Source organism: Rhinolophus ferrumequinum, chromosome 7 (assembly GCF_004115265.2).
Source record: "Rhinolophus ferrumequinum isolate MPI-CBG mRhiFer1 chromosome 7, mRhiFer1_v1.p, whole genome shotgun sequence".
Classification (NCBI taxonomy): domain Eukaryota; kingdom Metazoa; phylum Chordata; class Mammalia; order Chiroptera; family Rhinolophidae; genus Rhinolophus; species Rhinolophus ferrumequinum.
The window spans coordinates 2,190,817-2,262,905 of record NC_046290.1 but is presented as its reverse complement, the minus strand read 5'-3'; positions in this window follow the sequence as shown (position 1 = coordinate 2,262,905).

Below are 72,089 nucleotides of genomic sequence, written 5' to 3'. Positions count from 1 at the left end.
GATGTTCCCTTTGCATAAGAAGCAGTCCCATAATCCTGCAGATCAAAGAGCTGGGGTTTATTGACTGACTTCCTGGTGTCAAAGGTTAGGACGCACTGTCAGACACAGGGGATATTAGGGAATAAAAAGGGTTACAAATATGAAAGCGGGGAATGAAATGCCAGCACCAGAGACATCTTTAATGCTCCAATAATCAGCTGCAGTTGATTTTATATGCAGCTCCCACAGTCCAGCAATCTGAATAAGAAAACAAATCATGGTCATCCCCAGCTCTGAGGATCAGGGAGCCAGCCCCTCTGTACCCACAGCCCCAGAGGCCCCAAAGGGGTGGCTGGAGCTGTGGGGCCCCCCTGGGGCCACTTTACAAATGAAGATCTGAACACAGAGGGACTGACACCCCAAGTCCATGCCAGGAGCTGCTTGTAGGCTGAAGTAAGTGCTTCTGTAAGACGGTGAAAACGACGGCTGGTCTCCACAGTAGAGGAGCCCTGGGGAGCTCATTCCACAGTTTGCACAGAATGAACCTGAACGACCACCTGTGCCTATCACTATGACATTTTAATTAGTCTCGTTAGACTCAGTTAGTTTGCTTTGTGGAAATTGCTCCCTGTCGTTACTCAGAGACCATAACTGCACAGCCAATGTGGTGGCCACAGCACCGCCGGCCCATTTCCAAACCCCTGAGGACACCTGACGCAGCAGTTTTCTACATGTCATGTCACCATCAAGGTGCCATCCCAAGCTCTCAGTGCCTCTGTACGGAGGACAAGTGACATCTACAATGTGCGTGGGGTGTACATGAGTGTGTGTGCATGAATCTGTGTGTGAGTGGGCATGCTTGTGTGTACACATGTGTGTGCTTAGGCACGTGTGTATGTGTGAATGCATGTGCACATGTGTGTGAATGTGTATGCATGGGTGTGGGGGGTGTCTGATGTCCAGTAAGTCTTCTGTGCTGAGCCACGTGCGTCCTAAAGGCAGGGACCATCTGTCTTGCTCACCCCTGCTTCCCGGGGCTGCGTACACACTCAACAGAGGTCTGTGCATACGCCACCTGCAACTTGTTCCTTGAGTCCAGGAAGTACCAGAGAGCCAGACTTGTCTGTTCTCCATTGTCCCACCAAGGCCAGCAGCGTTGGGCACATCAGAGATGCTGCTGGAGAATGAGGCCATGAAAGAACCCTCCTGCCTCCTTCTCTCCCTGCCTCCCTCCCCCCAGCTCTCCTCCTTCCACCTCAAATCTGAAGAATCGGTCAAGTAACCACTGACCCAGGGTTCGTTGCAGCTCATTCATTGACAGGTTTGACTTGACTGACAGTGGTTTCTTTCAAACACGTTTAAATGAATGGCCAAGGTTGTTCAGGTCAGATGTTCTACATATTACAATCCAGATGCCTACCTTCTTTTAACAAGCCCCCAGGCGGTCTGGTCGCGTTGGGTCTGCCTTCCACAAACTGGAGTCCACCGGATGGAAGGTGCTGGCCTATTAGGTGTGGTCAGTGCACCACGTGGTCACAGCCCACCCACCGGCCCCCATTGTCCGTCCGATGGCTCCCAGCCACTGCAGCACCTGAGTTTGTCACCTTAAGCTGATGAATGACAATGACTGTTGTTGATGGGACCTTGTAACCACAAGACCTAGTCCGGGGCCTGACGTAGAGCAGAGGGTTACGTAATACTTTTTGGGTGATAAACAAATGTAAGAGCTGCTGTGAAAATGCAGTGCCTTCTAAATTGCTCTAGAACATTAATATACAACGCGGGCTGACTGAGAAATGCTGGTTATTACGCTTCAGTCATGTTCTGCTGAAAACAGTGATTTTGGTTAACATTTGCATAACATATGGTGTAGCCTGCTGAATTATTTAAAAGGCATTCGATAGAAAGGTAATTAAAAACTGTCTGTAGTAAATAAAGATTCGAAATCAGCAACTTGCTCCTCTGCTCACCTTTCTCTAACATCCTGTGGTTGACGCTAACCTGTGAGATCCGTGCATGTGATGCCTTCCTGGGTCACGGCAAGTGCAGGTGGGTCACGTGGAATTCACAGGGCAACTGCACAGACTCTAAGCGGGAACGTCACAGAGGCAGGGCTCTGCTGCCGGTCCCCAAATCGCGGTCTCTCAGACTGAGTATGTCACTGACAGCCTGCACATCCTCTTACTGACCTGCTTGCCCATGGCTGGGGCTGCTAAACGTTCCCCAAACGGGCCCCTTCCTTCACTGTCATTTCCCTGCTCCAAGACCCAGGCATTTGCAGTCTGTCCATCAGGGGTCCTTTCCCAGAGAAGGCAGAAGCGGAACGAGTTTAAACGTCTCAGTTATTGGAAAACCAAGCCGCTGCCTTCACTGCACATTTTGTGGGTGCCTGCTGCTGGGTGCAGACACAAAGGGGCCCGGGCTCCGAGAGGACAGTCACCTTAGTCCCTACTGTCACCTCAAAATAACAGCGGTGCTCTTTCTAAGAAAGCCAATTTGGCAAAGTAGGCACTAGGGAGCTTGTGTTTGGGGCCAAGGAATCAGGGACAATCAGGCCACAGCATCCAATCTGTAAGGAGCTGAGGAAGCATCTCGGCTGTGGAGAGAGCTGAATTGTTCCAGGAAAAATGAAGCCAACAGCCCAGTATCAATGAGTTCTAACACCATTCTCCAATAAAAAGAGCCAGGGTGCCTCGGAGAAATGGCTCATTGTGGGAGTGGGGCTGGAAATACTCACCGTGAGCCTGGAGTATAACTCATCTAGAAGCCCTGGAAGCCGTGTCCACCACCTCCCTTCTGCCCTTGGTGTGGGCTTCAACTAGTGACTTGCTTCCAAAAAGTCCAACATAGAAATCAGGTAAAAAGAGGCATGTAGTAGAGAAACGTGACAAACATGACCTGCCACCGACAAGGTGAGCATCACAAATGACAAGTCATGTTAATGCCACTTACCCTGGATATGACCTGAAGACAATATCACTAGGCAGCTAGGGTCTTCCTCCCCCAAATCCATATCCCTGTCTAACCATGAGGAAAACAGTGTAAAAACTCAAGTTGAGGGAAATTCAACGAAACACCTGACAGTCCTCCTCAAGTTTCTCAATGTCACCAAAAACAAGGGAAGGCGAAGCAGCAGTCACAGACGCGAGAAGGGTAAGGAGACATGCTGACTAAATGCCACGTGGTCTCCTGGAGGGGATCCTGGGCAGAAGAGAGACAGCAGACAAAAACCAGTGATATTAGAATAAAGGCTGGCATTTCGTTCAGATCGCCAAGGCGCCAGGGAAGGCGCTTCGATGGCGGAAGCGGAGAGGGGCGACCAGGAAAGCACTATTTACAGCTTTTCTGCAAATATATAATGTAGTCTAAAAAGCTAATTACAAGTTCATAAAAAGCCAAGTCTTCATTGCAATTTTTTCAGCACATTCTCCCTCCCAGTCTCCCTGCTCCTGGAGACGGCCTGAGCCCCAGGTGCATGGCTGGAGGTGAAAGCAAGGTTGTGTGATTAGAAGGACCGACTCCTCAGACACAGTGTGGTGACATTCGATCTCCGAGAGGACAAAGGCTCCCGTCCAGTCTGAGGAAGAAGGCTGGCAGTTCACTTCACAGGACATGCAGCAGGCATCCCATGTGTGTATGGGGCCCAGGAGGCTCGACAGCCCGCCTGTTTACGATGCTATTGTCACAGCTGGTGGAAGCCAGGAGAGTAAGAGTCGCGCAGAATTGTGACCTGGGAGAACAACTTTGACCGGCAGGTGGCAGAAAACTTACCACAAGTATAAAAATTTGTTTTCAATTGGAGTCGTTCATTAAAATCTAGGGGTGGGTGTTATAGACTGAAGCTAAATTTTAAGCTGTTTGTACTATTTGTATAAAGCTCTCCTCAGACATGTAACCCAGACCTGGGCATTTGCCAGAGTGAAGTCAAGGGAGCTTTTGATGAATAGAGTAGAGTTTTACACCAAAGAACATTCTTTCCAGGTGAGCTATATGAAAAATCCTTTCTCTAAACACATAAGGATTAATGAATAATTAAATGCTCCCAAGCTCCAGTCTTGTCTGGTCTCCCTGTTGTAATTTAAGTTTAAATACCCTGCCCCCCTACACACGCGTCCAGGGCTGGACTGTGGCCCCACCATGACGGCGCCCTGTCCCGTGACTGCTGACCTCTCAGGACAAGATGGGGGTGCCATGGGCAGATTCAGAAAGAGGCACAAGGGGTGACCTCGCCCGTTCTCTGGGAAACCAGGGCAGGTGAGGAAGCCACTGACCTGCCGAGATCCAGTTGGAATACAGAACTTGCCAGTTTTTCTAAGGGAGAACGTGCTGGGCACCTGGGAGGCCAAAGGCAGCAGTGTGACCTTCTGTGGTAAGCGAGGGGCAGCCACCACTGCTGGGGCTGGAGACACACAGAAGAAGCTGAATCATTAGCATCAGAAACTCAGGGGAGGCCGGGCCTCCAATGCGGAAACAAACCTCAGGAGAGGGGGCACTGCCCAGCCAGTGCGGCTGGCTTTGGAGCACCTTGATGCTGATTGGAGAAGCTGGGATTTGCAGCAGTTGCTGGAACAGTAGGCGCCCTCCTGGGTGACCAAGGAAGGCTGGGCGACATTGACGGGAACGGGAGGCCAACAGGAAGCCATGGAAGAATGAACCCACCCCTGCCTCCTCCGGGTGCTCTCTACCTGGGCCCCGCTCTGGGTGGTAGATAGAGCCTCCCGGGGCAGCTGGTCCAGGAGACACAGGACACAGAGGCCCAGGCCCAGCACAGAGAAACAGAGCATGCGGTCAACCTCCCACCAGATTCGGCCTCTCGGTCCAGACACTCGGTGAGCCTCACCTGAGCCTCCAGAGAGCTGATGGCAGGTGCACAGGTGTCATGCCTGCTCAGCAAACCAGAAATCCTAGGGCTGTTTCAGAACTGGACCTGAGCACTCTGTATCCCACAAACATCCCACGGTGTTGGTGGCATCTCAGCCTAAACTCAGAGTGTCAGGCTCCTCCAGAGAAATAGAACAATGGAATACATAAGTGTAGAGACTTATCACAAGGAACTGGCGCATGTGACTGGAGGCCGGCAGTCCCAGGCCTGCAGGGCGAGACGGCGAGCTGGAGGCCCAGGAGAGCTGGGGCTCCAGTGAGTCGGAAGGCAGGCAGGGGAGGAGTTCCTTCCTACTCAGCCTTTTGCTCCAGTCGGGCCTTCAACTGGTTGGACGAGGCCCACCTACATCAGAAAGGGCCGTCGCTTGACTCTGTCTACTGATGAAAATGCTAATCTCATCCAGAAACAGCCTCACAGACACACCCAGGTCCAGGTCTTGACCACATCCTGCCAAGGCCGCCCATCCCACGCTCAGAGCCCTGCCACCTTCCCTCTACTGGCCACCATGGGCCCATGTGTCTGTCAGCGTCATGGCATGAGCTGGAAATGGGTGAGGCGAAAGGTGCAAGCACAGAAAGCCCAAGTGTCCCCAGGATGAAAAAAACGCTATTATACGTTAGGGTGATATTCATGAAGACCATCTGAGTGACCCAAGGACCAGCTTCAACTCCTCCATTGCTGAAAATTACAGGTGGGAAGGGCAACTCCAAAATGTGAGAAGCTGTCAGGCCCGTGCTCACCCATCAGAGCACAGAGTAGGTGCCCTCCGCGTCCTGAGTGGGGCTGCCCTGAGAACAGACTCACAGATCAGTGGTGATGGTCCAATTGCCATTTGCACCCATTGTTGGCTGAAGCAGGGGAGTCTCTGGAGTGAGCAAGGCCGGGGATGTGGGCGGCCCCATCAGGTCGCAATCGCCCTCCACCTGGTATGCTTCATGGGCGGTCTGCCGCGAGCCTGCACCAGCAGGGACAGGACTGGGCGGCTGAGTAGTCCTTCTCCCAGGCCCAGAAGTCAGCCAGAGTAACCGTGGCATTTTCCCTTACAATTGAAGAGGTGTTGGAGCAGAATTCAGGGGTGTTTTTCTTTTAGCAAGCCGCGTCCAGCTCCAGCTGCTGTGTGCAGTATCTTAGCCATTATATCTGGGGCCTCATGTGCCAGGGCTCTGACTTAGCACGTCCCGTGCCGTGACGTCCTGAATACAAGGTCAGAAGGCTCCATAATCCTGGAGCGGAAAGACCACTGGCTGCCGGCCGCCAAGATGCTGACCAGGAACCTCTGCAGCATTGGGCCAGCATCTGAGCGGCCCCCACAGATCCCCTCAGCCTTCGTAAGTACATGATGGCAGACCTTTAGTCTCCGAATGTTTGTGTTCGGGAGTTTTCTTCTAGGGGATCCTGTAATGGGCCCCAGATGCGTTCTCAGGGTTCTGTCACACACAGCTGAGGGGTGCTGCTTTCAGTGACATGTAATTAGTGTAACCAGAAAACCCTCGGAAATGACGCTCCGAGCTTCCGAGTGGATGCAGAGTTACGGGTAGAAGAAAGCCAGTGCTTTAACAGATGACTCCGGGCCAACAGGCTGCTGTGAGGGCAGACTTTCCTGTAGCCCTGGTGTCATCTCACGACACGTGTCACGGTGTTGACGGATCATCTGACACCGGTCCTCCACCAGCCAACACACGCCCCCAAACACAAGAGCAAGGCCCTCGCACGCCTGAGCCCAGAGGCAGGCAATGTGACATCCACCCGCCGCAAGCAGCGCCCTCCGTGTGCCCCGTACGCACCCCTACACCCCACATAAGAAAACACCAGGCATGGATCCAAGTCTCAAACACCCACTTCTGCCCAGGCTGGCTGCTGGAAAAGCCTGGTCACTGAACAACACCCGCCCCACCCCTACATGCAGCCGAGACAGCATGTGACATTCTCCCTGGGCCCCAGGGGTGGCCTTGCTGGGGGTGAGCCTGCACAGCACAGCTGAGGTCTGGCTGTGAGACCGCCCAAGGGCTCGGGCTGGCAATTTCAAGCCGTAGAGTTGACTTCATGACGTAACTGGCCAGCCAAGCTGGGCTGCACCTGGGGCAGGGGTGTGCAGACGGGGGAGACTTTCCCAGAGCCCTCAGCGGAGAGAACACCTCAGCGGTACCTGTGTGGTGCCGGGAAGGGCCCCCAGAGCTGTGGCGTGGAGCCTGCCGCCTGTGTTAGCTCACTGCACAACTGCGTTCCCTTTTTAGCTGTTTCTTTGTCTTCTCTGTTTATTTTTAAGGTTGGTTTAAGGCAAAGGTGAGACTTGTCTGAGACCATGTGGTTTTGAACAAGCAAAGCATTTTTAAGATGCTAGGATTCAAGGCAAGCTCTGAGAGAGACTTCTGAGAGCTCTGAGCTCGGACTAAGTTCTAATTTATTCTTGTCTTCTGCACACATACGTCTTGAATGAATTTTGTTTGCTTGCTTTGTTTTTCAAACAGCATAGATGCCACGTTTGTGCTTCCCTTTCACTTCCCCTCCAACAGAGGCACATCCTTTCCTAATGCTTTGCCATCCTCTGCTCCCCAGCCCCAGGAAGGCGGAAACGAGGAAACGGCCAGCACCTCAGCGAGAGACTCAGACAACCTACCTGGCGTGGAGCTCCTCAAAGGACACTGAGGGGCGTGCTGGGTGCAGGGCCACGCTGCGGGGCCTGGGGCCGTCCCCTACTGGGGGCCCCTGGGCCTGCTGCTGCCAGCACCCCAGTTCCCCTTGACAGCCCTCTTCCCTCTCTGATCTGCAAAGCAGAGGGCTGCCACTCGTGACCAAACCTCACATTTCGTCACCTCTTGAGTGTGAGCCGTCACACGCCTGGGTTTGTGTGTGCACCGCACAGATGCAGTCCTGCTCAGCCTCAGCTCCTTGCACCGCTGCGTCATTCGTTAGCTCCACACGAACTTTTCTGAGGTCGCTGGAGTGTCGGAAGCCAGCGGCCCCGACGTTCCAGAGGCTCCCATCCCGGGACACAGGGCATCTGCACGTTTGCAGGTACCTACGTGTGAACATAATCTCGCTTTTCTTATTCGTGGAACGTAGATTTAGTCACTGGTGGTTATGTAGTATCCTAGCTTAAGAATGTGCTGGATACTCAATAAATTCTTGTTTTTTGCAAGGTATGTCTGTCTCTCTCTCTCTCTCTCTCTCTCTCTCTCTCTCTCTCTCGATATTTTTTAAGTATGTATTGTATAATCATAGTTGTTCATTCTGAGAACCTAGAATTCTGTAAGAGTTAAGTAACACGGGGACATGTCAGCCACAGCAGAATCAGAACAGCTGTTATCTTAGTCAGGGTTCCGCAGAGAAGCAGAACCAACAGGAGAAGGCTGAGAAGTCCCAAGCTGAGCTGGTGACGCCGCAGAGCCAGCAGTGTGAGCGCCCGTCTGTGCCTGGCCGACGGCAGCAGAGTGATGTCAGTGCTGCAGCCCCGGGACAGTGGGCCTGGGGGTTGGGGGCATTCTCCGTTCCTCAGCCTTTTCCTTCTATTCGGGCCTCCCACGGACGGATGGGTGGGGCCTACGCTGTCCACCGGTGAGGGCAGTCTGCCCTACTCACTCATGAATTCAGATGCCGATGTCACTTGGAAACACCTCAGAGACACATGTCTATTAAGCCCTTAGCTTGCTCTGCACTGAATCCTAGCAATACAACAAGCGCTTAGCCTTCACCTCTGCCCTCGAAAGAGAAAAAACACTTGAACTTGACCCCGGCACCGTGGGGCCTGCGGGGGAGGCAGTTGTGTGAGCCTGGAGGAGACATCCTCAGGAAGGACTTCTCGGACACGGGGGCTTGGTGTGGAAACTCACGGGGCAGCAGTGGGCACGCGGGCAGCAGACACAGCAAGGGCGACATATAGGACTGTCCTTTGTGACTGAAATAGAAAGTCACCTGTCAGAGATGAGTGAGGTGTGACTGCAGTGCCTGCATCTGAGAGGGGCCGGAGGTTTTCAGCAGGGAAGTGGTGTGGAGCAGACAGTTTCTGGTCTTCTTTGCACTCGGTGATAAGAGTCACAGGTGACACGTGGGACACTGGTGAGGAGATCTGCAGAGGGTGAGAAGTCTTGAAAAGGCATCATAATAGTCATAATAACACATCTCATATTATGCAGCTCTATATTTGCCCAAACAGTTCGTTACTCTGCGACACTAGAGTAGGGTTTCCAGGCGGGAATTCCCGCCTGTTCTCAGAAATTTTTTTCGCTTTCCCGTTCCCGAATCCTGAGATATAAACTGTTTTCTGTTCTCCACGATGAATCGTTTCCACAAAGTGACGGCAGATAGTACCAACCACCTGGGTTCAAGGAGCCGAGTTTCACGATTTCCCTACCAACTTTTCTCGGAATTTAGAAACGGGAAAGCAAAACAAATTCCTGGGAATGGGTGGCAATTCCTGCCTGGAAACCCTACACTAGAGGACATAATCTCTCTATTGAAGGGGAGAGAAAACTGAGCCACAAGGAAGGTCCCTGTCTTATCAACCACAGCCCGAATACACCGTGAATTCAGTCACAAATCCAAGGTGCCTGAGTTCTGCTACTGTGGTCAAATATTTCAAGCAAGAGTAACTGAATGGCTCTAAACTATATTATTCCCAAAGGGAAAATTATTGAAGTAAGAGGGAAGCAACTGTTGGTTTGAAGTGAGAAAAGATTTTGAAACAATTAGAATATTTTTGAATTGCATGAGCTGCTCTCAAATGGCTCATAGAAGAGTCCAAGTTACCCTGGACGCCCTGGAGGACACATCCTCACCTTGGGGAGGAGGGTGGGTGGGTGGGAAATGAGGTGGGCACAGCAAAGGCATATCTGAACTCCAGTGAGAATCAGGGATCCTTGAATCAAGTATTGAGGGGATTTCAAAAGCATCACATTTCAGGTGGATCTGTGGCTAGAGTAAGAGACCAGAGCCTGCAAGCCCAGCCCATACCTGAACCTCTCCACAGAACAATGGCCTTGCTGACAGGTCACTCTGAAATGGGAGAGGGAGCCAAGGATCACCAAGCTGCAGAAGGAAGCCTCTGATGTGATACACACACACACACACACAAACACACACACACATATTTGTTTCCTGAGATAGGAGCGTATGTGTGTGTGTGAAGTAAAACTGGGAAGAAAGATAAATTATAGTGAGACCACTTCAAAAATAGGTAAGTGACAGCTTCAGAGAGAGAGAAAGAGAGGAACATTGCATACTTGAAATGGTAACAGGATGCTAAAAAGGAATACATTTAGAATAGAGAAAAATGCTTCCTGCAAATTAAAAATATGAAAGTAGAAATTAAAAATGAAACAATTTGGAAGATAAAGTTGAGTGAAAGGTAGAGCAAAAAGAAAAAAGTGGAGGGGGAATAACAGTAACAATCCAAAGTCCAATATCTGAATAACAGAAAGAAGAGAGAGAAAAGGAAATGACAAGATTGAAGTAATCACCAATATAGTTCAAGAAAATTTCCTAAAATTGAAGGCCATGAAGTCTGAGTTTCAAAGGAGTATCATGGATAAAATTAACCCCATGTACCATCTGAAATTCAGGACACTCTGATTAGAGAAAAACTCCAAAAACAATTTCCAGAGGAGAATATATAAAAACAGGTTTATACAAACAAACAAGAATAAAAATTGCATCGGGTGTTTCAACAGTAGAAATGAAAAGCAAGTGATCAAATTCTGATGGAACATGATTTTCAATCTGGAACTCTATTGCAAGAAAAACTGTAGACAGAAAGGGTAGAAAAAAGACATCTTAAAGCATTCAAGATCTCGAATACCATACCTTGCTAAACTATGTATCCGCAAGATACTGGAAAATTTGCACCAATAAAATGAGGAAGTAAACTAAGAAGTCAACATTTTCCAGAATGGAAAGCCACAGACAATACCTAAAAGTGAAAGACCCAGAAAAATCCACAACACTTAAGAAATCGATTTTTATGTGGTACAAGGTAGAGATTCAATATCGTATGTTGTAAGTCAAGAGGCTACATTCAAATACCAAGTTTTCATATATTTATGGGGCCATTACCAGGCTTCCTCTCATGTTCTGTTGGTAAATTATCTATCTTTGCAGTGATACCACACTCTTAATTATTAGCGGCTGATAACGAGCTTTGATATCTACAAGGGCACCTCTCCACCATATCCTTCTTCTTCCAGAGTGTGCTTCTCTTTTTGGTCATTTGTTCTTGCCTAAAATGTTTAAACTATTTATTAAAAATTGTTACTCTTCTTTATTAGAATTTTAATAAATCGAGAATGAAAAAAAGATTACTATGAACACGTATCATTTCTTTCTTCACCTTTCTTGAATGTCTTGACATAACTTTTTTCTCTTCTCTATCTTCTCTCAATTCTTTGGCAATTTCTTCCATACTGTGGCTTTAAATATCTTCTACACCCTGATCAGCCCATCTTTGGAACCCCAGCCTGACCTGCCCTCAACCACAGACTCCTTGTTTCACACTCCACCTCTCAGCTCGAAGGTCTCACAGGCATCTCACACTTAGCACGTCCAAAATTGAATGCCTGAACATTACACTCAAACCCACTAGACCCACTGTCCTCCCATCATAACTGGGTCAACACCAGCCTCTCAGTTGCTCAAGCCAAAATGTAGGCCTCGATCTTGACTTTTCTCTCTCACACGTCAGAGTTGATTGACTGGGAAATGTCACTGGCTCAACTTCCCAAGTCATCTAGATTGCAGTCCGTCCCTTCTCACCATTCGCTCTGCGGCCCCTCAGCCCAAGTGGCCCTCACCTCCATCTGGAGGTAGCTCATCTCACGAATCTCCCTGCTTCTCTCCCACCCTCTGCAGTCGATTGTCATCCCGGCAGCCAATGGGATGCATTTTAGTTAGAATTTCAGTCAGATCTGTCTCTCTCGACTCAAACCCCAGAAGTGCCCCCCTTTCCCTCAGAGTAAATGTCAAGTCTTCACAGCGGCCCGAGCCCCAGTCGACACTGGTGTTGTCCCCTGTCTCTTCCTAGCCTTGTCCTTCTGCTTCACCCACACTGCCCAGCTCGCTGTCCCACACACCGACTGCCCTCCCTCCTCTGGCCTCTGTGTCACTGTGCCCTTGACCTGGGGTTCACAGATATTTCTGGGACTTCCTTCCTCATTTCACTCAAGCCTGTGCCAACTATCTCTTCTCGGTGATGCCCATCTGACCACCTCTTTCCTTGCAGAACCCTCTCTCCATCTCATGTCCTCCACTCCTTTTATCTTGCTATTTTTCCATAGCACTTTCGCACAAACTATATAATTTACTATTTATCATGTTTATTGGACAAAGATTTCTTTCTTTGTGACATATCCCCAGTGTCTATAACATTGCCTGTCACACAAGTGCTCACAAGTATTTATCACACAAATAATACATTATTCTGGAAGCACCCTGTCCACAGGTATCTTGAAATCTGGCATGCAATTTATTGAATGTGTCCATGGGTCACATTTTTTTAAATACATAAGTAGCTTAAAATTTAAATTGAACTCAAATGTCTGCTATGCCTCTACAGCTGTACATGGTCAGATGCCAATGGCCCGCGGGCCACAGGCTGGCCTCCGGCCTGGGCCTACGTCTGTCAGTACTGTAGACACTTCCACGACCAGGGATATGGGGAATCTGAGCTCTCACTCTAACTCACTGCTAACTTGCCTTTTTCAAATACTCTTCAACTGAAAGAATCACGACCAGCCATGCTGAGGAGGAAATGATATTAATAATAAAAGAAACCATGCTGTATGTCATACCCCTTAATGAAGACATAAAGATGAAGACCTCAACGTTCTCTTCTACTTTTCACATCTTAAATATACGAATTCCAGCTTGGTACCTGCCAGTGTCACCAAACCCCACAGTGACCACAGATGTCTGAGACATCCTAGGATACAGGCAATAACGTCAGACACATCGGGTAACAGACGTGGTCTCGAGCATGGCTCAAATTCCACAAATTACATGTTGTTATCAACAGAAGTGGGGGACTGTTACCCAGTGCCAAAGACTCTAGAGACCCAGTCATTCTTGAGATGTAAAATATACAGCTCTTGCCCAAGGTTTAGCAAGCAAAATATGGATTGTGGTGGCGGGTCGGTTGAAGGTTAATTGGTTAGGAGGGCAAAATGGCAGCCTTAAACAAGGATTTTTTTTTTAATAACCTTTCATTTCAAGATGTAGGAGAAATCTTATTTTTAAAATTTAGTGCTAGAAGAATCAAGAAAGGACTGATAGCTAGCAGAGATATCAAAGATTGACTGGGACATTTTTCTGCCAAATATTCTTGCTCATCACTCTAGGGATCACTTTTTCTAGGGAGAAACAAGATTTTGCTTTCTATGGCAGCCAGTAGTTCTGCTGTTTTATGAAGAAAAAAAGGGATTTCAATATCCACTGCTGCTCTTGTGGATTTCTTCCAAAACCCCAAAAAATCACTTCCAAAAGGAAGAAATTGATACAGGCTACATTTCAGACAATGGAAAATTAGAATTATCACTCTTCATGACTTTCTATTGATACAGTTTATTCTGGGAGCTTCCTTCAGACCAGCTGACAGCCTCGATCTGCATTCACTCTGGATCTGAACTGCAGAAAACTGTCCACAGTGTATTTAAGGTTAGAAATATATCAGCACTACAATTGTCTGGGGGTCATGGCACATTTTGTGTCATACACAAAGACACACACACACACACACACACACACACTGTCATAATGGCAGTTCTGGTCTGGGGGTTCAAGGCCCTCTCTTTACAGGTTGGGAAACTGAGTCCCAGAGATCTGAGGATGGGTCAACAGTGACACGGCTCTGTAGTAGCAGCACAGGCACCGACCCACGTCTCTTAATTCATCGTCACATTCTATGAATGTTTCCAGAAGCCAAAAGAGTTCATGCATTTTGATTCTTTGTAGTCCTTCCGTATGCTAAACATTCTGCTAGTCTCCTCACAAGCATCAGGCTCTCAGTCTTGTCCGTGGCTCTCAGGCAGTGTCCTGCCCAATTTCAGGTGATGTTTAGAAGGGGAGCTACTCGCCCAATAGCCCTTAGCTCCTAACTCACAGCTTCTTAACAGCGGCTCAGGTCTGCCTCACTGCGTAGCGCACTGGTTCTTCCCTTTCAATCTGCTTCCTGATATCTTTGCTAACCTGCACTACTTTTGCCTGGAAAGTAATGTGTTGTTTTCCTTATTAAAATGAATTTAATGTCATTTTAATTCTTATTTAACTTTAAGCTTTATTAGTTAGAGTCGTTCACTAAAATGTTTAGGATAAATTGAGAAGATGAAATTTTAAGCATTGATTTTATTAAAATGCAGTCACCATTAAATACAAAAGTAACCTAGTCCAGGGTGGCATAACATTTCCTAAACCGGTATTAAGCGAGGCATAAACTGTTAGAAGGTGCCGATGCTGCAGGAACGTGTGTGTTTACATTTGAAGTGAACAACATGTAACTTTTACCAAATTGGTACCAAATTCTGAAAAATTTCTGCTATGAAACAAAGTTTATCTGGCATCCAGATTGTGCTACTAAGAGGAACCAGAGTTCCTTGGAGAAATGGCTGATTCTAGGTCTGGGGTAAGATATGGAAAGATGAGCCTGCGATGTCTTATCACGCAAGAGAGAAAGGATGCTAGGCTAAGATCATGTCCAGAAAATGTAAGAGCCAACTTGAAGATGCTTGCACGGGCCAAAGATGGACAATTTTGTCATCAAGTCAGTCTGGTGTTTGGCCTTTCTCACCCCCATTAACCCTGCCTCAGCTTCTCCTCCAAGAAATCCCCCCCCACCCTTCAGTTCCTCTGTGCTCATAGCACACCTGAGCCTTCCACTGCCTGATGCACACCTTCCTCACCTGTGATGATTGCATACGTCCTTTCTTCCCACCATGAAACCCCAGCTGATTAAGGGTAGAAGTTGTGTTTCATTCCACAGTTCGTAGGATAGAATACTGCCTGTGTGATGCGCTCGGTGAATATTTAAGGATCAATGTGCTCTTTGAATGTGGGTCTCCACGACTTGGATGCAAAACTTTCAGGGGCATAAAACTACAGGATAGATTTGAGACTAACAGCTCCTTCCTACCAAGAATCAATCTTTCACGCATTCAGTGATTGCATTCACATGCCTCGCAGTCACCAGTTGCTATAAGACTGTTAACTTTTATGTGTCACTTATTGTCAAATATAACAACAGCAAGATGCCCCAGTTACCGTGCAGAAAATGTATCCCTCTGGTGTCCTCTGTGGGGCTTCGAGAGGCCATAGAGCATTCCTGGGTGGGAACTGGGTACTCAAGTACACAGCCAAGCCATCAGTACAAGATCAGTACAAGAATGTTGCATCCATGGTCAGATTGTTGGTGACATTGTTGACATTCACAAACATAAGCCATGACAAAGTGATCTACAGAGCATTTTCCACCCACCGTTGTCAACAAGCTACAGCCGGGTATAAAAAATAATAATAAAAAAGAAAAAGTGAGCATGGATATCTTTAGCTGAAAAGGGAAAAAAAAAAAAAAAAAAAAAAAAAAAAAAAAAAACTTTCAATAGCCTTAACAGTACAAAATCCTCTCACTGGTAAGAACTTGGACTTGGGAAATGGCAGGGAAGGTGCCAGGCTCGGACGAGGTGGAGACTGTGGTTTGGTTGAAGCCTAAACCAAATATTGAGTGGTTTAAAACATCACTAAATAGGCAATTCCATCTTTGTTTCCCCCAAACCTCAGCCATCTGAAGTCTGTTATGCAGACCCAGCCACAGTTATTAAGTCCACCCTCAGATACATTTTTTTTTCAAAGCAAAATGCATTTAAGCTTCTCTCAAGGGGATTTATGTTCAAATCTTGTATCACTTTGGGCTCTCTTCTGGAACTTCCCTAAGCTTTCCATGTTGTGCTCATTTTTTCCTCATTCCATTATATCTGTCAAACTCAACTCTGCAGTAAATGGTTGTGACAGTCAAAAAACGAAAGAAAACCCTTCAAGATTCAGAGCATCAAAGCCAGCGTCTCTCAGGTTATATCTTCAAGAGCCTGGCGGCGGGGCAATCTTTGTGTTAAACAACCAAAAATGTGACATTTAAGTAGGGACAGATGCCTAACTTTATGATATAATAAATGCTTGGCAACACTGTGCTAAATCTGCGGTGCACACAAGTAGCCTTAGAGGTCAATTTTCCAAATGATCTCTAATTCTTTCGTGACAATATATCACTTTACCAATGACCTTAACAAAAGCAGTTAGCTGCCCTCATATCACACAAACCCCAGAGGCGAACAGAATGATTTCATGCATAATATAAACAGCCATTTAGAAAATAAAATCAAATCACGTAAAATCACGGCGGAGAAACAGCCACAATTGGGGCTAACCACTTCCATCCACGGAAATATTTTTCGAATCTAGGGTAACTCGCGAGGGGTAAAGCCACAAACCGACGTGTGAGCCGTAACAACCAACAATAAAATGATTCACGTTCAAACTCATGGTTTTCTGCCCCATAGCCCTGTGTTTATAAAGAGATGGTGTGTGAGAAAATGACGCCAAGCACAACCCGAACTGGCAGGGGCAAAGCCAAGCCTGAAGGTGAGACTTGCTTAGCTCACATACTCACAGGGACACCCTCCTGTCCCACTGCTGCTGGCCCACATGGCAAGTCTGCCATGGGAGATGACAAATTAAACTCACTCCCTTACCGACAAACAACAAGTATTGGCGAGGATGTGGAGAAAAGGGAACCCTCATGCACTGCTGGTGGGTTACAAACTGGCACTGCCACCATAGAAAACAATATAGAGATTCCTCAAAACATTAAAAATAGAGCTGCCATACAACTCAGTAATTCCACGTTGGGATATTTATCCAAAGAAAGCAAAAACGCTATATGCATCCGTATGTTCATTGCAGGACTATTTATAATAGCCAAGATATGTCCATCTACAGAATAATTGATAAAGCGGTGGTACATATACACAATGGAATGTTACTTGGCCATAAAAAAGAATGAAGTCCTGTCATTTGTGACAACAATGATAGGTCCAGAAGATATTATGTGAAGTAAAATAAGTCAGACAGAGAAAGACAAATACCATATGATCTCACTAATATGTAGAATCTAAAACAAATTAAATAAACCAACAAACAAAACAGAAACAGACTCATAGATATACAGTACAAGCTGATGATTGCCAGAGGGGAGGAGGCGGGCCGTGGGTGAAGAAAAAAAAAAGAATTATGGCTTTATCTTTGCTCTTTGACATAGGTAAAGAATCAATGACGACTTAACAAAAGCATGTGCCAAATAAGTGAAGATAGGAAAGCAAACCAATAATGAGAGAGCAAAAAAATCTGAATTGAAAAGCAAAAGGTTGACTGCACATAAAATTGCATAGTTTTTCTTTACACCATGCTGTGATTTCAATTCCTTGGAATTGGCATAATCTAAGGAAACCACTTTTCCAGAACTATTCTATATGAGCTAGAGAAAAATGGAGACAGTAAGCATGATAATTCTGATAGTAGAAATTTTCTATGTAACAATTTCTTTAGTTTTGAGTTTTATTAAATTTATTGGAGTGACATTCATTAATAAGATTATAGAGGTCTCAAGCGTACATTTCTATAATACATCATATGCATATTGCATTGTGTATTCAGCACCCAAAGTCAGTTCTTCTTCTGTTACCATGTACTTGACCCCCTACTCACTCTTCTACATCCCCACAATCCCTTTTTCCCCTGGTAACCACCATAGTATTTTCTGTGTCCCTGAGTTTTTGTTCATTGGTTTGTTCATTTGTTGCTTTCTGTTCTACATCACACATATGAGTGAAATCATATGGTTCTTGACTTTTTCTTTCTGATTTGTTTCACTTAGCATAACATTCTCAAGATCCATTCATGTTATTGCAAATGACAGTATTTCATCTTTTTTTACAGCCGAGTAATATTCCATTGTACATATGTACCACATCTTCTTTATCCCATTATCTATCAGAGGACACTTTGGTTGTTTCCATGTCTTGGCCATCGTGAATTATGCTACAATGAACATAGGAGTACATATATCTTTACAAGTAAATGTTTTCAAAATTTTCAAGTAGATACCTAAATATAAGACCTAAACAATATAATACATAGAAGAAAACATAGATGCTAAATTCAAGGACCTTGGTCTTAAAAAGGATTTTATGAATTGACTCCACAAGGCAAGGGAAGTAAAAACAAAAATAAATGAATGGGACTATATCAAGCTAAAAAACTTCTGTGTAGCAGAAGGAACCATTAACAAAATGAAGAGACAACCAACCAAATGGAAAAGATATTTGCAAACAACGCCTCTGATAAAGTGCTAATATCCAAAATATATAAAGAACTCTTACAACTCAACAACAAAAAAACAAACAATCCAATTAAAAAATGGGCAGAGAACATGAACAGACATTTCTCCCAAGAATACAAACAAATGGCCAACAGATGTGTGAAAAGCTACTCAACTTCACTAGCTAGTAGGGAAATGCAAATCAAAACCACAATGACAATGTAGGCTCAATTTAATTTTTACAAGTTAGTCCAACAATGAAAAAACAACATCACTGCACGTTTAAGTCTATAGTTACTGATTAGTCAAAAAGTTATGATTCACCATTCATACAAGCAAAATAAATGAGCAAATATAATGTTTGTTAAAATGATGTCCAATATTTAATCATGTTCATGTGAAAATGTAAAGAAAAATTTAATTAGTTTCAGGTGTACAAAACATTATAATAGATATTTTCAGAACTTAAAAATCAAAGATTAAAGTCAAAAAAAAAAAAACCCATAATAAGATACCACCTCACGCCCATTAGAATGGCTAGTATCAACAACACAAATAATAACAAGTGGTGGAGAGGCTGTGGAGAAAAAGAAACTCTCGTGCACTGCTGGTGGGAATGCAGACTGGTACAACCGCTATGGAAGGCAGTGTGGAGGTTCAACAGCTTTGTTAAAAACATAATCATTTCAAGTCTTTGTATTCATTGAACTTTTGGAAAACAAGCAGCAAGACTACCTGATGATTTATGCCAGGTAAACGGTGCTCAGTCTTCCTGATCCCCATAGTGACAAATGTTCTTTTGTTTATGGTTCTATCAAATTACAATTCATTGTTCTTTGTAGGATTCAGCAAGGAAATTATCCCTCGTTCCTAGACCTGAATACTAGCTGGGGGATGGGAAAGGAGCCAGGAAAACGTGCAAATGAACTCCGTGGTTACTGGGGTGGGAACCGTCTGCCCTCTCCAGAGGGCACATCCTAAACGGGCCCTCCTTCTCTAGGATGCAGAAACTCTGGCTGACACCTTTTAGCAATAAGGCTTCTGATAACAAGATGTTGTGGTTAGATAAATCCTAGAACACCCTCACGTTACTCCTTAAAAACAACTTGTGATACAACCGATGAAATCTCAATAGCATCCCAGCAAACTCTCCAAAATAGTTATAAAATTGAAAACGTAGGTTTCTCCATATTTCCCGTGAACAAGATTGCTAGCTGTTTGGAAAGCGACCTCCGTTCACACACCCTGATACAAAAGACTCAAGGATGATTACAAGGAGACGCTCTGAGGCTTAGATGGGTTCAGAAACCCACGCTAAACTGTTAGGTAAAAGGATTTGCCTCGCTTTGTTTGGACACTGTGTTATTTCCCAGTAGCAAGTGTATAAAATTTGAGTTGGTTTGTTGTTGTTGTTGTTGTTGTTTTTGTTTTTGTTTTTTACTGTCCCTGACAATCCAAAGTCATGGCAAGGAAGAAACATGAGGCCTTAAGAACATCTCATGTTCTTAAGGAAATTACCCTTTTGTGGAAAGTATTCGTGTGGAGTAGAAATGAGAATGGGGGTTTAAGGAAGCGACACAAGCACATTTGGGAAGAAAGCAGCCCAGCCAGATGCCAAAGAATGGTGAAGATAGAAGGACATGGTGCCTGGAATGCAGGAGACCAGCTCAGGTGAGTGACGGGTGATATAAGGTGAGCAGTATCATTATCTAGAACCTTCCAGCAGAGAATCTCATAGTCATTATGCTGTCCCGACCCCAGCCCCCACTCTCCCAGTGGACAGCAGGCACATCATAAGTGGCAGGGTGACCCCACAGTGTCCTGTACTTAGCACTGTGCCTGGCACCAGCAAGGAAATGAGTGAATGGATGAACGAATGAACAAGTAAATGAAAAGCGATTGTACAGAGAAGACCGGCACAGTCACCAAATTTCCGCTGTTTAGGCCTGAGGGTACGTTGAAGCAGCTATTCAAACAACAGGGGAGATGGACACACCAGGCCCAAAAGGATCCATGTGTGTGCACGTGTGGCGTGGATGTTTCCTGCTGGACCAGCCATGCTCCTCCATGAGAAGGGAGTACCGTGGGCCCCTATTATTTGAGGGGGATACATTCCAAGACCCCCAGTAGATGCCTGAAACCATGGAGAATACCAAGCCCTACATATACTGTGTTTTTCCCCCATACATCCATACGTAAAGCTAAACTTCACGGCTTCTCTGTGCCATATCCAATCTGCCAGCATCACTATTCCTGTGCTTTGGGGCCATTACGAAGTGAAATAAAGGTAACTTTGAACGCAAACCCTATGATACCATGACAGTCAATCTGATAACCAGGCGGCAAGTAAGCGACTATCCTGGCAGGGAGCGTGTGCGGCGTGGAGACTCTGGACCAAGGGATGAGGCATGGCTTGGGCGGGATGGAGTGCGATGGGAAGAGATTTCATCAGGCTGCCCAGAAAGACAGCAATTTAACACTTACAAATTGTTTATTTCTGGAATTTTCCATTTAATATGTTTGAACTGACCGTGTTTGTGGATAACTGAGACTGTGGAAAGCGAAACGTGGATAAGGGGAGGCTACTGAGCAGTTCCTGCGTGATGGTGACATGACATCTTATTAGCTCCCTCAGTGACATGATGGCAAAGGTGTCCCCAGCACAACAAGCCCTCCCCTCACTCCAGCCCTGGTGTGGTGAGAAAGAAACCATCTCTAGTTTTAGCTGTCAGCAGAATCGTGTGATTAATACATGGTAAATGTTATTATAGAAGTGGGGGTCTAAGGTGGGGGTCACTGAGAACTGAAAAGGGGTGAAATTAAGAGAGAACTTATTTTTGCTTGGGATTTGCAAGAGATCAGAGCCCCTTTGAGACCATGGGAGGGTCCCCATGGAGAGGGACGGTGAAGGTGGAGGAGACAGGGGTGATGGCTGCGAAGATGCTTGCGCGCCTGGAGGCACTGCAGGGCATTCGGTCCCAGGAGAGAGATGGCCCCGGAACTGGAAGAGAAGCCTTGTCTCTCTGAGGAAAAGACCCAGCACCTGGCCACGCTCTGCACCCCGGGAAGGTTTCTGTGAGCTAAGCACCCCCATGTGGAGGGGTCTAAGGACCCCTCCACACATGCCCTTCTGCAGCCCTGCAGGGGCACAACCCCAGTCTGCTTTCCTCAAAGAGGCCCCCTTCATGTAAGGATTGACCCACAAAGCCTGGATCCGTCCCTGCCCGCCCTGGTCCTTCACATCCACCTCAAGACTCTTTTCTGCTCAAATTAAGGGAACTCAAAAGAAACATTGAGATGTAGTCCAGGACCTTCCTCAGGGAACATAATCCCTCGTATTTTTTCTGACTTTAAATGTTTTCACTTATACCTTGATTTAAACATTATTTTAGAACACACCCTGCATGCATAAATATTGTATCCAGATGGTTTTGGAAACGAATGTCTGTCTCCCAGGGCTCTGCGACTTCCACAGGTTGCTGTCTGTGTTCCTTTGCTGGGGCCGCATCACAAAGTCCCACAGTCTGTGTGACTTCAGTGACACAAGCTTATTGTCTCACAGTCCAGAGGCTGGAAGGCCAAGGTCAAGGTGTGGACAGGGTCCGTTTCTCCCGAGGCCTCCCTCCGTGGTCTGCAGGAGGCCGTCTCCCCTGCCCTCCGTGACCCACATGGTCATCCTTCTGTGTGTGTCTGTGTCCTGATCTCCTCTCGTGAGGACCCAGAATCTTGGGTCCACCCTGAAGCACTTCATGTCACCTTCAGGAGCTCTTTGAAGACCCCCCTCCCACTACAGTCACATCTGTGCTGTTAGAGGTAGGACTGCCTCATACCGAATTGAGGGGACTTCATGCCCCCCAACACCATCTTCTGTTTTCTTAGCTTCTCCCCCAGCAGTAAATTGTCCCCAGTCCAGGTTTGGAAGGTGAGGAGCAAAAAGTCCTCCTGTGACCCCCTCAAACACAGCTACAAACAAAGCCCTACTCAGAAAAATAAAATCTTTCCTCCAAGAAATTCTCCATTCGTTCCTTTAGAAATGGCTCTAATGCAGGTACAAATTTCTTTCTTTTACAGTACTTCTGGTTACAAATATATGGTTATTCTAAAACAGAAGTTTAAAAATTAATAACATATTTAAGTAGAAGACTTTACAGGTTTTAAAACATAAATTTAAAGTGTTTCCATGACACAGGGTAATAACACTCTGAAGTGAGAATAGAACCACTAAGTCTAAACACTCCCTAATGTAATTCACCAAGACGTGTTAGCACAAAATTTATAACATATTTCAGGAGCAATGTTAATATTTCATCAAATCTGAAGCAATAGCTTTAATCCATATATTAAAATCCTAATAGTTGCTATTACACTAGAGGCAACAATAAACCATATGGAAATATGACCATCTCCACCCAGAGCGTTCATATTTTCAGAAATTTTGTTGAGCAATTGGCTCCCTGACAGCCCTTGTTCTTATTATTGCGTATGTTTATTGCACGTCTTTATGGAAAAGTTAAAAATATTTTAAGAGTACAATATCAACAGAACATGAGCTGGGAAAGCTCGGAGAAGGCGACGAGAACCTCTGAGAACCATGTTCCAGTGAGCGGAACCCTGGACAGCGTGAGGCTCAATGGGCTCCCTGCGTGAGCAGCGGGTGGGGTGTCATCAGGGACGGGGGCGAGAGGGCCTTCAGGCAAGCGAAGCTCCTCCGTATGAGAACCTTATGGGAATGTGTGATCAATAAAGTTTACCCAGGGGCCCACAGAGAGAGGTGTTAGGTCGTTAAGAAAACAATTCCGAAATTGTTTTTGTACATTTGGAAAATAAAAGATACATATGGCATTTTTGCATTTATTGAAATGCCATAATACTGTACGTTGAGTTTTTTAATCTCATACAGGGTATTACAAGAAAATGTGTGCCTTTGTTTTGTTAGGAAATTTTAGCTTTATGTGAAATATGTCTCAACTCAATCTTAAAAATGTATGTGTTTTTTTTTTATTCACTACAAATTCATGAGCGTGTAAGTAGGTGTTTTCCTGTGTCTCTTCATCTCACAACCAAAACATTAGCTAACATTCACTATTATAGTATGGAGATGAATAATGTTTGAGGTAAATTAAAGCCGAAACAGATAGGATTTTTTTTCTTTTTTTTTTTTTTTAATTTGAGTAGTTTGCATCAACTATGTAGCTTTACCATAGCATCTTTTTTAATGTGGTTCATTTAATTAAATAAACTAATTTAATATGGCTAATTATATAATGTACAGAAATTGTACTTTGACTGGTACATGTATGTGCGTAAAAGATGAGAAAAACGAAAAATATGGCTGGATCCCAACATATGTGGACAACTGGGGCTGGGATTGGGGGTGGGGGCACCTCTCCTATAACTATTTATCCAAAGATCACACAAGGCATCCTCTTTCCATCAACATCGCTGTTGTTCAAAACATTTTTGAATTTGTAACTTGGAATTGTCTCCAGAGTCTGCAGCATTTCAAAGACGGTAAACATTTATGGAGTGCCTCCTGCGGCAGGTAGCTAAAAAGTGCAGTCATCTCATTTATTTACCCAATACGAGAGACTAGTCATTTGTTTCCTGCTTGCTTGTTTGTTTTCGACTTGGTGGTTAGGTTCTTGTCGTCATTCTGTTTTACAGATGAAAAGGCTGCGAGTCCCTGAGGTGCGTATCCTCAGAGGGTGGCAAACCATTCTACAGGAAGATGCCCTTTGATTTGGGGAAGGGGCAAAGCCATTCAGAGCTGTCGACCGATGTGGGAACGAAACGGTGGAATTCTGTAAACTCGATTGTTTTTCAAGCTGCTGTGAAATAATAACAGGGTCACGGGGCAGTCTTGAGGCCAGTTCCGCGAGCAGCTCCCACACATTTGACGTCGTGCCTCCCGCGTGGCTGTCGCCCTGCGCCGTGCACTCCAGCAGCTGCAGACGCCTCCAGGTCTCAGACAACGTCGCCAGGTCTCGTCCGGAAGCGGAAGGAGCGGCCACGTTCTGGTCGGCTGTCTCCACCCCTCCCAGCCCACGTCCACCTCCCACCTCCTCCTCGGACCTGATGGTGTCTTTTCCTTTTTCTGTCTTCTTGATTTAAATTCTTTCTAAGTGGCACTGCCTTGGTTTCCCCCTAGGTTTTCAGGGGCTCTTTGAGACCATACCCTGTGCTGTTTTCTGAGAGATGTAATACCCTCAAAATTCTCCCCAAAGTGTTACATTGAAAGACAGTACCGCTTTGAACGTGTAAGTTCTGATGTTAAAAAAAAAAAAAAAAAAGGCTCAAAAGAGTGCATGAACACTAAGTATCACATAAACACTCCTATATTGTGTTGGGTTTGGATTTTGAAAGTTCAAATTAAGGTTTGTACAAGTGAAATGGTCAACAGACAAGTCAATGAGCGAAGGACAAATAGATGCTGCAGAGGTGTCTTTGGGCATGGATTTTCCTCTCCTCCTAGTCCTATGTAAAGAGAACAACATCCTAAAACAGGAGAGAACCGAGCTTAGTCTGTCCGTGGACCACTGCTCTGAAGCAAGTTCATCTCAGCAGATGAAAGCCCGCTTCTGTTCCTGTCTCGTTTCTTCTATCAAATATTGACATCACATCCTCCATGTTCCGGGTACTTCCTGAAGGGCTTCCCAATATCTGAGGCCCAGAATCCTCACCATAAGCCTTGAGGTAGATATTACCATTTTATAGATGAGGAAACTGAGGCACAAAGCGGCCACAGCTCGTGAGTGGAGGAGCTGGAATTCAGAGCAGATAGTCTGTCTCTGGCACCTGCGCTCTTAACCTGCCTCTGTGGAGCCATCACACAAACGCCCAGGAAGCCGGGAATGAAGGGAGGAGAAGGGACTGCCTGCCATCAGAGCCAGTACCCGCTCATTGGTGCAGTCAGGGGCTGTGGCCCCCAGGTCTGCTCTGCCAACATCCCCTGTGAAGGATGGCAGGGCAGCCCGAGTCCAAAGATCACCAGGCAGACCAGGGCGTAAGAGCGGACGTTTACAGCACCTGGTCCTCTCTGCTGGGCGTAGAGTATCATCATCGAGATTTCTTAAAAGAACAAAAACATAAATTTGAGTGAGACGTATACCCATTGGATTGGAAGATGGTTTCATTTTTTCACCACTTATGGTCTAAGTGGTGAAAATAATACCAACTAATACTTTAATTCAGCGATAAGAATATATTCACCATAAAGGGTAGCCTGATAAGCATGCAGAACAGCCATAATTAATTCTGTTGGTAATTTTAAAATAAATGTGGCATCAAGTGACTTAGAAAAGTATTTTTAAATCATGAAATACCTAATACACTAAGTAAGGAATCCTTACAACAAGCCGTAGGTAGATATGCAGAGACAGACTGTCTGGTCTGAATCCCGGCTCCTCCACCCACGAGCTCTGACCTCCCTGCGCCTCATCTTTCATCCAGATAATAGAGGTTTTGCTCTTAAAACATAAGGCCAGTGGCCAGTGCTCACAACGCAGTCATCACGTCACACAGGGACGTGTTGTTCCCATAGCAGAACCATCAGATGATGATTCTCTGTCTGACCCATGTGATTCAGTTCCCAGCTGAGTAAACATCCTGGTCAATGATTCTAGTGACACCATCTCTGATTCTATGGAAAGAGTGTGAATGAAATGTGAAGAGCAGCAGCTGTCCCAGTGTTGTGAGGAACGGTGATGTGTCTGGCCAGGCCTTCAGGCTAATGTGCAGTCACACAACCAGCATCTCCTGACACCCTTGTCACTAGGCCCCATGGAGAAGGGCAGGCAGGGAAGGATACAGGCCTTTGGGCTGCGTGGAAGCTCCCAGGCTGTGCTCTCTGCAGGGTGGCATCTAAATGTGTCAGGAGAGGCCAGGCACTGGGACATTCTAAGTGTGGACAAAGCCTCCCATCTTAACGGTACCTTTCACTAAAATTGTCTTTAGAGGAAAAGAGCTATTTCAGTGCTTGACAGATTATAGCCCCCTTTCTGTCCCCTTCAGACAGGCATAGAGCTTGCTAATTACCTTGCAAGGTCGCAGTTTTATCAGCAATAAAGTTCCCTCAGTGTTGGCTACTTGACGTTAGAAATCTCTTTAAACTGACAGGGAGAGCCAGGAGGGGGACTGAAATAAAAGCATCCAGAGCACCCCACCTTTTTCTAAGGACACGAGGTTAGTTCCGCCTGACCCACTGCCTCAGCACCATTCACTCCATTTGTGTGTCGTTTCCACTCTCCTCCCACCAGCTCCGAAAGCAGAGCAGGGGTTCAGTGCACACCACAAATGTGTGCCATGAAAGCTGGGCTGACTGGCAGAGAATATTCCAGGCCTCATGACAGTTCTCAAGATGTGAGCTTTGCATACCGGAGACATCACAGGTGCCTCAGCCACTGCACTACAGGCATGCTTCTGCGGAATTTATTTGAATATTTCAGCATTTTAAGCTATTTGCGTGTGTCCAAGGCTAACCGAAGCCTGAAATCTCTGAGTAAGTGCTGCTTACAACCTTGTTTTGGAATCACAAAAGGAAAACATCAAATGAGGACCCAATGAAGAGATGCTTGCAGACAGTCCACTCACTCCAAGTGCAAAAACACACCGTCAAAAACTAAACTTGTCCTACTTTCCCAAGTCAGGCACAAAATAAAAAAGTGTGCTGAGTTAAAACACGGTGCAGCAAAACAGAGGCGCAAAACAGCACTTGAGGAATAGTCGAATGGCGGAATGTGTGTATGCTGACGGCTCATAGAGGAATTTCTAACTGAACCACAGGCTACAGCTATGAACAACTAATTATCGAGGCCCCAGCTTAGGAGGTTCTGCTAGCATAGAGACGGGCGACTTTTCTGCCTATAAAATTCCAGTGTGTGCTAAACTGTTTTATGAAATTATGTTTATGGGCATTATTACATCTGTTCCCATTTTATTCATGATTTGTTATTTAATATATAGAAGTGTGGTTACTTCTGTGATTCATAAATACACTTTCTTCAGCACACGTGTTTCCAGGTTAATATAATTTAATGTATTTGCTCATAGGTGTTACTAAAAAAGAAAAAGAAATAAATTCTGTATTTTAATAAGATTTTTTAAAACTGTATTTATCAGACCTCCATTTCAACTTTTCAGAAATTTAATTGATTCTGGACTTCTTCCAAACTAGTGGTCATTTTATTTTTGAGACACTTAAAAAAAAACCAACTCATCTAACACTGTAGATTCTTATCTTGCATAAGTTTTGTTTACTTGCATGATTCATTTGTAAGATGATTTGAAAGTCTGAACTGATTTCCATAGGGCTTTTGGAAATTCAGGGTGAAAGCAGCAAGCAGGGCAGAGGGTGTGAGGTTTCCAGGCAAGCATACGGCAGGGGTGGGCGAGACCAGTGCCCAGAGAAGCACCCTATGGCGAGGGCGGAAGACCCGCTCGTTTCAGGAACTCATCCTACTCTGTCTCTATAAGAAAAATGGGGTTCAGCCCATGCACTGCTGGCAGGAATTTTAAATTGGTGCAGCCTCTATGGGAAACAGGGTGATGGTTCCTCATAAAATTAAGGCTAGAGCTTCCGCATGACCCAGCAAGCCCTCTTCTGGGCAGCCACCTGAAAAATTTAACATTTATTCATGAAGATATATGTTCTCCTATGTTTATTGCAGCAGTATTTATGGTGGCCAAGACATAGAAACAACCTAAATGTCCTTTGACTAATGATGGGATAAAGAAGATGTGGTATATATATACAATGGATTACTACTCCGCCACAAAAAAATGATGAAACAGTGCCATTTGTGATAGCATGAATGGATCTTAAGAGTATTACCCTAAGTGAAATAAGTCAGATGAAGAAAGTCAAGAACCATATGATTTTACTCATATGTGGGATATAAAACAGAAAGCAACAAACAAACAAGGCAAACAAATAACAAGACTCATAGACACAGACAACAGAATGGTGGTTCCAGAGGGCAAGGGGAAGGGGAAAAGAGGAGGGAAAGGGAAGGTGGGAGGGGAAGGAGGTAAAGGGGTCAAATACATGGTAACAGAAGGAGACTAGCCTTTGGGTGGTGAATACACAACACACAGATGTTGTAGGAGAGAATTGTGCACTTGAAACTTAAGTAACGCCAGTAACCAAAGTTACCCCCAATAAATTTCATTTAAAATTGAAAAATGGGGTTCAGCTGACATTTACTGACAGGTTTTCAAATGTACTAGAACACTTTTCAATGAAGAATACTTACATCCTACAATGTAAAGTTTCAAGAACCTTAGACAAAATCAGAGCAGAGTTGGTCTGAAAGACTCTGCTGAAACCTCAGCCTCATGTGGCAACGATGGCTGAACCCACTGTGCCTGGCCAGTTCCCACTGTGACTCAGGGTGTGGACGTTTACCCCAACATGTCTTAATTTAATGAGGTTACCTTCACCCCTATTTTTCCAAAATTGATGTTTTTTTGCTCTGAGCTCTTCAGAGATAGTTATCTCTGAAATATCATGAAAATTGGCAAGCCTCTTCTAACAAGTGTGAGAGAGTGTCTGGGACAGACGTGATTCCATTCGAATTATAACATGTCAATACAACAAAACAATATATTGTGACTGCGCAGTCCAGGGAAAGGCCAGAAACTATCAGAATTTGAAAAATGTTTATGAACACAACTTCAGTGAAGTGTTTCCCTATCACACACAAAAAAAAAAGAAGAAAAAAAAAAAAAAGATTAGCTGGATTGTAAGTAATGAATTCAGAAGTCGGCACGCCATCCTTGGGGTTTTATCTGACCCATCACGTGGGTGGGAGGACCGGATGTACACCCTTTATCTTAATGTGGGATGATTCTGATTACATCTTCTAAATGCACCTCAGTAGAATTGTTTTCTTCTCTTGATTTAATAGTATCATAGTGTTTGGTCACTTTCTTTGCTCTTTAAAACTCCCATTTATTTTACAAAATTATAAACGGGAGAAAAGTAAAATGTAAATAATGGTAATAAAAACAGTGCAACAAGGCTGCACGTTCCGTGATGGTTGGGGTGGGCTCTCATGCTTTGTCACAATGCAGTCATTAAGAATGTCCACAGGGTAAAAACCCACTCCTGAAGTCCTACAAAGAATGAGAAAATGAATGAGTTATCCTCTACTACTGGAGACATGGAATTAGAAACAGAAAACCAGGGGAAAGAAGCAAAAAGGAAAGAGAACTATGGAGGGAGGGAGGAACGAAGGAAGGAAGGAAGGAAGGAAGGAAGGAAGGAAGGAAGGAAGGAAGGAAGGAAGGAAGGAAGGAAAAAAAGGAAGGAAAGAAGAAAAGAAGGGAAGGAGAGAGGGAGGAATGGAGGGAGGGAGGAAAGAAAGAAAGAAAGGAGGAAGGAAAAGAGGGAGGAAGGAAAGAAGGGAGGGAGGAAGGAAGGAAGGAAGGAGGAAGGGAGAAAGGGAAGGAGGGAGGGAGGAAAGATGGGAGGGAAGAAGAAAGGAGGAAGGAAAGAAAGGAGGGAGGGAGGGAAGAAGGGAGGAAGGAAGGGAGGAAGGAAAGGAGGAAGGAAGGAGAGAGGAAGGAGGGAGGAAAGGAGGAAAGGGAAAAACCTTTGAACCTATCATTATCCATTCAATCGATAAATCACAAACTCAGAAAACACAGTTAGCACATACGTATGATAAATTTACATTAAAATTTTGAAAGGTCAACTATAAAACAACAATTTTTTTAAAACTGAGCAAAAGATTTAAATAGGCATGTAAAAAAGAAGATATATGAATGGAAAGTAAATACAGGAAAAGATGCTCAATATCATTAGTAATCAAATAAATAAAAATGAAAATTGCAATAAAATACCATTTCACACCTACTGATGGGATTAAAAGGCTGACAACACATGTGTTGGCAAGGAAATGGAGAAACTGGGGACCTCCTGTGGGGCCAGAGGAGGTAAAATGACAGGTAGGAAATTAACAGCAACACAAACAAACAAAAACACCTGTTCCTTCATCACAAAACCAGAAGCACTATTTCTGCCTGTACAAGAAAGAGGTACAGATATTGGCCTTATACTAGACCACAAAGGAACACCCAGTACATTTGAAGAACTAGTGTCATCAAAGTTTGTTCTCCTACTACACCGAATAAAACTAGCAATTAATAAAAACGTATAAATCAGAAACTTCCCCTATTCCTACAACGTCAATAATACACATTTTGCTTAAAAGGAAATTATGAAATACTTAGGACTGCATAACATGAAAGCATTAGATTTAAAAATGTGTGGACATATCTAGAATGGTATGTAAAGTAAGATTTATATGTTAAAATACATTTTTCATGAGGCAAGAAAGATTGAAAACAAATGATCTAATCAAAGGAAAAATATGTTGAATTTATTACACTAAATAGGGATTGATTTTAATGAAAAACACGTGGGTAGAGTTAGCAACAGATAGCAGATTGAGAGAATATATTTGCAATATCTAAAACCAACAAGGGACCATATTATCTAGAATATGCAACAAATGCCTATAAATCAAAAAGAAAAAACACATTAGCTGTGGAAGCGAAGAACATGAAGAAGCAATTCACGGGACAAGGAAACCCAAAACGCTAAATAGATGTGAAAAGATATTCAGGTTCATTAATAACTGGAGAATTGAAAATTAAAACAGCAAGACCTCAGTTTGCATCCACCGCACTGGCGAGTGTCTGAACACCGGATTGACAAGTGCTGGCATACATAGAGGGAAACAAAGCCTGGTTGTGAGGTGCCCTGCTAGCCACACAGCCTTTTGGAGAACCAACTGGCACTACTGAATTATAGTTTGTGCACATTGATTGTCTGTCCCAGCAATTCTCCCAGAAACAGAGAGTGGAGAAAACATAAGAACACATGCACAAGAATGTCCCCTGCTATGTCCTGTCTGGTGACAGGGAGCTGGAGGGATTCTAAATGTTAATGTTTGGGCAAAAGATCGGTAAAATATCATCATTCACACCATGGAACAGTGAGTAGGCAGCAGTCAGAAGCCAGGGACTGCATGACGTTTCTGTAATGTGGCAAGATCTTTAATAAAGGGTACTGGGGGACAGGAAGGGGAGCAAAACTAGAAGGAGAATCATGGCATTTTACCATTAGTATCTTTTAAAATAAATGATTTTTTTGTAGTAAATTCATGTATGCAACCAGACTACCATTTTAACCAGTCTTAACCATGCATAGTTCTGTAGCATAAAGTATGTTCAAATTGTTGTGTGATCTTCACCTCCAGACATTTCCAGAACTTTCCCTCTCCCCAAACTGGTACTCCGTCCCCATTACACACTAACTCCTGATTCCTCCCTCCCCCCTGCCCCTGGCACCCACCATTCCACTTTCTATCTCTATGAATTTGACGGCTGCAGGATCCTCATTCAAGTGCAGTCATACAGTAAATTCCATCTTGTGACTGGCTTATTTCACGTAGCATGATGTCTTCAAGGTTAATCCATATTTTGGCATGTGTCAGAATTTCCCTCCTTTTTAGGGCTAACCATCCATTGTATTCATGTTTCACATTTTTTTTAAATTCATTCATCCATCCAAGACACTACTGTTGTTTTTCACCTTTTGGCTATTGCAAGTAATGCCAATATAAATTTACAATATCCGACAATAGAAGGATATTTAGAGACAATGGAGGGCTTTCCCCAGACAGCCAAGGCTTGGAGTCAGGAACCAGGGACTTTGAGTAATCCCACCCTCTGGGCCTCAGAGCACGGAAACCAGAATGGGCCCTTGTCTTATCAGTAACTTTAAACTTCTCTCTCTCTCTCTCTCTCTCTCTCTCTCTCTCTCTCTCGCTCTCGCTCTCGCTCTCGCTCTCGCTCTCGCTCTCGCTCTCTCTCTCCCCCCCCCCACTCCTTCACCCCCACCCCAAGCAATGCTTAGTTAACAAATTATTCTGCTTGGATAAATTTCCATTTTCTCATTAGCATTTCTTGATTTTCTGAGCTTGGCAGGAGCCAAGCTAAGCAGATCTGGAATATTCTTAGCAGGAAGATGCCCCCTGCCCAGCAGCTGCCAGGGCACGCAGGAAGGAAGGAAGCACCCACCACGGGTGTGCCAGGCACTGTAGTCTGTGCAAAGGACCCTCAGAGGGCCCAGTCTGGAGAGCTGCGATGTGAAGTGCTGCATGAGAATAAAAGAGGCCTCCAGGAAAGTATCTAAAACGATTATTATCTACATTACTTGGAAGTTTCCAAACTGTCTCCATACACAGGACTAGACGACAAAGCAAGGTGGCAACGAGGCAGGGAAAGGTAGAACCTACGTAGCAAGCACCGTTACAATTTCCAATGAAATGACATATTTGGCAGCATTACTTTCTTTCCAAACCCTAAACTCTTCCCTGCTTCCTATGGATAATGGTTTTGGAGGGTGGGGAGACAGGGAAGGCATTTACAAGGAGGGCTGGTAAAGCCAATGATTTTTGTGGAAATTTTTTCCCAATAGCGCACTGGGAGCATGTCTCCAAAATGAAGTAGAATTAAGGTAAAATCAGCCCGTCTCTTTTTTTTGTTCCCCAGATACAAGTCAATAACTAACGCTGCCATTTAACAAGGCAGTGCTGGGGGGCAGCAAATGGCAGGCCCCCACCATCCCAGAGGGAGCACCATCCCCACTGCAAAGGGACCTCGGGGCGCTCTGATGGGAAGGGCGGCTGGGCAGAGCATCCTGCAGAGCTCTCCGGGGCTCCAGCCTCTGGCAGAGGGAGAGGGCAGCTCCTCTCCCACATCTGGGCGGGGACAACGGGAAGCCCTGGGAAGATGCCACATTTCCCCTTCCTGCTCCCTTTGCTCTCGGGGCATCTGAATTACAGGAAGCCTAGAGTCCTGCACACAGGCCTCCCGGGAAACACGGGAAAGAAGAGTTTCTGCAGTTGCTGGTGCAAAGGTGAGATGGGCCCTGGGAGCAGACTCCATAGCTGAGACCTCCGGCTCCTCCGGGCCAACGCGTCCCCCATGAGACTGCCCCAGCCTCACCAGCGAGGCCGAGTAGCTTCCAGTGGGACTCACTGGCCAGGGCGACACAAACAGTGGGAAGGGCTTCCTAACCCAGCCGAGCGAAGCGTGATGACAGTACACAGCTCTGCTAGAGGCTATGAAATGACGAGGTGAGGAAGCAGGAGTGTGCGGACGAATCGGTTGTCGGGTCTTTTTCCTAACTCCCTTCTCCCCGTCAACGAACGACAATTACCTGGTGAGGCATTGTCAGTTATGGAATGCACTGTTTTACATGGAGGAAATGTCCATTAATAAAACGTTGAGGATTCCCACTAACAGATTAACTGGTCAACTGTGGATTAAGCAGAAACGATTTTTACATCAATCTTATTACTGGAAACCTTTCTAAATCCTACTAGCTATTACCTCACCTCTCTAAGCAGTAGACTCTCCAACAGAAATGTTTGAGCTGTTTCCATTCATTCGCTTATCCAGTAAGACAATCTGAGTGTCCACTCTGTGGGGGCGGGGGTGGGGGAGAGGGAGGCTCTAAGGCCCGAGGACATAAAAATAAGCAATTTCTTTAATAGCACAGAGCTAGAGTTGGATTTTTAACCTCATCGGATAGTCTCTGATTTTTAATGGAAAAATTCTATTCCTTCACAACTGGTGTTGGGGTCCATAGTGTTGCTTTCCCCCACCCCTCTATTTTTCTTTTTTTTTATTAGTGTCAGGTGTACAAAGCAATGCAATAGTGAGACATTTCACTCCTGACAATGTGATAATCCCTCTCCCCCAATCTATTGCCCTTCTGTATATATCTGTTACAATTCCATGACTCTATTCCCTACGCTGTACTCTATATCCCGTGACTATATATATATATAATTATAGTTGACATTCATTATTATTCAGCTTCAGCTTCAGGTGTACAGTGCAGTGGCCAGGCATCTACACCGTCCATGACGTGGTCTCCCTAATAAGACATGTGCCCACCTGACATCCTACAAAATCTTTACAACATTATGGATTGTATTCCCCAAACTGTCTTTCATATCCCCGTGGCAATACTGTATTTACCAATTTACGCTGTCTAATCCTTTCCCCTTCTTCCTCATCCTGACCCCTCTCCCTTCCAGCAACCATCAGTTTTTCCTCTATATCTGAGACTATTTCTGTTTACTCTGCATATTTATTCAGATCTTTAGATTCCACATAAGAGCGAGATCACATGGTATTTGTCTTTCTCCCACTGACTTAGTCCACTTAGCATAATGTTCTCTAGGTCCATCCATATCGTTGCAATCGATTTTTCTTTATGATTATTATTTACTTTACTCAATTGCTCCCATTTTTCCCTTCTCTAGATTTCTTTGCTGGTTTAATACATTTCCCTTTCCCATTCATCAGTGCATTTCTCATTCCTCTCATGCTTACTTGTTCTTTCCTCACACTTATAATGGAACAGCTATGCCTTTAAAATATGAAAATGAGATAATGATTTATCACAAGTTATTATTCTCCCCACCCCACCCTTCACACACACACACACCGTGCCCCACTCAAATCAAACTTCACATGGACGAGTTTAGAAAACGTTTACTTCAGCGCTGCCTGCCCCCCACCCTGAGACGAGCTCTTGGGGACATAATTACTCTTAGATTTTGCTGAGAAGATGTAGTAGATTTTATTTTAGATCACTATAAGAATTTTTGTGGAAGTATGTCTCTTCTGTTTCAGGAAACATAACTTAGCATACAATTCACAGATAGTATCTAATGAGAGCGGGGGAGAGCCACCTGGGCTCCGCTTGGAGCGCCCTGCTATTTCTGGCACTCCCAAATCTGACCCACGTGCTCCATTCGGAGGCTTCTTGAGCACTTTGCTCAGACTCTCAGCTTGTGTATTCTCTGAAATGTGTACACCTGTAAACATCGTCACCTTGTCAGGTCAGTCATAGCTCGGCTGGGTATAGAAATCCTGGGGTGCATCCTTTCCTTGAGCCATCAGTTATTCAGATGACTGTTGTACAGCATCTCACTGTGTTTTACTCGTCCTAATTGTACTTTGAGAAAACTGATGGCAGCCTGATATCTCTGTTTTGTTAATAAATGGTATTTGAGCCCAGAAACGTATTACATTTTGTTTTGTGATTTTTTTTTGTTTTTGTTTGTTTTTGTTTAGAACTGTCTAGGTGTATGTATTGGTTAGCATTTCAGTCCATAAATGTGGGCATCTCTTTAGCTCAGAAGCTCTCCCATCTAGTGTTTGCTTATTTCCCACACCACCCCTCTCTGCCTCGGGAACACCAGTCACTTTATATTAGCCTTCTTGGATCTTCACCCATGAATTCTGGTGTTTTTAGCTCTTCATTTTACTAGCCATTAATTTATGATGAAACAGTGTCTATCTTTTCCTTTAATCTACATCCTGATTTTGTGGGCTTTGTGTTTGGTTTTGTTCTTTGGTTCCCAGGTCACACTGACCTCAGAAGAGAGGAAGTCAGAACACAAGTGTTCCTTGCTCTGTTGGCCTGCCCACTCCGATTCCCCTTGGCACAAGCGTGTTCACCTGAAAGCTGTCAGGGAAAAGTCGACTGAGAGGCCTTTTCTCACTTGCTACAAAAATCAGGATGAAAAGTGTAAAAGTATAGAGGCTTAAAACATCTAAGAACCACAGAGGTCCTGTCGAGTCCTATACAACACACAGACGTGCACCCACACACTCACGTTCATGCCCATGCAAACATTTTATTTGTGTCACGGTTCAATCAGAGAAACAGACCCATGGAAATGGTATAGAGTAGGGATATTTTATAGAGGTTTGATGGTGTGTCATGTGGGGGCTGCTGAAACAGTTTCAGCCTCTGGTACTGAAGCTGAGGTCCCCAGCAGCTGGTTGGGACTCAGAGAGGGGCAGGAAGTGGAGGAAGGGGACAGGACAAGCTGAACCTCCTAGAACACAGGAGACAAGAGCTTGGACATGCATCTACTCCCCCTGGAACCTGCAGGGGCCTGTCCCCGTTCCTAGCGCTCCAACCGGGGTGACCTGCCGTCACACAGACTTGTCTTTCTTACAGAATCTGTGCCCTCAGCTCCCCACACACCACAGCCACCACTGTCCCCACATTCGCTCCTTCACAGTCGGGCAAGCCAGATGCTGGTGGACCCACGTCCCCCCACTGCACACAGCACAGAGCATGGCCTGTCCTTTACAGGACATGGGACAAGGGCCAGAGCCCAGGGGCTGTGCGGGTGTGGACTCAGATTCCACTGGCATCTGCAGCATGGTGACATGTGCGGCAACCTATTCTTAGTGGCAATCCCTGACCCCATCTCAGCGAGCAAGACTGTTCTTCACATTGCACCAAAACTTGTCCTTTTCTTGGGAAGAAAGACCACATTTCCAGAGCGACCTGGGTACCAAATCATACAAAAGCCACACAAAAAGTATGTAGGAGCTACTGAGAGCGGCTAAACCCCAGGATTAAACTGCAAGTGTTATGTTGAGAGTCAAAGATCCTTTCAGTTGAAGAGCCACCGGCTGCAGTAAACACAGCGTTCTTCAATGGTACTTAGTGCTGGAAGTGGGACGGATGGCGAGCCGTGCTCAGTGCTGGTATTAACAGGGCTAAGTCTTGTCTCCACCACCGCTCAGGCTAACCCAGATCCCGCCACACTCACTTGATGGGTTTAAAGGGCTTTACATGAAGTGCAGTTTATATTGAATTTCTTTGTTGCTTGTTTCGAAGGTCCCTGAAGACATGGCAACTACAAAGAAGCCCTGAAAACAGGAATGTTGGAACAGATGTTATTTAGGCATTTTCACATAATAAAGACTTCTAATAATCCCCAATGCCCAATTATCCTAACAGTTATGCCAAAGTTTTCACTCAATGCCCAGTAAAAGCAGACAATATTGATTTGACTAAAACCACAATTATTTAGGACATAGGTGATGCCAATCAAAGGAGACATTTAAACAATTGACTGCCACATTTTTTAGGGCCCAGATTAGCCAATAACCCAACTTTGTACTGACATTGAACCAATTAGTCAAGCAATAATTGCATGAAAAAGGCTATGTTCTTGGAGGGACAGAATCTACTATTTTTGGCATTTCTAGATCAAAACTATATCATGATGTTTACCAGTGGGCATTACTTGGTTGTATATTGTGTTTCTATCTTTTGCCCTAATCAGAAGGTGGTGATGTGCTGTCTGGGAAAAGATGCCATCTTTCCACAGGTACTGTTTTGTTTTAAGGAGAGGTCAAGGATAATTGCAGGGGTGGTCAGAAATTGCAGGTCCAACACTTTTTCTTTCTTTTCTTTTTTCATTTTACAGTGAAAATGCGACAATCCACAAATGTAGCTTCTGATAAATTCCAGCACAAAAAATAATTTTACATTAGAGGAAACAAAGAAAGCAGATTATTTTCTCTAATGCTCTTCCTAATCTAACACTTAACTCTGTGCCTGCTGATAATATGAGGTTTAGATCAATCTTAGAAGACCAGGCCAAGCACAGTTTAAGAATTCGATATTTTCATATCAAAAGCAAGCAAACAAATATCTTCTACTGTGTGCAAATAATACATAAAAAGGAGACAACCTTTGGTGTCAAAAAGCAGGTCTGGTGGTTGACAGCCATCTACGCGGGAGCCGTGATCCTTCTGAAAGACACATAAAATAATTAGAGTGGGAAGACAGGTGTTAGTAGCCCTTCTCTCCACTGCTCAGGTAAAGGAAAGGAAAGTGAAGGAAAGCATAGCAGATGAGTCACCGGGTACCTCTCGGATCCAAGTACTGGGAGGTAAAGAGCACCCAAAAGGAGCTGGACATGGCTTTGGACAAAAAGGCTGGACAGGCACTTCCCCTCCTCCAGCAGTGGCTCTACTTGTGGGGGGCGTCAGCAGATTGAGTTTATGTCCCCACCCACTGGACGGTCACAGTGGGTGACATGGGCCAGATGGGAACTACTAACGTTTCCACCAACACCCAGTGTTGACAATGACCAGGTAGCGATGGAGAAGGTCATCTGAGGCTGATTTGGGTACAAACACCTTCAGTGGACCTGATGGGTATCCAAGCCATCTGTCATGTCCACTCCAGGAGGATATACTCTAGAGAAAGTCTCACAGTGGCTTCAGGACATGAACAAGAAGGCTTCGAGAAGAATGTGTGTTGTAACAAAAATTAGAATAAGCCAAAGGTGAATGGACAAGAGAATGGATAAATTGCAGGGTTTTCATATGAAGAAATGACATACAGAGTAAAAAGGATTGAACTACCGCACACGTCAACATAGATCAGCATCTAAAGCACAATACTGAATGAAAAAATGCTAGTCGTAAAGACTAAATAAAATGCGACTTCATTTGCATAAAGTTAAAAATATGCAACAATAAACAGTATGTGCTTAAGGTTACATCCTATGTGATGGGACCATAAGGAACCCCAGGGAATTAATTGGGACGGAGAAACGGAAGACGGGAGCTGAAGGTGGGCGGAATCGGAGGATGGATATGGGAGCGGCCAAAGGTCCGCGTCATTCTACTTCTGAAACCGTGGTACTATGGGTTCAGAGGGGTTTGTTTTATGACCACTCCTTTGCATTGTGTGTACTCTTTTGACTATATACTACATTTCAGTCAGTAAACTAACAAAAGGCCGTCACCAGTTCCGGAGTGGTACTCAAGAGAAGCAGGAAAAAAGAAGTAAAATAATTACAACATATGATTCCTCTCCTTTCAATGTTTGAAGTGACTCAGAAAAGCAAAACTCATTCAGCTTAAAGAATCTGAAAGTGAATTTTGCAGCAGTAGCTCAGGAGAAAGGACAGTCCATGTGGAAAGGAGTGGCTGAGCACAGAGGGCGTAGGAGGAGGGCTGGTCCTTCCACATCCCACCCCCACCCCAGGGCTGTTAACGGAGAAGAGGCCCCGAAGTCCCCAGGGGTTTCTCCCCAGCACAGGTGATGGTGGCTCATGGGGACAGGGCCCTCTGCTCTGTCCTGAACCAGCCAGACATGGCACACACACAGCCAGCTCTGGGGCGAGTCCCAGCTGGAAGGGAGGAGAAGGCATTTGATGGCCATTGTCCTGAGAAGGGAAGCACACATTTTTCCAGGACATCTTGGGTTTGTAAACCTCATGACATTTTGTTAGCAAAGGCTTCCCTGAGCACCGTGAGCGGAGTTTCTGGTTGGTTTTCAAAAGTCTCAAGGTTGCACGGGGCCAACTATTTATAGGGTGGATGTAAACGGTTTCAGCAAAGCCAAATGAGAGTGTTGGTCTAATCTTTTTGCCCTGCATTTCTTCCTGTGACCTAAGGTCGACTGGTGAAAATCTATTAAAAGCCTTCCTGATAAAAAAGAAAAAGAAAAGTTGACATTTCACTTGGTCAAAATTGAAACCCAGAGGAATAGCCTCCGTTTCTGATGAGCAGGGCCTGATGCAGTGGCGCCTTCTCGGCCAAGCTGCCCGACCTCAGCCTTGAGGGCCAACGAGCTGGGCAGCACACAAGGGCACCCTAGGGGACAACAGCAACACCCAGACATGCGTGCAGTGACGAGGGCTCCGGATAAGCCACAGAGAGGCCCCAGGGTAGCTGCTGCCCCCATCTGCAGATGGGCTCTGGTACTCACTGTGTGTTCACGTCAGAGGCAGAACTCATACCTGGGCTGGAGTGAGGGGGATGCCAGACAGCACCCATCTTCTCAAGCCCAAGTAGAGTCGAAGTGTGTTCTTGTTTGGGGAAATGTTACATGCACGGACCTCCACGTGCATTTCCTGCAGCTGAGCCAGTTACGCGAAGAGACCTTTGCCACAGAAACTCTGCGCTGTGAAATCTGAAAGTCAACTTCTGTGAACAACAGATCTTGGAAAAAGCAGCAACTTGCATGGAGCTGTGTTTTTCCATGTTCAGTCCCGCTCACACGTATTCTTGTCTCATTCTCCCCCAGCTAAGTGAGGCCTCTGTCTCCATTTCACAGGTGAGGGGGTCCTGCAGGGACCCACCCTCCTCGTGCCCTTCCTCTCAGGGGATGTGATGTTAATTCAGTTGGGGCACCTGTAGGAACAGCCCCTGGAGCTGAGGGGCTGAGCTCCCAGTCAGGCGGCGTCTCCTGGCCTGCTCTCTGGGCTTGGGGAGAGCGGCCCAACACGGCACACTCGGCGTGTGTGCGAGGGGTATGTGTGTGTCTTTACAGGCAGATCGCTGAGTTTATACTGGATTTTGTAAAAAGAATCTTTCCAATGCAGTCATAAATATTTTGAAAGAGAGTCTTCAGATTGAGCAGCTGAAGCTGCCGGCTTCAGCACCCTCAGACTGACCTCTGGCTGCAAAGTCCTAAGAAAACCTGGCTCGAGTACTGGCCCTCCCACAGCATCTCATGTTTGTGCTATTTCCTTTCTCTCTGCAGACCCCCCACCAGCCTCCCACCAGCCAAGGAAACCAATACAGTTGAGAGACAGACAGAGAAAGAGAAGCACGGGAGGAAAAAGGAGCCGTCGTTGCCACCTTTGTTCCATGGGCCAGGCTCTTGGATGAGCCTTTCATACACATCATGCCACCTGCTCTCACAGCAGCTGAGGGCGGGCACGATGACCCCACTTTGCAGACAAGAAAACTGACACCCAGACAGTTGGGGTTCTGTGCCCCACGTCACCCCGCTCGGAAGTGATGAGCTGGCTGTGAACCCTGGCTGTTAAGACCCAAGAGCTCATGCTGGTCTCCATGATTATACACAGATCCCCTGTCACATAATCTAAATTAAAAGGCCTCACTATCTCACACGAGAATTACTTTGGACTAGTCAAAACAAAAATCATATTAGGCATCTTTCTTCCAAACATTACAAGTCATCTTGAATCAATTCTCCACATCATAAAATTAAAACAAGTGTCGTTTATCAACCAAAGTGAGACTAAAACAACTTGTGTCCTGCCAAAATTAACTTGGGGAAAAAAAATCACTGTTCTAAAGATCCTAAGTCCATTTCTAAGCTTCTCAATGTTGCCCAAACAGGAAAGGAAAATAAAATTAAAAGAGAAAACTAACATGAGTTTCCTGGAAGCATTAAAATGCAAAATAATTCCCTTGCCCTCCGTCCCCTCCAAACTGGATGCTGTTGACTCTTTCTTTATGTCAACAGACTCGGTGTCCAATTAAAAAGCCATCAGCCAACCTCCCAGGGAGCAAGCCGAGCTCTCCCTGCATCAGGCAAGACCATCTGTCCCCGTCGGCCTCAGAGAACCCAGGGCCTGGGGAGACAAGAGGTGCCACCAGAGAAGTGACAATGTGGCTCTTCCAAACAAGCCTTGACGTGGTTCCATTTGCTGATTATGTCCAATGGTCACTGACGCTCAGGCACGCAGTATAGGCTTGTGTCCCCATCCAGGGGCACAAGTGGGGATGGGAACACCCTCTGAGCGGGAATGCAGGGACCATGGTGTGCTGAGGACAGCTGTCTGCCAAACCTGGCAGGTGCAACCTTCCAGAAGCCTCTCCAAGCTCCCTCAACAGACACCCTGCGGCATTGACGCCACAGTGACGGCGCTGCCCTCCACGTGGATGAAACCGCTCTGCTTCACCAGACACGTTCCCAGCAGCGTCCACACCCCAATACGTCAGAGCACATTTTCCAGACACTCACTCTGAGTCAGGCCGTTTGTGACAATTGTTCAGGTGTGTTCTTAGCGGTCCTCACAGCCCCCGCGGCAGACACTTATTCACTGTGGCATCTCACAGGTGAGGAGACGGGGGCTGAGTGGAGAGGCCGGGATGGGGAGCCCAAGCCCAGCTGCGCCCTCCGCCTGATCCATCGCCTTGGTCCCATGGATGTTCAGACTCTGGTAAAGGACAAGCCATAGCAGTGGGTTTAAACACATTTTTTAGGTTTTCTAACTACAACCGCTTGACTGGCCTGTCCTAACCTCAGCTGGTTCTGATTCCACATTCCTCCTGGTGAAGAGAAGAGATTCACAAAGTGAATCCCAAAGTGATGGGATTGTTCGCATATCTGGAAACACTTGAAAGTACGAGATGTTTTCTATCACTGGGCCTCCCCGCTGATGGATTAAGTGATCAGGAGAGAGAGCAGCGACTGCTCTGGAAGGAGTCCAGGAGCCACCCCACGCCGGTCCCACCTGAAAGGTGGGGAGTGGATGCCCAGAGTCCAGGAAGGCCCCCATGTGTCCCAGATAGATAGGACTGGTCACCCCGCAGCTGAGGTTCGGGCAAGTTGTGTCTAGGCCTGTCACCAAGAAAACGAAGGAGAAAACACTTCACAACACCATGCTCGTGGGGTCAGATCAGAGCCTGAACTGTGGATTAGTTAGTTCTCCTCACACAGGTTTCAAGAACCCCACTCCACCTGTGTTGGTGACCTGGGAATTCCATTTTCCAGAAAAACCAAAATAAAGAACTTCAAACATAAAGCCATGAAAAAGTATACATTTTTTTCTCCTGTAATTTAGAAAGGTAATTAATTCCAGCAGTGTAGAAGGGTAATTTCCATTCGTGTCCCAAATATTACGTTGGTGCAAAAGTAATTGTGGTTTTTGCAACTATTTTTAACCTTTTAAACTACAATTACCTTTGCACCCATCTAATAACTTGGAGGGATAGATCACAGAGGCAGAAGAAAATTCGTTCAATAGATCAAAACGGGTAGGCAGGGAAGGATAGAGCAGAAAACATACGACAAAGAATTCTCCATCCTATCCCAGGAGAAAACAGGAATTTGGTGGACATCAGTCCCAATGAAAATATTTGTAACATCAGTAAAATTGGTCTGTCCTAATTCCTGGAGTCATTTTGGGGAATGGGCTAAAAATGACTGAGACCCTTGTGGTAAATGGATGTGTGAATTGATGGATTGACTGATTGAATGAAAAGAAGATTGTGAATGAAAAAAGCAACAAAGAAAAAAGAGTGGGCACAGAGAGGGAGGATGGGAGAGAAAGTAACCAGCAGATAATCATATGCATCGATATAGAAAATAATTGACAATAAGATGAAATCGAACACCTAATGTGTCTTTGTTTGCTTATTTGACTGACTCTGCTCCCTCAAAATGTACACAATTATTACCAATCTCACAACCCAAAGGTCTCATATGTCAAATTCACTTTGTTTATAAAGCATTTGTTGGACATGAATCACTTATGACAAACATGTGAAAAGAGATATGGTTCTGATTTTGTTTATTATAATATGTGATGAAACAAAGCAAGGGTCTGTTGTACGATGCATTTACCCACTCCTTCCACAGACACGAGAGTGCCCAGAGTGAGCGAGGTGCTAGTGCAGCACCGGGTGGCAGAGGGACGGGACGGACAGCGGCAAAGCGGCACCTTCCGTGAGCTTGTCCTCGGGTTGAAGCTGCAGGCAGGCTGCAGGCAGACTGCAGCGCCCACCAGGTTGTAAAGAGCTCACTCCTCACCCAAACTTCTGCTCGCACCTGCGTCTCTGTGCGCCTGGTAAATTCCCTCCTTAAGTTAAATTCCTAGCAGGGCGCCCTTGTGGGAAGCTGGGAAACAGCCTGGTGTGGTCCACAGGGTCAGGCATTTAGCCCCCGATTTTGTCTGACCTAGGAAAGCGTGTAGAAGCCTGAGCCTGGTCTTTCCAGCCCATTCGGCTCCCGTGAGCAGGGATAGGGTAAAGCGTGTCCCTCAGGAACTGGAGGAGGGACCCCCCCGGGGACATTTGCACATGAGCCCACGATCAGTGTGTGTGATGCACTCACTGCTCCGCGTCTCCTCCACACACACTTATAATAACTCCATCTCTGCGAGGACAGCTCCCACACAGAGTCCAGCTCAGCCTTCCCCAGCCCGTATGTCCTGCCCCCACACTCCTGGGCTTTCTTAGGGACTGACTTGTGTCCCTCTGAGAAGTCGGAGGTTGAGGCCCTAAGACTGTATACCCAACTGGGTATCTACCAATAACACCCAATGTGACTCTATTCGGGGGGGGCCTCAAAGGGTGGAATTCAGGTTAAATGAGGTCATAAGGGTGGGGCCCTGATTCGATACGATTGGTGCCCTTATAAGAAGCGACTTCAGGGACTCCCTCTACCTCTCCAGGGGCACCGATGGAGAACAGGCCATGTAAGGGCACAGCCAGAAGGCAGGCAGGAAGAGAGCTCTCACCAGAACCCCAATCGTCTGGGATGACCAGCATCCAGACCTGTGAAAAACACAAGTCTGTTGTTGGAGCCACACCGGTTGTGTATTTTGTTATGGCAGCTCGAGCTGACTACTACAGGCCTGTAGTTCAAAGAGCTACGTGGTGCAAGAATGGAAAATGGCCAAGCTGAGGACTGCCCCACCGTGGGCAGGGCACACACAGGGGAAGCCTGGGATCTTGCCCCCAGCTTGTCCTGTGACCAAAGAGCCAGACGCTTTGACAGGTTCAAGGCAGATTCTGGGAGATGGATGGTCACTGACATGGTGCGTGATGACTGAGGGGACAGTTAACTATTGGGGGGATGATTCTGTGGGAGACGCTTGGTGTTCTGGACGGGGCGGTGATGATTCTGGGGACAGACTGAACATTGAGGAGCTGAGTGCTGAAGGGTGGCCAAGACCGCAGCAGAGTCACACACAGGACATGTGACGAGCACAGGAACTTGAGGTCACATTTCCAGGCGAGGCCTTTTCCACTCAGGACAGAACACCTGGCCGGCCACGTCCTGTGAAGACCAGCACATCTCACAGGAGTGCCAAGGTTGCCTGTGCCTGGGATGTGCAGGCCTCCTTCAGCCACCAAAGAAGAGAAGAGGCCCCGTCAAGGACCCGTCCTCTGAGAATGCCTCTGCCAAGGCCCAAAGGCCCTGTGTGGGGGTCCCTTATCTCCTCTCGGAGTGTGCACCTGCCTACAGGTGTTCAAGCCTGGAGAGTCCCACCTGAGACTAATCCCGGGGTCTCCTTCAAACACTCCCGCTACTTACCATTCTCCACTGGCCACATCAGCAGTCCGATGGGCTGATGCTTCTCAGGTGCTGCAGGAGCCACCTGTCCCACCAGGTTAATGCAGCCTCCCTTCCCACCGTGACATGACATACACTCACTCATTGTTCTGAAAGCCGCCACAACTCCGTGTGGCAGACGCTTCGTAGCCAGGTAACCAGATCCAGGCAGAAGTGCTGGGATGAGTCAGTCGGGGAGCAAATCGCTGATTTGTAATGTTTGCCAATTTTCGTGGTGTGAAGACTGCCATCAGCATGGCTACCGAGGTGAGTCTCCTGAGCGGGGAAGAGATGCAGGCGTCCTCCACCCTCAGTACTAGCCCGGGGCCAGGAGGTGGTAGGGTGGGTAGTGTGGGCACAGCAGGTAAGCAGTGCCAGTTCCCAGGGCCAGCCCTATGTGACCTGACAGGGAGTGGCTCCTTACATGTCCATGGCCTCCCCTCTGCTCCAGCGGACTCATCCTTACAGGGTTGATGCTTGAGATCCAGCCCATGGCGGATCAGCAGCAACTGAGGGGCCACCAAAACCACAGGGACGAGGACCCTGCGTCTTTCACAGCTCCTCCTCCTGGACAGCAGAGAAGGGGCCTGGAAGGGGTGTTTCCAGGGCTGTGGAGGGTGGGTGTGAGGGAGAGGAAGAAGGAGGGCACTTCGTGGCCAGATAAGCATCATTTCTGAAGGCAGGAATCGGAGGGAGAAAGACAGGTTGAAGTTCTGTGTCTGCAGGACCATGCGTGAACGACGGAGCTGTTTTCATGTGGAAAGTGTGGTCCTTGCCCTCCCACTTGAGTGGTGCCCGCTTGTCGCTGCACACACAAAAAAGGCACCCCTAGGCTCAAAGAAGCACACAGGTCCCCACGTGATGGCTGCCTGGCTGTGACAAGCCTGACAGTTAGGATCTTTTGCTCTCGAAATATAAATATATTTGTTTACTTTTCCATTCAGAGGAAAGAGTGTGGCACGAGAAGGCATCAGACCCCCCCGTGAGCCAGGGTCAGGCCAGCTGCCAGGCACATGGGCTCCATGCCTCGCTGCTGGAGGGCCCAGGGCGGCCAATACACAGCGGGCAGACGGAGGCCGCTCTGAAACCCAGGGGCAGCGGCTGGCTCCTCCACGTGGAAACGAGATGACCAGGTATGTCTGCAGGTTCTCCCCAGCTGGCCGCACAACGGCCTCCGACAGAACGGCTCAGTGCTGGGCCAGCTCAGAGATGGGCTTCTAACTTACAAAGACAAGTCTTGTCTGGGCACTTGACAGCCCCAAATCAAAAGACAGGAAAATGCCCCAGTGGGGCATGTTTATAAGCCCTCTAATTCCTATTCTTGTTTCCCCAATACACCCGAGGAGACTGAGCCCGTTTTGTAGTTTAAAGACAAAACACAAATGGTGACCCTTATGTTTAAGAATCAACGGGGTGTCAGTGGTGGGTCAGCAGCGTGATGGAGTGAGCAAGGGGTGATGGGAAGTGCACAGCAGGTCTGGATTCAAATCCTGCTGGGCCACTCACCGGCTACCTTCCTTCCTCCCTGAACTTCCACTTTCTCATCCGAAAATGCAGGTATGATCACTCCCTGTAAGTTTACTTAGAGGCTTATATATGGTTACATGTAGAAACGCCTATCGCAGCGTCTACCAAACAGCAGGCAGTTAAAGACTAAGCCTCCACCCTCTTTACTCCCCTTCCCTCTGCTTCTTGAACCGGAAAGCACAATGGTTAAGGATGAAGCCTTTCATCATCAGACCGTGGGCTCCGGACATGCATTGACCTGTTTGAGCCCTTGCTGTGTTGGTCATAACATCCGGTCCCAGTATTGCTGTGAGAATTAAATGACATACTACGTGTGAAAAGCTGAGCAAAGGACTGGGCCACAGCTGCCACTCTACAGGCCCAGCTACTGCTTTCCTTCCCCAGAGGGAGATTTCATCAAAGAGGGGTATTGAGAACTTGCAATTTCCCTATTTAACACGAATCAAGAACGTGGACTAAACCACCAAATTCTAACACTGCAAGGTGTCATGAACACAGAGAGAAATGCTGGTTGAGAATGCTTTCTATGGATTGGATAGTCCACCACAAATAGCACTGTGAAGACCCTAAAGGCCGATGAGGTTCTCGGTTTCTGCTCTTTGAAGCCTGTCAATATGTCCAGTTGGTTTTATTTCTTCTTGTCCGAAGTAACAGGCTTATGAGACAAGTTCTAAGCTAAGACAAGATCTACACATACATGCTTTGCCAAGATCACTACAAGTTGTTTATAATTTCCTAATGATTTTTCTAAGAATTCCAACATCAAAATAATTATGTACGTGGTCATTGACTTAATAGGAAGCATTTTTCACTGTCAAATTAGCATAATAAAAGTAAGAAAACAGTAGAGAAAGAAGACATTCACAACTCTTAATGTGATTTCATGAAGAATTTTCCTTCACAGTGACCACCGAGACGTATACGTCTTGCAATCACCCTGAGTGAGCCGCACTCAGCAGGATTAATCTGCACCACACGCTACACTTTTTTCCTATTGAAACTGTGCTTCCTGAAGATATTTTGTTACTGAAAAATGCATAGCAGACCAGCAGGACCAAGAAATGAATATCCAAATTTAATCCTGCCCTGACTGGCAGCCCTGAAAGCCCTAAATAATTTAACAAAAGACAAAACTTCTGACAGCACAGGAGTGACATGTACAGAAGCCACCTTCAAACACATGAGGGAGAATATGGTGGAATGGAGCCTGCAGCCCTCACCCTGTCTGAGGCGCTGCCCTCACTTTCCCTCACTCAAATCCCTTTTCTGTTGGAAAACTATCCTTCCGGTTTTATGGTTCTCCCACCAGTAGTTTGTTTTACAGTTTAGAAGATTAAGGTTGAAAGGAAGCTTGAGAGAAGGGAAGTCAACAGTCCCAGGTTATCCCACAACCTGTCACCTGAGGAAGCAGGCAGGTGTGGGCGGCCAGGCACCAGCTCTCGGGGAGTTCGGGGTGTGCTGGTGGCCACTGGACATGCCGTCCCCTTTCCCAGAAACCCACTTGCATGTTCATTCATTTGGCAAAGGTGTTTGCTTAGGCACTTGGGATCAGTTGGGAAGCAGATAGACAAAGATCCCCACTCCCTCTCCCGTGGAGGTTCCATTCTGAGTGCCGTAAAAACAAACATGCAAATAAGCAGATCATCTGCAAAGTACAAAGGAAGCAGAGAGTGGGGTCAGAGGAGCCAGCTGGGTGGGGGCAGGGTGGTCTGGGCAGACAGGTCAGTGGGGGATGAGCACCCAGGTGGGAGCAGCCCCCAGCAAGGAGGAGACGCTGGGTGTGCGTGAGGAACCACTGCGCAGGAGGCAGAAGGCGCGATGGAGAAGGCACGACAGGCAGCAGCCCCTGGGAGAACGGGCTTTCTCTTACAGAGGAAATCCGGACCTTGATGGATTTGATCCAACCACGGCATCAACATAAACCAGTGATTAAGCCAGTGAGACCAACAGCACACGTTATAATGATACAGGGAGGAATGGTCAAGGGGGCTGGTATCAAATCGGCTGAAGACAGGACATTGCAAGAGGGAGCGGTACAGAGGGCACTCGGCTCCCCTGTACGTTCTCATGCAAGCATCACCAGCCCGCCAGCAGTGGAGCTGGGGCTCCAGGCAGGTCCTCCCGCCAGGAAGGCTCAGAATCCCACTAAACAAGCCAGTGTTTGGAAAGATGGAAGACATGTTCGAACTCCTTTGATGATCCCTGATTTCCAGAGTTCCAGGTAGAGTGAAGATTCCACATCCACATCATGCCGTGTTGTAGGGCTCTACTGAGAATGGCCCAGATGGTCACAAGACGGTGAACAACCGCAACCCAAGGTTTTAAACTGCACAGGAACGTTAGGAATATATGGCCTCCATAGTCACAGGAAGAGGGACAAAGTTACACTAGCAACTAAAAACACATTTAAAGAAGGTGCAGAGCAATGTATAACCTATTACCATTTGTGCAAAAGCATTTGTACGTGAGTGTACATTTAAAACTTGGCAAGCAACAGGGCTTGTTGGAAAAGGAATCACCGGTGCTTGGGCCGTGGGAGCGGAAGGGAGGTTATCGGTTTTCTTTTTTCCTTCCATATGCCCTTTTATTTATTTATTTATTTATTTTAATTTTAAACCATAATATTGTATTGTATGTTCACAACATTTAGTGTTCTGAAGACAGTGGCGTTTCTTTTTAATGAGAGCTTTTTTTGTAAGGAGAAGCTCAGTAAGGAATAGCCATCCAGTTACTAACTTCACCTCTTTCTTTGTGTCCTATCCCTGTGCCTCTCTGACCAGAAAGACCCCCTACGCTGAACACGCTTGGAGAGTTGACCGAAAAGGGAATCTGACTGTTATTGACATGCCATAGTATGCTATCCTTAAGTCACTTCCCTGTAAATGTAATTAAGTGTGTCCCCAGGAGGACGTCCCCATGGATTCAAGGTCACATCTGCATAACACTTAGAAAGATTGGTCTTTAGATGCTATGACCTAAAGGCCCCCGCATAAGCTTCTGTTTCTTGAGAAGCTTGTTCTTCAGACCAGGAGAGGCTGTAGACACTCTCAGAAATCCATCCATCTTTTCCAGGACAGGATGCTTGAAATTTTGTATTTCAGGTTCAGTTATAATCAAAAACGGAAGAATGTATTTTCTGTCAGCTCTGTTTTATGGATAATTGTCCCTGATCGCAGCCTGCTAAGAAGAAAAGAACAAAAGTGGTGTTAATGAACAAGTGTTTTTCTATCCTAAGCAAGGTCCATTTGACACCATGGTGACTGATGGGACAACCCTCTGTAGTTCAATGAAGGAGAGTGGTAAGGAGTTTTGTCACCACAGAACACAGGGTATGTTTAAGGAACGAGAAACAGCCCCAGAAGTCACACCAACAGTCACACTTCATTTAAGCCAGGCGGCGACATTAATGTGATCCATTTACATACTACTGATAGTAAAGTTTTACTTGCATCTGATTCCCAATTTCTGTGTAGGATGGCAAGTGCAAAGGGTTTATACTAGCTTTATTTGTGTACATCTCAAGAAATATACATTAAAATATGTTTTGTCAATACTAATCCGCGTTGTGAGAATGCACTGCCCATCTAGGGAGCTGATGTGGTGTCTGCTCCAGAAGCACTGCTGGGTCTGGGAGTCTAGAGACGAAGAGACGCAGGACTCCTCGGGGACGGCGCAGGCCCCTTCTCCCACAGCCATCACACTCACTGCACGAGTTCAGGTTTATGGGGTCAGGATTCATACCCTGGCCCTGCAGTGGTTGGGCCAGCGACCACGGGAGGAGGTGGCAGCTGTGCCACAGAGGGCCTTTCATTTTCACTTTTAACAACACGGTCATGCTAGCTGATAATTGTAAGAAACCTAAGAATCGTAGGAAAGTCCCACATTTATGAAAACAAACGAAAGGTTTAAGAAAATGTGCTGGGAATATCAGCCTGTTATATGTGATAACAAAACACTCATTTGGTGTATCCAATATTGTTTGGACAAGGTTCCATTCTATTTTTAGGAAATTGCAATTTCCTTTCTCATAAACTCCATGAAATACAGTATGTGGCATATTTATAGTGACTCTTTGAAGAGGGTTACACTTTGAAGCCCTGTAATAAGTCTAAATGAGATGGTCTCCCCCTCACGTCCCTGAGCAAATAAATAGTGGTCGTGACAATGACTAGGATGAGGCCGCGGTCCCTTCCCTCCCGTGTGTCGCCATCCTGAGGCTTCCAGCTCCTATCACAAAAGCTCTCTAAAGACGGTTCTAGGCAGTAAAGACGATATTTAGGGCCATCTGCTGATCCCATTCAATTTATTTCTTTGACAAGGCTTATAAATAAGAAAGCATAATTTCCAAAAGCAATCAGGAAATTTCCTATGCAAACCACCAGCCAAGGCCCCTCTGCACCTTTCTCCTTCTCGTGCACATGTGGGTCTACTTACACCGTAAGCGCTTCACAGCACTTTGCACTTCCAAAGCTCTCCGCGAAATTAACCAATTTATTCTTGGAGAACGGAAGGCAGTGGGACCTGCAACACAATGAAATAAACAGTGGGCTTTTCCACGTCAGGTAAAAATTATACTGGACTGGCACTCTTCATTTGCAGATACTTACTGCCACCCCCTTTTGTCTCTCGGGTACTTTCCACGTCACACGAGATGACCGCATGAGGAAAGACTCCCCACACACTCTTCAAGGGACAGCAGCATCCCCTCTCCACACTGAAGGAAACAGCAAAGCCACTGCCTGACCCCCAAGGCCTCCTCCCGCAGGAGCCTTCAGCCTTCGGCAAGCACCAGGAGCCAGAATGACCAGCAGCTGCTCCTGAATCACTCCTCTGGGTCACGGGATGCTCCCTGATGTTCCCAATGACCATCCAGGTGTTGGTCACGACAGTCACATGAGTCATGGCTCTTGTCTTGGCATAATCTTATCTCCAGGACCCTGCTATCACTCGAAACATGCAGGGCATCTTTTCTTTGGATTTTCCCCGGGACTGTGACAATGAGATGTGTGTTTGAAACAGGGTCTTGCCCATCCAACCACTTCGCAATAAGGAATGGACGGACAGTCGATACACCAACAGCCTGGGTGGAACTCGAGGGATTTATGCCAAGTGAGAAAAAACCAGTCCCCAAAGGTTACATGCTGTGTGACTCCATGTATATAACATTCCTGAAATGACACCATTCTAGAAATGGGGAACAGATTGGTGGTTTCAGGGGTTAAGGGGAGCTGGGCAGCGGCTAAGGCCATAAGAGGCAGAGTGCCGTGTGGAATTCTGGCAGTGATGGAGGTGTCTGGACCTTGATTGGATGGTCTGTACACAAATCTACATGGGTGACAAAATTTTACAGAACTAAACGTACATAGAAATGAGTGCCTGAAAACAGGGGTTTTGGGCAGGACCTGGGCGTTAATCAAAGTCCGTATCTGGTTGTGATTTCCTGCTTTAAGTTTCCGAGATGTTTATCATGGGGGGAAACTCAGCACAAGTGATCTCTGTATTATTTCCTACCCGATGGCAAATGTTTAAGTTTGGTGAAGACCACGTAATCCAAAATGATGGCTTGTTAATCAACCGCCAGACACACTTCTATCGTGTCATATCGCTTCCCCGCATTTTCCCAGGATCGCTTCTGAGACTAACCTCAGTCTTCTGTGCACGAAACACATCGATGGGGCAGCACGGCTGGTGGAAATGTGTTTTGTACCCTTGACATTCGGGACCTTTACACGCAGGCACACTTGCTCTTTATGGTAAAGCTGCCAGGCTGTGCTCCACAAACAAATTCTGGTGAGTTCCGTTTTGCTCTATCCAGATTTTTAGAGCGATGGGGGAAAGGAAAGAAGAAGAGGAAGGAAAAGGAGATGGAGGAGGGGAAAGAGAAGGGAAGGAAGGGGAAGGGGGAGGGGGGAAAGAAGAGAAAGAGGAAGAAAAGGAGGGAGAAGAAGGAGAAAAAGAAGAGGAGTAAGACGCGGCTTTGGAGGAAGAGGAAGAAGGGACCCTGCACCCACAGTGGGGTGTTCGGCACACAGAAGAACTTGCTGGAAGGCAGGGTCCTGTGCAGACCAAGCTGGGAGCGGAGCAGAATGCCCTCCAGTCACAGGGGTTTTTAAGCTTTGATTGGAAGACAGTCTGGCCCCGTGCACTTCAGACCTGGTTTCCAGTGTGGGCACCCAGGGACACCCCTCTGTGAGCTGGTCCCTCTGGCTCCTGATCTTCACACACCTACCGACACAGGGTGGCCCCCGGGTGACATTATGCACATTCCCACTGATGGCTGTGTGACTACACCAGGCAGGTCACAAACCACGTTTTCATGTTCACTAAACCCAATTAAGGCATCCCAGCTCAACCTCAGCCAAATCCCCGCACCCCGGGGAGGTCGGACAGGTGGGATTTCAGTGCCGGGAGCGTCCCAACTGCAGGCGAAGCCCCTGTCCTGAGCTCCAGCAGCCCCAGGGCCGGTCCACGCAGGGGCTGGCAACAGTTTTGTCCCCAACATGGCTCAGTTTTCACCCAAAGGCCCTCTGGGGCGTCGTCCCCTCCCCCTTTTCCCCACCCTCGTCCTCAGTACATCTTTCTCTTCAGCTCCTGCATTGTCTAAGATGCTCAGTATTTTGCAGTAATGTGCAGCTGCCTACCACCACCAGAAAATAAGGTGCTCCTTTGGGATTCAAGCTCCATCTCAGAGCCTAGAAGAACCCCTGCATGGAAAACTTTCGATGAGTATTTGCTGGATAAACGGGTCATTAGCCCCAGGGTCCCTAACTGTGACATGTGTCCACAAACTATGCCAGCCTGGCCTCAGGAAACCTTGCTTAGCTTGCAGGGCTAACCTACAGTGGCAACTTCACCTTCGGGCATTTTTAGGGTCAGCAAGGAGCAGATAGACCCAGGACCTGGGAGAAACCTGGGGCAGGGCTGGAGAAGGCCGGGGCATGGAATCCTGCCAGTGGGGTGGGGGTCCTCAGAGGTGCTGGGCACACAGGAGCCTGAAGCACCAGAGCGCCAAGGGCTCCCGTTCCCGCCCCGGGCTTGGTCCCTGAGGTCACCTGCATTGCTGCACAGCTGCTGCATCTCCCTGTGGCCAGTTTGCACCCGTGGTCCCCTAGAGAGAAACGAGGAGCCCACCCATCGTTGGCCCGCAGAGAGGAGAGCTGAGGCTCCGACCGGGCTGGGTGCTCATTCACCCAGCTCATGAGTAACGGCAGCTCCCGAACATCAGACATGCAGCATCGACCTCCACACAGGCTGCTGGAGGAAGCACTGAGAGCACAGGGACACGCCAAAGCATGCCCGAGAGCACGTGCAAGTGCCCCGGCCCTGCTGCTGGCAGGAATGTGAAAAATCTGCCCGCCTGCCCCCACTGTGGAGACGTGCAGCGTGCTTGGGCATCTTACAGGCTCTGAGAAGTCCTGCAGAAAAGACACACTTACCTAAGTTCAGCCAGCGTTTCCCAAACTCACAGTATTTCCTTGTGCTCGGGTGCTTTTGGAAACGTTTCTGAAGTCAGGCTGCATCTGGGAAGTCCTGAAGGCATTACACGTACCATGAATTCCAGAAAAAGTACCAAATTAATGGTGCGTATTATAGTTGTCAGCACCTTAGCATTAAGGAGAGGCGATGTTTAGTTATTCCCCGGTCTACCCTGTTTCCCCTAGACACGAAGAACGGAGTTTAGGGAAAGCGGCTCTGCCTGGAGAGCTGAGCGGTTGCAGAACCCCGGGAAGTGTGGATGGCACAGGACGAAACCAGTACAAAAGCACCACGTTCTATGAGCAGACGGGTGCCTCCTGCCCTCCCCACACACAGAATTGGGGCACTACGCCCCAAAGGGCCAGCATGTCTCTTCATCTGCCCCTCCCTCCCACACCCCTGCTCCCGGCTGCCTCCGAGCCTCAGGGCTCCCTGGGCAGCCACCCCTCTCACAGCCACGATGGTGCTGAGACCCATGGTCCTTCCTGCCTTTGGCCCCGTGTCACCGAAACTCATGGGAGTCAGAGCCTTCAGAATAGGGACTGGTGGGACCCTCACCACAGCCCAGCAGCAGGAGCCCCAGTCGGGGTACTGCCCTTGGCCCCCAGGGGGCCACCTGCCTCACAGATTTGCCCCAGTGCTCACACGGCCTATTTCCTCACAGGTGGACGTGTCGTCACGGGGACTGGGAGTGTCGCAGCGTGGTCCTCGCAGCCCACTGGGAAGCTGGAGAGGCCGCAGGCCCCCACCCCCACCGTGCCAGCCTTACTAAGGAGCCATCCCCTCACTAGAATATCACGTGCTTCTCACTTTTTAAATTAACCACCTGAAAAAAGTTGGAGACATAAGGACCTTTTTACCCCCAAATCCTCCATCAAAAATGTTCTCCACATAACTGTAATATTCCAGGTCATTATTGCACCCCAGGGTTTAAGCACTGATTCAATAGCATGTGATTTATTGTGCACTTCACATTCAGATGTCCTCACTTGTCCCCAATATCATCATTGAGAACTGCTTAGTTTTTCGGTTCAATCGAAGATCCAACCAAGGCCCAAGGATCAAACTTGCCCACTGTGTCTTCGCACACTTGCCTGCCCCAGCTTCCTCCTACTTATTGTCTAGTCTTTCCTGGCCTTGGTGTGGAAGACTGTTTCCCAATCCGATCTGTCATTTTATTTCCTCACGATGCAAGTCAGCTTCAATAGCTTCAGCATGGCTTACGGGTAATGCCCTGTCCTGCCCACCGCATCTGCCACGAGGCGGGTGATGTCCCCTGTCCCAGGCCAGGTTCGGACTGGACGTCTTGGTGGAGGCGAGATGACACAGGTTCCTGTCCTCAGCAGGAAGGCTGACTGAGTGCTGGTCCAGCCACGCACGGAGAGCCACGACCACAAAGAACAAGAAAGGAGATCTCTATGAGTTCATGGGAAATGATCTCCAGATTTGGGTGTAAGCCAACTGCAGAAAAACGTAGGCAGTGTGGGACTTCTTCTCAATGAAGAATGAAAATATAAAAGGATGTGTGAATATACTTGCTTATTTTTGCAAAACTAAGCTCAAGAAAGAGATCTGAAAACGAAAATCCCCAGAAGAGGTAGATGGGATGGACAGAAGACTTAAGAATGAGGCTGAAATTTCCTTAAGAATTCCTTGGAATGTGGCTTACACTTTTGATGTGCAAATGTTTTTCATAGTCAAACGAGTAAAATTAAATTTAAAAAGGATGCAAAAGTGAACTTTTATATTGAATTCACGAAGAAACAAATATAACTGATTCCATGACAAGCACAACTACAAAAAAAGAACTACTTTCAGTCCCCTGCGAACCAGAATGGCTTCCTCTTCACCGCTGCAGAAAGGGGGCCCCAGAGGCAGAGGACAGCTGTGTGAGGAAGGGGCCGGGCCTTCCCGAGACAGAAAGAGCAGAACAGAAATGGGGCAATTGGGACGGGAAGCTTCTTTCCAGGGTGTGCACGGCTGTTTTGATGGACATTCTCATTTCTTTTCAAGACGAACCTCATGGTGTGACAATCAGTTTGCCAGACCACACCAATCAAATTGGGCAGGATGTGGGGTTCTGCCTCAGGAAAAATATATTGCCTGTGGCTTCAATTAGCATTACTTGTCCAGGACTTGCCTGGTCCCGGGGGCTGCCATTTTGGGCCCCTAGTGGCTTTGCACCTCCATGGGCAGCAGGCGAGGCCACTTCAAGCTCTGAGAGGAGGCGGGGCCCCCAGAAAGAACTGAGGCAGCGCAGGCTTCACTCTGGCCCGACACATCCACATTCGGTAACTGTGCAGCCACAACCAACGTGGCCAAATGTCCCGGGAACGCCGTTTCATCTCAACAGATGTGGTTTTGAAGCATGTAAGTGGCACCTACTGAGAAGGTAATGGGCTTGTATCCTGGGCTCTAAATCTTGACATAGCGTTTACTCTCTGGATTCAGATGAAGACCATGAAAAATGTACAAACTCAGACATCTCTGTTAGGCGGGCCGTAAGAGGCACGTATTGAATAGCTTTTCAGTTTTTCCGGCGCCTTCCTCCACTGGGAGCAGCAAGCGACCCTGCTGTGACCGGTTGGGAGACGGGAGCCGGTCACTGTGATCCTTGAGGTGGCTGGGACGTGATGAAGGGTGACACGGAGGCACGCAGCATAAAACCCCTGTATTTTCATAATTATAGGCAATGTGTCACCATGGGCTGTGCGTTACTGTCTCGTCAGATGTGTGATGCAATGGAAAAAATGTAATTTCCAGACTCCACAACACCTGGGTGCAGCTGCCACGTCTCCCATATCCTCAGGGACACCTACACCTGCCATGTCGTGCTTCTGTGTCATGGGCCTCAGTGTTCTCATCTGTGGAAGGGTCATTCTTTAATTTGCCTCATGGGGTTTGTGAAGGTTGAATGAGATGACAGTTAGAGGGCTACGTGGACGCCTGACACTGTTCCTCCTATTTCCTGAGCCAACCCCTGTCACAAGGCAGCCTGCTATACTTCAGAGCAAAGCAAGCAAGGTAACACCGATAGAACAGGAATAATTGTTACTAAGTCATGGCTTATGGAACCTTAAAAACAATGCATAAGACAGTCTCTGATGCCAGGTTCATAAAAGGAAACTCAAACCCCAGAAGGGTTCCCAAGTAAAATGACTTCCTTCTTACAACGTAGTCTTTTTGTCATGTTTTCCCCACTCTACATTGTAATCAACAGAATAGACTGAATTACCCAGAATGTTTTATTGTAAGCCCCATTTGAAACTACATTTTAGGTGTTTTGTAGTCCCGAAATAGTATTACTTGCCATCTATTTATCTGAAGTAAAACATGGGTGCCTGAACAATTCTTAGGAAGCGGGAAATCCGAATTTCTGGTACTGTCATCGAAAGTGGGGGCGACACTGAAATGCTCCGAGACCCCTTCGTCGCCCACACCTCCCTCGGCCCGCGGTTGAGTCGTCCACGTCCCATTTTTCCTGCCCTGACATCTTTAGTCATCATCGCTGAAGATGTTGGAAAAAGAAAAGCAGACACTAGGTGAGAAATACTTACTCTAAGATTATCCACGTCAGGAAACTTAAATTAAGGTGAACGTGATCAAAAATCAGGGTCTGGGATCACTTAGCATGCTGGATCCTGATGAAGAAATTTGGGGCTGAGTTAAAGATGGAGAAGTTAGCTTGTTTTGTCCCTCCAGGGGGTTCTTGGGGACACCAGCCAATGAGTGCTTTCAAGGCTTCAGTGTCCTACCTGATGGTAAGTCATTCCCCAAATGAAAAGAGGGGCAACTGTTTCGCCAGGTATGATAACAAACAGCTCAGAAGGGACCGCGTGGGGACAATGATATTAGCAATGGAAGGTAGCACCATGGCCTTTTCCAGGACATTCCAAACATCCAAATGCTAAATTCTATTCCCGCTGGGGGTCCTGGCGGAGAAACTGCCATATACTGTGCAAAGCAAAATAATCACAGTAAGAAACGCCCTATTGGTTGGCTTCCTTTAAAAACAGGCATTTACAATTCAAACACTAAGGCTAATTAAGGAGTGAGGTTTGAGTTCTGTCTCCACACCCAACGACACAGCCAGAAATGTACCAACATGTCTGCAAGGCAGCTTGGATGAGCCTAGACCCAATGTCCGAACACCTAACCCCAGGACCTCAGAGCCCAGGAGCCTTGTTCAAGGGGACTGAAGTGGCCCAGAGATGGGACGGATGGCCCCGGACAGTGCAGTCTTTTCAGATACCACATCACCTTGGGAGGGGACACCGTGAGGGCCACACGAGAGTGTACCTGCCACTTCTTAGCTGCGTGGTGTGCAGCAGGCTTCCTACCCCTCTCCCTCAGTTTACTCATCTCTAGTATGGGTTCACACTGCCTGCACAGTCACTGTAAATTGTGAACTACATCCTGTCCACAATCAGCTGGGCAGGACGCCTGGGGCATGGGACCCCCTCCTGAGTAGTGGGCCCTGAAGCTCGTACCTAGCGCCTTCCCAGTCTTCCTACCGACCTGTAGTCCTGGCCGCCCTCCTCCCAGCATCTCTCCTGAACGTGCACACACGCTGGGTCATGACCAGGACTGAGGGCTTTCCCTCGGTTTCCTGGGCTCTAGGGTTCATGAGAAGCCAGGAGTAGAGGACACGCCCTGTGCCGGCAGCAGACAAGTGACTCAGGATCCTGTCCTCCACTCTGTACTGTACCGCATCTCCTGTGCAAGGGAGGGTTCGTCCTGTAGGGCACTCCTATCTGAAGTGTAACTCCACGTTGTATATAGACCTCTGAGTGCAAATGAGTGTGTGTGGTGGTGTGGGGGTGCAGGTTCACGTTCACTATTCTTGACCCCAAGAATGAAAACCATGGCAGGTTCTGGCAGGCTGGGAAGGCTGCAGTGATTTATCTTTTGGTGTAACCACCAAAGCCTCGAAGCACACCGAGCCTCGAATACAACCATGGTTTCACCCAAGAAAACGGTGGGGAAGACTAGTGTGGCTGCTTTTGTCACCGACCCAGAACCGCTGCCTCAAGTCCATCAGGCCGGCTGGCAGGAACGAGGAGCAGTGTCCACAAGCAGACCTGTACATAACACGTTTCCATGTTCACAGAAGGGAAAATCTAGTGCAAAGTTCAACCATTCCAAAAATTAAGCCCATAAAATATTTTTAAGCAAATGACTCTGCTTTTAAGAGTTATTTACTGGATTTTATAGCCCAGTGTTAACCAAAGTCATAAAAATATAATGACTTAGACTGTTCAAAAGTAGCAGAGCTTTTCAATTTCCATTCCCAGAATAGCAATGCATGGTTTGAATGTTTGGTTGGGTTTATTTGAATGTCTCCAAAATGTGTTATGAATCGCTGTAGAAATCAGAATTAATTCAACAGAAAAATAAAAGACATTCCTTCTCTCCCCTCTTTCCCAACCTCAGTCCGACAACACTGTCCTTTGTCCTCTGTCCCCCAGGCGCCAGCCCAGCTAATGAAGCTGCCCCAGGAAGGAGACAGGACAACCCGGAATGACTCTCGTGGAGTCATGTGACATCCAAAACAGCCATTGGTGTGGTAGATTCCTCAGAGGAGAGCTTTGTTTTCGCTAACTTCCTAGCAGAATTGACTATTACTGCCAAGAGAGGCATCAGGTAAGGTTGTTCTCAAACCAGGGCAATGTCAGCTCCTGAAAGGTAGAAAATGTCCCCAGAGGACAGGAAGTCCCTGTCTTGTCTGGAACAGGAAGCAGGAAGTGATGTTCCTGCAGGTGCTTGCAGAGCCATTCCAGCTCCCGGAAAAGGGAGGAGGGACCCAGCCAATTCAGCTGGATGCCTGCAGACCAACAACCCCAACTTGGTCCTCCACCGTCCCCTCCCATTTTCCCCAGGCCCCACCCAATTCCTTTCCTTCTACTTCTTTCCTTCTTGCTGCAGCCCTCTAACTCCCAGACCCCTGCAGCTGTGGCTTACAGTGACAAGTGGTGGATGGTCCTGAAGGCTCTGTTCCCAAAAAGACAGATGAGAGAGGAGAGAATTAAGGAACCCACACAGGTGGGAGACAAACTCCCCCCTCACCCTGAAGATGAGCTGAGGGATTAACTAGCAACCTCTTAAGGCTCCAAATCTTGAGAAAGGCAACAGGACACCGCTGAGATTTTGCACAGGCACCGATGACCTGCCAAGACATGGGAGTCTTTTCATGACTTTTCCAGGACCTCTCCCTCCACCCTGAGAACAGCAAAATGCAGAAAGAAACCAGCATTTGGCAAGCACCCACTATGTACCAGGGGCTGCTAAGAGCGCCCCACTGCTCATCCTTTGCATCCTCTGCTGGGGGCCAGGGGGACAGGAGCACCTGCTACTCAGAAATGCTGAGCGTTAGGTCACACTGTTATTGGACAGCGTGAGGCCATGCGCACCCGCGTCCACCTGCTTCCTCGTTGCTTCTGCACCATGCACCCCTTCGTAACACACGGAAGCAGAGTGGGAGAGGGTGGACCCTGGTCTTCATGCAGTGAGTGGGAGGGAGAGAGCAGCCCCGATCTAAAAGTTGAGCCCGTCTCTGTTTCTGAGATCCTCGTGTATTTGAAAGGCTAGACCGAGGAGTGATTAGACCCATGGGAATCTCTCCCATTCCCTCAGGACTGGAAAGAAATCACCTGTCTGGGGGTCTTCTCCCTCACTGCTGCAAGTGCACGCTGCGCCTTTCCCACTGTCACACAGAGTATCTGTGTCCACTGCAAAGAGCTCCATCTGGACTATGGAAACGTCCTTCCAAAGCTTCAAAAGAATAAATCATCCCACTTATGTTTCTCTGTGCAACAAACGCCTGTATCATGATACAGCAGTACAGCAGATCACGCATTGCGTGTTCTGGGTTGAAAGCTCTCTGAACTCCCACTTATTAACTGAAGGCTGCCTCCTCTCTCTGTGGAGTCAGCACCCACATGGCACCCCATCGCAGTGCTCCTGGTTCAGTATGCAGAACAGCTGGGGGACAGGGGCACAGCTGGAGAGGACATCAGGAGTCACCTGGGCGGCCCGTGCCCTCTGTGGAAGGACACAGTTGCAGAGAGAGGGGTCTGCCCAGGATGGTCCTCGCTGAGGTGAGGACCTGGGTCTGCTGGAGCCCCAGGCTCAGCTCCACTTTCTACATCACAAGTAGAAAATTATAAATGCGAGAATACGGGCGTGGAAGTTTGAAGGTAAAGCCACTCCCACTAAGATAATGAAAACATTTGCAAAAAGCCATATTTTAACGTAACAACGTAACTCAAGCAATGCTGGGAAACGACCGTTGTGTCCACGTTGACCAGTAACCTATAAACGGGGAAGACTGTTTTGAGGACTATGCTGTTATTATATCAATAAACTTTCCTCTGGTCTGAGAACTTCGGCTCGAACCCCGGACCCAGACCACAGGAAAAGGCGCCCTCACACTCTAAAGCAGGCTCTGGGCCTGCAGACTCACCCCCAGGCTCTCCAAGAGCAGAGCATTGGGTACATAAGTACAAGTCCCAGCCCCCAGAAGCTGCGAGTGTGACCTCATTTGGAAGAGGGGTCTTTGCACATGATGTAATTAAAATTGAAGACGTCCAAGTGAGATCATCTTGGGTTTAGGTTGGGCCGCAAATCCAATGACGGCTGCCCTTCCAAGAGTGAGCCAGAGAGAGATTAGAGTCTCAGACACACAGGATGGTGCAGCCACCAGACAAGGGAACCCTGGACCCACCAGGAGCTGGAAGAGGCAGGAAGGGTCCTCCAGTGGGAGCACGGCCCTATGACGTGATTTTGGACCTCTGGCCTCCAGCGCCGTGAGAGCATAACTGTCTGCTGTTGTAAGTCACCAAGTTTGTGGTGGTTTGTTGTCACAGCAGCCACACACTCATGCATCGAGACAGTTGACAGTTCCTGACGTGCCCTCCCAGGCAATAAGAGGAAGACTGGAGTCCATGAAAAGGAGGGACACTGGGCACACAGGGGCACAGGGGGTCTCAGGGAACCTCTGGGAAGCCAGAGGAAGTTTCTGAGGGAGGTGGACCCACCCTCGCTAACTCAGTCCTGATGAGCTGCAGAAAGGCAGCTTCCCACGGGAAAATGGGGCCCTGCTGTTTGTTCTAAAGTAGCTGCCTAGCTAGAGGCTACCACTTGCACGTACCTGACCGCCGTTAACCACACCGGCAGGGAATGCCGTGTGCCTCTTCTTCCCAGCCGGGTCAGTTCTCTCTCTAACCACACCACAATTGCCCCTCTTAGACAGAAGCCGGGTCAGGAGAAAGGCCCACATTTTACAGCACCCAACATGACACCACCAGTGAATGGATGTGAAAGCCCCTGGGTAATGTTTATGAAATCAAGATTTATAAAACCATCATATTTGCCCAAATTAAACCAAGGGGAATCTGTAAACAAGTTCATTGGAGGTCCAGACGGTGACAAGCCGTGATGGGCAATGCCCATGGTGGCACAAGCCCAGATGCCACAGACCCGCCGGATCCTGCCCAAGGCCGTTTCAAAACCCAGATATCCCCATGGGATCGGACCGCAAGAACCAAGCAGGGGGCTTTAACTTGAGAATGGGGTTTCTCCCCACCACGGCCCTTTTGCGACGACTGGAGACTTGTGCGAATGTCTTTATAATGAGCTTTCATATTAATTTTAAGAAATCAGTAAGAAGTGCTGCTTGCCAATTGTAATATAATTCTGTCATACAAATTAGTCCAGCCTTCGATGTCTTTGAAATGTAGTATGTTAAAAATGGTCCGCACAGGTTAAAAGACACAGATTCGGAACATCAGGATTTACATGAATTATCACAGACTTTGATAGAACCCTGGACTGATTCAAAAGAGCACGTCGCATATGAAGCTGTCTCATTCTCTTTGAAAGTGCCTTGATCTCCATGCAGTCATCTATTAATTATATTACAGATAAGGTAAATAAAAGTGTTGCAATATGGAGATCACAGCCTTCTTTTTTCTTGTGGAGACGAAAGGTATGGGCTCCTGTGAAGTCTGTGGGCCATGAGGGATGAGAAAGGTATTCCATCACCAAAAGGCTGTATTTATTTTGACACATGATGGAAAGATCTGAAGCTCAATGGCTGAAATGGGGCAGCACAGCTGTGGCACAGAGGAAGGAGGTCCAGCCAGGACCCAGCTCCTAGGCCAGAGAACCCAGCCAGGGATCCTGGTGCTGGAAACGTTCTCAGTGTGGCCGTGGTAGCTCACATGTACTCGATTTTATTTTTAGAGCAGTTTTAGGTTCACAGCAAAAGTGAGAGGACGTGCAGAGGGCTCCCATACACCCCACCGCACACGTGCACCGCCTCCCCCACCATCGCCATCCCACACCAGAGTGGAGCATCAGCTGCAATGAATGAACCCACACGGACAAGCCAGTATCACCCAAATCCATAGTTTACATCAGGGCCTTTAAAGTTACTTCAATTATACAAATCTTCGTGTATGCCCTAAACAGCGACAGAGCTCTCTGACATCTGTGCCTGTTCCAGGCGAATGTGAGACACATCCCTGGGAGCCCATCACATGTTCAGTGTGTGCTACTGACATGTTTCCACGGCTAAGGTGATTGGCAATATCGTTCCTAAAATGTCAGGGAAAAAGATACGTTCCCTGATCTATGGGGTACAATGTTACCGTGTCAACAATAACTTATCAATGTGGTTAAGTGAGATCAGATTTGTCCTTTCAGAAAATGGGGAGAGCCAAAGACGAATCTCAAGTCTGGGCCTGAGTCCTTTGGTCTTTCCACCCTCGTCACCTGGCCCAGAGGCTGACACATAACACAGTTTAAATAAGCGTCCATCGATTAAATGAGTCCCATGGTTCCTTTCTGCCTCCGAATCTGGGGTTCAGCCATTGTACCCCATTGTATTAAACCTTGGTGTTGGTACCTTTGCTTCTACTTCCCACGTTCCTGGTTTTACATGCATAATTTATTCATCTTTTGGTAAATGTGCCTTTAATATAAGCATTTGAGACCATTTCTAGAAAGAGATGGGGAATAAGCAAATAAACAAGCTCAAACATATGCTTTAGATATCGACATTAGGCTTAAATTGTGTTTAGGTAGAGGCCAGGTTCGAAGTCTTATGTTTAACTGTGACTGATTATGTTTTGTGATTGCTTTAATTTGATGTACCTTCCAGAGCTTTTCAGAAAGCCCCACTCCTTTCAGGCTCTAAAAGGCTCTAAATGAGTCATCTCCTCATCCAGTTTTCCTGTGACTCATGCAACCCATTCATCCTGCAGGTAGGTATCAGGTGTCCGCTCTGTCCCGATGCTGGAGTAACAACTGCCTCAGACCACTGTGGTCTGGGCACCCAGGATGCTGCCTCAGTCTTCCTGAGAAGAGGCCTATGGAGCTGGCAGTTGTGGATCTGTAGAAATAGGTCAGTAGAACCAGGACGAAAACGTTTCCAGGAAATAATCTTTATCAGAAACAACTCAGGCTAATTTGGGGCAATGTTAGTGCATATTTCAGAGAAAACATTGAAGAGTTGTCTGGAGTGTTGGGAAAGAAATAATTACTCCTGGATGAAAATGTTTTTAACACTCTCTTAGAAACCGTGAAAGTGAAGATGGCTGTTGAAACAAAGAGTAAGGAGGGGCTACAAAGCCTGGTTCTGGTCCTCACACCTGGAAAGAAAGAGCCAGTCCTGGTGGCTGAGCCATTGGGAGTCCACCGGAGGCTGGGTGGCTCTGTGCTCCTCACATCGGGGTCTCTGTCGTGATGCTGAGAAGAGCTGGGGGAGACAGGAGAGCACGCTGAGGGGAGGCTTCTCTCTATAAGCCAACCAGCCCACATTCATGGGGAAACCTCTGGAATGTGGGGCTGTCACTCGGCAGGGAGGCCTCAGGAGCAGTGGGAAGGAGACCTTAGTCCCCCGATTCTCAATCAGCTTCCAAAAAAATCCCAAATAAAACTAAATAAAATTCTTGCTATGGAAACACAGCTTCAAGACACAGCCCCGAGTCCTACTTCTACCCATAAGGCCACGTCTGAGCCCCAACATGGAAATCCCAGAATAATGTGTGACTGGCCACCCCACCTCCTCGTGAGATGGAATGGCCTGACACCCCAGGAAGAGGCAAGAAAAGCTTCCATCACCCTCCTGAGTATTACACCCCAGGAAGGCACACGGAGCTCTTATTAACCCACTGATTAAATACTTGTCTACTTTACACGCAAAACTGCTTTTTCGCTACAGCTTTTCATTTGATTTGGTTTGCTTATGCCTAGCCATAATGATAAACTGCAACAATTATCCATTTATAGCTACAGAGAACCCAATTTCATAAAAATTTGTTTAGCTAGCTAATTAATCTTGATCTTTTCATTAGGAAATAAGAGCGAAACGAATTCCGGCTGACTGCAGTGGACACAGCCTGCAAAGCTTTATGATCTCACAGCCGTCTATTATGAATGCAACAATGGCATTTTGGATGAAAAATTGATTTTCCTTTCTCTCCTTTTAACCTTTTGAGCCATCTTCTTCCTTCCCCGGACTCAGGTAACATAACTCACCATGAAAGCTGGACAGAAACGGCCTTGGGCATGTCCACAGGAAACTCGAATCCTTCTCATCAGCACAAGGGCCCGTGTCCTCCAGCAAAGGCTGTGGTGTTACCCCAATGGCCCAATCACACCTTTCAACTCTCCACATTAATCCTTGAAACTCCCCAGGTAGGGAGTCGAGTTGTTTCTGTTAATAATACCAAGGAAGCAGGAGTGCCAGGCAGGCCGTTCTGGAGAAAGGGGTTACGGTTCTGTGAAACAGGTGCCCAAGCCTGCCTGGGCATGACCTGCTGAGTGCAGTGTGGTGTGTGGCATGCCCTGTCTGCCCCTTCAACTTTGCCTGTATCAGTCGCAGGCACTTTTCCAAGCTCCAGGACCATTCCCCTCCAAACATGGCCAAAAAAGGAGCCTGTGCACTGAGCATGGAGGTTACAGGGAGGCTCTGGAGCCGGCGGTGGGGGACGCATGGTGAGCACAGTGGTGCCCTGCCGGTGCCTGGTGAGGACCCGAGGACCCGAGGACCTCTCCCAGTTACTGAGTCCTGCCAGAGAGCCTCAGCCTTTGCGTCTCTGGGAATCACCTGGCCGAGACAGCACCTCACCCAAGGTAACATGCTCTCCTTGGGATCCCATCACTGGTTGTGTTGAGGGGACACATGCTCGGCCCCCTGGCCCCAGCCCTGTGGGCAACCCTCCGAGCCCCCATGAGGCTGGCTGCCCCCTGCACAGAGGCTCACTCGCAGGGCTCTCCCTCAAGGCCCCTGCGAACCCTTCTTCGTCTCAGCGTGAGCTGTCCTGTGCGAGGTCCAAGCTTAATTCCACCACCATCTCAGCTGTGTCACCGGGGCAAGTCATTAGCCTCTCTTCACCTCAGTTTCCTCATCTGCAGGGTGGGAATAATAAGGTGGTTGTGATGGTGCTTATAAAGTGTTTGCTACTCTTCCTGCCATTCAGGAAGTGAACCACGAAAAATGTATTCATTACTGCTGCACACGTGGGCTGTGTGGTGGCTTGAGTAAGTTATGGCCCTAAAGGGTAGGCTGTCATCCTATTGATGGAATGACACTTCATGCTCTTACAACCACAGTAAAGAGTATGAGTGTCTGTTCTGTTTTGTTTGTTTGTTTGTTTGCTTGTTTGTTTTGGCAAGTGGCAGCCACTGGGAGCTCATAAGGATAGGGATAGGTGATAGGCGTTACATTTTTAAAAAGCCCTCCCAGGCTGCCTTTCCATCCAGTAGTGAGACCAGGGGAGGGCTAAATGGCTTTTCCAGTAATCCAGGTAGGAGATGCTGGATGGGACCAGCGGCAGTCGGGAAAGGGCCAGGTGGTGGGTTTGGGGCAGATGTTGGCAGCCGGGAAAAGGGTCAGGTGGTGGGGTTGAGGGCAGGTGTTGTATGTTGGGGCTGCAGGGCTTACTGGTCGACAGGCTATGGGGTGAAGGGAAGAGAAGGATTACAGACAGCCCCTGGATTTTTAGCAGGAGCACCTGGAGAACAGAGGTCCTATTTCTTTCAGGGAGAGAGACTGTGGGGCAGGGTTGAGGCAGAGCGGACCAAGGATCCCCTGTGGAGACTCCAATTTGGAAGGAGCTGTTAGGCCCACACCTGTAGCCACACAAAGGGCATTTGGTGAGGCCTAGGCTGCAGGGCACATATCTGCAGTCGTCTGCACACCCACACTCTTTAAAGTCACCAAGTGGATGAGGTCATCTAGGGAGAGGAGGACTGCAGACAAGAGGATCCACGAAACACCCCAGAATTAGCGCTCAGGAAGAGCCAGTAGAAAGAACCGAAAGGAGATGATGCCCATGTATGGGAAAGGACGAGGGGAAGTAAGCAGTCCTGGGAACCATATTTGGGAATGCCTTCCAGCTCCCAGGACACAGGAGGTCGGCTGGGCCAAGTGTGCACAGGTGGAAGGAAAGGAAAGAAAAAGGGCAGCACACCACCCAGCTTTCAAACATGGAGGGCTTGCTGGGCTGGTGGGGTTGGGCAGTTAGGTGGCAGGTGAGGAACACAGCCTCACAGGAGGGACTTGGGAAAGAGGGACGGGCTGGACAAAGTACACACCAAGTTAGGTGAGTTTTGGGAGATTCCTTGAATGAAGACACAGTTGAACCCCCTACCCCAGTGACACTTCCTCCTGCAGACAGAGCCCCTGGGCCTCTGGAGTCATAAAGAACAAGATGCTTAACTTTGCCGTCTCCAGGACAACCTCCACAGGGCATGGGATCCACACTGGGACGGTGTGACCCCAAGATGGCAATTTTGGTAAATTTATTTTTAGAACCTGAGAAATACTATTGGGGACTTTCAGCAGAGGCGTTGGCCTGCTGAGGTTTGGGGACAGTGAGGACCTGGCCACTGTTACCGGGAGGGTCCCACTACAGGTGGGCATACACATAAAGGTGCTGCCCGTGGCTCGCCCCCTACAAGACACGCATTTGGTGGGGTCCACACGTGCTGCCCCTCAGGACACACACCTTCACTCTAAGTATGCTTACATGAGACGACTTTTCACCTCCAAGTGACACTTGCAATATGGAGTCCTGTGTTTTTACTTTCCCGCAGTCTCACAAGGACTATTATGTGCCCTTGGTGCACACCCCAACAGAGGGACAGTGGATCTGTGCGTGATCTCCTCATGTTCACTCTGCACCTGCCCACATGGTCTGAAACACACATGCAAAAACATCATGTCTGACTTCAAAGGACTTTCTGGATACAAGTCTTGGTCTCAGAAAAATCTAGTGCAATTAATTTTTTATCTTGAAATTACAAAAATATTTGCACTGTTACATTTTTTTTCTGATTACAGAACTCTTCTTTCTCATTAAAAAGGTCAGATGGATGTTAACTAAACTTACTGCAATAATCATTTCATATCATATGTAAGTCAAATCATTATGCTGTACATCTTAAACTTATACAGCAATGCATGTAAATTATATCTCAAGAAAACTGGGAAAAAAACAAAAACAGCAAACAAACAAAAAAGTCAGAAATGTATGTAAGCATAAAGAAGACACACAAATTAGCAGTACCCCACCATTCCATAGGGAAAGCACAATTAATATTTTTGTGAATTTCTCCCCAGGCTCTTTTCCATGTATATGTGGATAAATATAGAAATATGGTTACATCTATATTTTCCCAGTGTTGGGATCAAATCATAAATACAGTCAGTATCCATCTTTGTCACTTAGCATTAGATTATGAATATGTGCACCTTGTTCAATTATTTTTGAAACTTGCTTTTCAATGTCTGCATATTTTTCCATTGGGTGGTTGGATCAAAACCCACTTAATTAATTCTATCCTTTGAGACCTTTGAGCTGATTCTACACATCGCTGTCATAAATAATGTGACTGACAAGCACACATCTTTCCCTGAAACTCTCAAGAATTACCTTATACTCCTCTCATCTCGCCTCAGACAGTACTTCCAAGTACTCCCCTTTCTTACACTTTTACTCTTTCCTCATATTCTTTTATTTTTTAAAAAAATATGAACAGGGAAATTGCCCCTGGATTGTTCTGGGGTTGAAGGTCAAAATGAGTGCTGTTGCCACGGGTGCCAGGCCATTTCTGCAGGACTAAGAACAGAGGCGAACGCAGAGCCAGAGGTCAGGGGCAAAATCAAAGACAGACGCCCTCCCTGGACGCTGAGGAGGCCAGCGGCTCACCATGGGCTTAGCAGATTAGCCGCTTGAGGGTTTCGGGTCTGGGCCATCAGACCCCAGCTGCAGCCCAGGTCTTAACAACGATGGGACTTCACTGAACAGAATCTGACCACAGATGCCACACAGAGGGTTCAGTGTTTCCTTTCTCCTATTTTACTTCCATCCTATTGACTCCGTGGCTATGACTGCCAAGTTATTGTATCAGGAATCTACAAGTTAGTCATTTTGCTTTTAAAACAATCCCTCAAATTTAGTATTTTTGTACTGAAATGAAAAAAATAAGAAATGGAGCACATTGCTCCCGGAACATACAGTTTGGGCTATTGTGGAGAAAGGCCCAATAAGTGATGTCTGTCCATCAGGTAAGACTAGTTAGTAACCAGTGTGCTCATGGGCCTGTGGGCTGTGCACAGCGGGACCGTGAAGCATATACCTTTCGTATGAATTCATCCTGAGCTTCTTCATCTGTGTGTGCAGGAAACAATTAGCAAACTTTCCCATTTCAGAAGTGCTGGCTGTCCCCTCGGGCTCATGTCCCTGCAGGTGGGCTCGGGGATGACCTGTGAGCAGGGTCATCCAATTCTCTTGGCTCCGTGGAAGTTTACACTCCCGTGACAGAGGACTCCATCTGTCCCGGTACCCGATTTTCCAATGGGATCCCAGTGAGCTCCCCAAGATACAATGGTTTGGACTGCTTGCTTTCTGAATGTTCTAGGCTTCCCTTTGTTGATGTCTGCTTCCTTTTTTTCAGTTGTTCATTGTCAACACTTTTTTGACCTTCCTATGATTGCAATGGAACGATTTCCATTTCATGAAGTTGGGCAGTCCTAGGCTTATCAGACCAGCTGATGTGTTTGTTGTGTTGTCGTGTGTTTTGTTGTGTTGTGTTATTGTGTCTCGTGTGTTCTATTGCTGCCATCTGACTGGCACAGGTGTGGAGAGAACTCATTCCTTCCGTCTCTCTTATACCTCAAAATGCCCAGCAGCCATCACCAAGGGGGCTGGTCCTCAGAGCCAAAAGGACAGCAGCCAAGGAGACATGCGTGTGGCTTAACGTGGAGCTTTTACTCACCAATAAGGACATCTCCAAACTCTGCAGTGAACTGGTATCTGGAATACCGACAGCAATGAGGCAGCAAATTCACAGATTGAGAAGCCTCCTGTGTGCACTTAAGGGCTGGTGTGGACAAGCTGGCAGAGTTAGGGAGCACAGGAAAACCCAGCTGAGCCGGGGGCAGGGGAGGGGCACAGACAATAACACAGCAAGATGTATTCTCAGGAGGTCCAACTGGAACATTGGAGAAAAAGTGTTTTACTTCGTGATTTAATGGTTTTGTTACTGACAGAAGACTACACTGGAGTCAGGGGTCCTCAGCCACCCGAAGCTCAGGTCCTTTGGGGATCCTCCTGGGACAGAAGGTTGGTCACTGACATAAACCCCATTGTAACAAATCATGTTTTTTGACCACAAGATTATACGTTGTTCAGCATCATCCTTATGGCCAAAGATGGGAGACCCACTGGCCTGCTCCCAATCAAATTACATAAGCATCATTATATGATTGACATATCACTTTCACTTATGGGAAAGATCAACCATCTATCTGATTCGGGGACCGGCTTATTTCCATTTGCTATGGTACATTATTAAAAATACACTCATAAAACTTTAATATTTACTTCATGTTCTGTTATCAGGACACACATGTTGGACACATCACAGAAGATGGAAAGAAAGAAATCGTCGTACTTATTTTGTAGTGACCTGAATTTAGCATCAGACGTGAAAATCATGACATGAGATTTTGGTAGAGAGATAAAAGTCGGACCACATGATGAACGATATTCGTGGCAGATGTGATCTTCAGAGGGGCGACGGCACTTCCTCCGAAGGGGCGAATGTGCTCCTCCACGCTGCATGTTAACATGAGCAGCGATGAAAGTATGCTTTGTTCCCTGGCCTTCACATGGTCTCAATATTGGCAGTTATCGTTTACTTGTATTTTTCAAATCAAACATCATCCCGCCCCATGTACAGATGCTGCCTCAGTGCCATGGACAGCACCACCATACAGACGGCGGGTCATAAATTTCCAGATCCATGTGCTAAAAATAAGTGCAGTGGGGTATATGCTTTTCCTTTATACTGAATCCAGCTATATACATATACATCCATACATTCCTGCACATACATTAAATAGCTGACTTTCTTTCTTGGTTCCTATGGTTTTCGCGCCCCGCGCATAGCTGTCTGCCCCCAGACACCCATTAATTGACTGCAAACACAACTTTATTGCAAAATGACTGCAGCTTTATTAAGCAACTGGATTTACAGGCAATAACATAATCAATATAACATTAATATAGCACATAATTAAATAAGATTCCTACAAGGTCCTGCCTGTATCCTGAAATATACAGAAGTTAATTGTTTTCACCGATGGCATTAACCAGAGGGATGTGAAACCAAACTTGGAAGAACAGAATCCCCAGTTGTTCTTATTTTTAAAGTATTTCATGGATATGAAGAGGAAAGGATCTCCACAACCCACAGGAATGCTGTAACAGCAGGAGCCCCCAGACCCCTTTCTCCCAGGCCCTAAAGGATGGCAGTCACTCAGCTGACGAAGGGGCAAATGCAAGTAACAAATTGCATCTAATGTGCTTCCCCACCAGTAGAAAAAGGGCCGACCACCGCAGGCTCTTGGAAAG